The sequence below is a fragment of the Rhinopithecus bieti genome, unplaced genomic scaffold (assembly GCF_001698545.2).
Source record: "Rhinopithecus bieti isolate Rb0 unplaced genomic scaffold, ASM169854v2 scaffold_2574, whole genome shotgun sequence".
In the NCBI taxonomy this organism is placed as follows: Eukaryota; Metazoa; Chordata; class Mammalia; order Primates; family Cercopithecidae; genus Rhinopithecus; species Rhinopithecus bieti.
Genome location: NW_016804493.1, coordinates 3,967,862 through 4,039,950, shown reverse-complemented (window position 1 = coordinate 4,039,950; position 72,089 = coordinate 3,967,862).

Genomic DNA, 72,089 nt, shown 5'->3' with positions numbered 1-72,089 from the left:
TAGTACTTTCTTTTGCTGTGCAGAAGCTCGTTAAGTTTTAATTAGATCCTGTTGTCAATTTTGCTTTTTGTGTGCCATTGCTGTTGGTGTTTTAGACATGGATCCTTGCCCATGCCTATATCCCTGGAATGGTATTGCCTAGGTTTTCTTCTAGGGTTTTGTACGGTTTTAGGTCTAACATTTAAGTCTCTAATCCATCTTGAATTAAAATTTTTGTATAAGATTAGGAAGTGGATCCAGTTTCAGCTTCTACTTATGCTAGCCAGTTTTCCACACCATTTTATTAAATAGTGGAATCCCTTTCCCCATTTCTTGTTTATTGTCAGGTTTGTCAAAGAATCAGATGTTGGTAGATGTTGGATATTATTTCTGAGTGCTCTGGTCTGTTCCATTGGTCTATATCTCTGTTTTTGGTACCAGTACCATGCTGTTTGGATTACCTGTAGGCTTGAAGTATAGTTTTGAATCAGGTAGCAATGATGCCTCCAGCTTTTGTCTTTTGAAACTTGGATGTCCCTGGCAATGGCGGGCTCTTTTTTGGTTCCATATGAACTTTAAGCAGTTTTTTCCAAATTCTGTGAAGAAAGTCATTGGTAGCTTAATGGAGGCATTGAATCTATAAATTACCTGGCAGTATGGCCATTTTCACAATATTAGATTCTCTATCCATAGCATGGTATGTCTTCCTTTTGTTTGTGTCTTCTTTTTATTTCACTGAGCAGTGGGTTTGTAGTTCTCCTTGAAGAGGTCCTTACATCCTTGCAAGTTGGATTCCTAGTATTTTATCTCTTTGAGCTATTGTGAATGGGAGTTCCATTCATGGTTGTGGGTTCTGTTTGGTCTGTTAACGGGTGTATAAGAATGCTTGTGACTTTTGCACATTGATTTTGTATCCTGAGACTTTGTTGAAGTTGCTTATCAGTTTAAGCAACCTGGCCTGTGGGCCAGGCGTGGGATATAATCTCCTGGTGTGCCATTTGCTAAGACTCTTGGAAAAGCACAGTATTAGGGTGGGAGTGACCCGATTTTCCGCGTGCTGTGTGTCACGGTTTCCCTTGGCTAGGAGAGGGAATTCCCTTACCCCTTGTACTTCCCGGGTGAGACAATGCCTCACCCTGCTTTGGCTCTCGCTCAGTGGTCTGCACCTACTGTCCTGTACCCACTATCTGACACACCCCAGTGAGATGAACGGAGTACACCAGTTGGAAATGCAGAAATCACCCGTCTTCTGCATCGCTCATGCTAGGAGCTGTAGCCTGGAGCTCTTCCTATTCCACCATCTTGGAACTGCTCCCTCTTAGCTTTCTAAAGTAATTTGGGATAGGAAATTAGTACTGATACTATGTCAAGCAAGGAAAATTACCAGATCTCTGTGTAATGTATGGAGAGGCATTTGAGGGAATGTGTATCTTTATATTACTTTGAAATTTATTTGATCCATTCAAAAGTCATTTGCCCAGTAGATGTGAAGAATAGGGATCACATTTCCTCAGGATTAGTAGACAGGCATTTTGTAAAGATACACAAGGTTTTGAATCTGTTTTCACTCATCTTATTCTCCCATGCCACAAGTCAGATGTCACAGAAAAGAAAAAAAATTTTAAAAAGTAGTTATTTAATTTGCTTTACAGTCACAGTTCCAAAATTAGTCCAGTATAAAAATTAGAGAATCAGGATTTGAACCGATCTGTGTGTCTGTGTAAAGCCTATGCATGATTTTCTTGCCATAAGAAAGTGCGTCTCCCTATAGATCACACAATTTTATACTTCCATGTCTTGATGTTCTAAACTTTGCCTTCTGCTTGCCTGCAGAAACATTCTTCTCCTGCTCTGCTGAATCTCCGTTTTTAGGCTTCCAGGGTCCGTGCATGTCTTGAATGTAATTTTATCCACAGGAGCATCCCTTCTCTGGGCTGCATGAACAGTGCTTGGGTGATCCTGCTAGTGTGTTGCCCTTTGTCATGTGACCTAACTGTTAATGGGGACCCTGAGTAAACAGACACACACACACACACACACACACACACACACACACACAAATACAAACACAGATACACACAGAGTTCAATTCTGCATTAGAATGCAAACTGTAGAACGAAGTATTTGATATAGAACAAGTCTTTATTAAATCTTAAAGAACCTACCTAAGCCTTGATAGGACATATCATTTTTCATAATTCTATAGGTAAAACCATAATATAATAATTTGATTCTGTTGATGGAAGAAGATCAAGGCAGCTTTTCTGGGGGGTGGGCGCAAAAACTATTGGAGAGAAATGACTACATTTTCATATCTGTGATACACAGATTAAAAAAAGAATAAGCACATTTGGAATCAAAATGTCACACTCGTGAGGAACAGCAAACAGGACTCTTAGAACTTCACGAATATGAACATAATTTTACAAATTGCTGGTTCTAGCCTGAGTCATCTATGCAACTGAGATTCATGAATTTCATTCTATATGATAATCACAAATAACTGCTTCAAAGTGTTTGTTTCATATTTGCAAACTATGCATCCAACAAAGGCATAATATCCAGATCCTATAAGGAACATAAACAAATCAACAAGCAAAAGCCAAATAACCCCATTAAAAAGTGGGCAAAAGACACGAACAGACACTTTCCAAAAGAAGACATGCAAGCGGTGAACAAACAGATGAAAAAACGCTCATCACTAATCATCACAGAAATGCAAATCAAAACCAGAATGAGAGACCATCTCACACCAGTTAGAATGGCTTTTCTTAAAAAGTCAAAAGACAACAGATGTTGGTGGGGCTGTGGAGAAAAGTGAATGCTTATACACTGTTGGTGGAATGTAAATTAGTTCAGCCACTGTGGAGAGCAGTTAGGAGATTTCTCAAAGAACTAAGAGTTGAGCTACCATTCAACCCAGCGATTCGATTGTTATGTAAATATTCAAAGGAAAATAAATTGTTCTTTGAAAAAGATGCATGTACTTGTATGTTCATTACAGTACTACTCATTGTAGCAAAGACATGGAACCAAACCAGGTGCCCATCAGTGGTGGATGAGACAAAGAAAGTATGGTACGTATACACCACGGAATACTATGCAGCCACAACAATAATAAAATTATGTCCTTTGCAGCAATGTGGATGTAGCTGGAGGTCATTATCCTAAGTGAATTAACACACAAACAGAAAAACAAATATCACGTGTTCTCACTTATAAGTAGGAGCTAAACATTGGGTAAACATGGACATAAAGATGGGAACAACAGACAGTGGGGAATATAAGAGGAGGGAAGGAGAGAGGGAGGCAGGTCTAAAAAACTACCTATTGGGTACTATGCTCACTTCCTGGGTCATGGGTTCAATTGTACTCGAAACCCCAGTATCACACAGTATACCTTTGTAACAAACATACACATGCACTCCTGGAATCTAAAATAAAAGTTGAAAAAGGAAAAAAAATGTTACTTTCACGTCTCTCTTATTTGGCTGTCATCTTTCAAATGAAGCAACAAATTTTTAATCATTTCAAATGATACTTATGAATTCAGTGATGAGTAGGGGATGACCCATTTCTTCACACTCAATGGGTATGCAGGTCAACAAAATTACAAATTACTGCTTGCCATGGTCCTGTGGCTCCCACATAAGTAGTGGTTATCATGGGTATTGAATTCATAAATTTCACGACATTATTGTTTTCCCTTTACCTAAATCTTGAGAGGAAGAATAGAGCAAATTTTTGTGACTCTACAGTCAGTGAGTCCAGAGAAAGCCTTGGAACTTGATATACTTCTTTTATGTGAGAGAGTTGAGAACCAAATACACAATGTGTGTTTCACCTCAAAGTTAAATTAGAGATTTTTAATAAAAATGACTTATAGTTGTAACACTATCCTATTGTGATAGGAACTTGGAGTTAATGCTACGGCATATGTTGGGAAAAAGAGAGGTTTATTGTTGCCTAAAGCGTCAGAAATAAATTTAGAGCAATCTCAAAGGAGGACTCTTCCATGAATGACCTGCTCTCTTTTGTACTCTTTTCTGTTGCTATTTCACGGCACTATTTTGTTATTGCTAAGAACCAGTCCAAATCTGATCAAGAGAGGTTTCTCAAGAGAATGTTGGTGTGCTTTTTATCTTTGGAATTGTTCAGTTTATCTTCAACTTTAAACTGTCTCTGAGTAATTAGCTTGATTTGATGCTTTAACAGAAAGTAATCCTCAAAACTCTTAATAGAGAAAAAAACTGATAACAGAAAAAAAGGAAAGAATGAAAATTCCTGTTAATTCTCTCATTTTAGAGTACAAAATGATAAATTTTACCTCCTCATAAAGTCATCTGTCTATAGAATACATATAGAAATATAGAAATAAACAAAAAAATTTACCAATAACAATAAGGCTTAAGCTTAGTATAGTTTTATATACACTGAAAAATGTGCTCTTGTGGCTTATGAGCTGTTAAAAGTAATTTTATTCATGCTTATTCTTGCTATGACAACCATTGTGCTAACTGCACCTTGTGTATGTCTGGTAAGAGGTAGAAATATTAATTTATGAATTATCACAATTAAACTGATGGGTTTTTTAGTAATAGAATTGCTCTTAAAGTCATATAAAACAAAACAAAACTTATTTTTGTTGCCCTTTTAAGTAATTTATTATTCAGATAAAGCTTTATGGTTTTTGTTGTGGAGAAGTCAACAGTCTGAATCACCCCTCCACCCTTGCCAAGGTTTGCCAACTCCTCCCTGGGGGTTGACCAGTCTTTAGAGCTGGAAACCATCTGGTTCAGTGGTTTTCCAAGGCTCTTGTTGGAGTTCTAGAGATGCGTGGCTCCTCAAAGTCTCTCTGGTGAGCTGAGGGCACAAGGACATGACTCAATATTGCTCATAGGCCATCAACCACAACACCATTTAAGTAATTTATTTGTTTACAGTCTGGTCAAGTTATTATTTATTTAAGGAAAGTTTCCACAGAAAAATAGATTTTGGAAAGTGTTTATCTAGTCCAAAACTTTTAATGTATACTATACGTCCCCAGTTATAAGCCAGTATATGGCGGAATCAGGATCAGATATTTATTTGCATACTTGTTTTATCCATCTTCCCCTTATTTACTCCCTCCCTTCCTTCTTTCCTTTCTTTCTGGCATTCATTCACCAAATATTAGATAAACACATCTTGTTTGACAGGTACATTGCTTGCCAGAGAAAGCACTGAGATCTCTTGCAAAAAGACACACCATAAACAAATAAATCACAAAACGATATGATGAATACTATAACAAAATATGAGAAAGAGACCTGGAGCACACAGATGACTAGATTACTGTAAGATGAGCAATAACCTTTTTCCACTCGCAGTATGATGGTTAAGCATTTGAACTCTGCAATCAGATTTGCTTTTGAATCTCTTCACTGCTGATTAGCTGTGTGACCTTTGTTAAGTTCCTTAACGTGGATTGATTCATAAGTTTTAGAGAAGGGACATGTAATCAGACAAGCACTACCTCTTCTCTCTACTTATAAATCCATGGGATGTCTGTTTACCTACTACTTCTCTCTTTTTGCAAGAGAAGAGCATAGCCTTCCCTTCTAAGGCTAACTCCTTTACTAGAGCTCTGGATGTCATCCCTTGTACGAACTGAAGAATGGTGCCCCATTCATTGATTCATTATTCATTTATGAATGATGAACCTGCATTTATTGATTCTTCATTCATGAATGGTGCCCCATTTATTTGCTGCATCACTTGTTTCTCCCTTTCTCTGGGTTTATTTCTGTTAACAAAAATGCCTTAACGGTATCCATGTTAAAATCCCTTAAACCCACATCTTTCTCCAGCTACTGACCATTTCTCTGTTCCTCCTCACAGCAGTATTTCTTACAATATTACTTAAAATATTTACTATGAGTATGCAAAGGCATACAGAGTAATATAATGGGCTTTAGAGACTCAGAAGGGAAGGGTGGGTGGGAGGTCAGGGATAAAAAGCTACATGTTAGGTACAATGTACACTACCTAGGTGATGAGCGCACTGAAATGTCAGAATTTACCACTATATGATTCATCCATGTAACCAAATACCACTTGTACCACAAAAGCTACTGAAATAAAAAATTTTAAAAAGTCTATATAAAAGAGGAAAACAAAAACAAAACAATTGCTTAAAATATGTGCTTATAGTCTTTATTTCCTCATTTCACATTTTTTTCTTAATGCTTAGTGTACTAGGAAAGACAGCCATCACCACTTAACATTGAGATCTAATGGACTATCATTATTTACTTAAAATATTTACATTTTTTGCAAGTAATTTAAATAAGGAATAAAGATAAAATAACTTTTTTCAAAATTAAAATAAGTATTAAACATAGCAAATCCATTTGTATCAAATATTTTTTGATAGAAGCACTTCACAAAAAAGAATATTGTCACATGCTCTTTTAGCAAAAGGGATGATTGTGTTTTGTCACAAAAGAATGTTTGATTTAAATTACTAACTAAATGATAACACTATATCTCCTTTTTGTACTTAGAAGAATATTGTCCATACATTGGTTATTTATTTATAGAGTCAGAGTCTTGCTATGTTGCCCAGGCTGGTCTTGAACTTCTGGGCTCAAGTTATCCTCCTGCGTTGGCCCCTCAAAGTGCTGGGATTACACACATGAGCCACTGTGCCTGGCCCCATTGATTCTTGAGTTTCAGAAAATTTTTCTATAAGGTACCGTGTGAAGGCTTATAGTCTGATACTTCATTTGTATAATCAGTTTCATCATTTTAGAATCTAGAGTGTTGCTATCCCCCTCTCTAGATTCATTATCTCATTTTTCTCATAATTGCGGATTAGGTTTCAACTTACAAGTTTGAGGAGACACAAATATTTGGACAATAGCATATCTTTTGTTTTAGTCTTTTAAAAGAATACTTGGGAATATTTGATAAATAATGATAAAATAAACTCTGAAATAGGAAAATGTTTCAAGACATAGGAAACAAAAATTCTGAAGATCCCATCATATGTTTTAGATTTATAAAAGAGTCCAGTGGATTCCTGTGTTAATTCAAGTTAAGTGAATTTTGTTCTATTAAGAAGTAGTACACTTATTATTTGTATTTTTGTGGAAGACTTCTAAGAAAGAATAAAAATGATATCAATCATCACAAACAGAACTGTTCAAAATGAAACCACAAAATGAAAATTGGATCCAATGGACCTTGATTCCATATTGACAGTTAACCCACTCTTATCAAGCATTCTGCCTCACCATGAATCCAGTGAAATAATCCTTTAAGGTCATTAAAATTTAAGTATTGATAAAACATATAGTTAATTTTAAGTTCTCATTTTAGTGAATCTGTTCAGGGTGCTACATTGCTGACTTCACCTTTCCTCTTGAAACTATTCTGAGTGACTTCTGTATACTCACGCAGAAGTTTTTTATCTACTTCACCTCCTGCACCTTCTTAAGCTCCTACTCCTGTTCATTTGGTCTTCTGAATACTGGAGAACCTATAGTCTCTGTCTTCAGCATTCCTCTCCATATGTAGTCAGTCCTCTGTATCTGTGGATTCTGCATCCATGGATTCAACTAACAACAGATTGAAAATGTTTGAGGCCGGGTGCAGTGGCGCAAGCCTGTAATCCCAGCACTTTCGGGGGCCGAGGCGGGCGGATCTCTAGGTCAGGAGATCGAGACCATCCTGGCTAAAATGGTGAAACCCCGTCTCTACTAAAAATACAAAAAAATTAGCCGGGCGTGGTGGCGGGCGCCTGCAGTCCCAGCCACTTGGGAGACTGAGGCAGGAGAACGGTGTGAACTTGGGAGGCGGAGCTTGCAGTGAGCCGAGATTGTACCACTGCACTCCAGCCTGGGCGACAGAGTGAGACTCTGTCTCAAAAAAAAAAAAAAAAAAAGCAGAATAACAACTATTTATAAGGCATTTACATTGTATTAGGTATTATATATATAATCTTGGAACTGTAGAGATGAAGTGTACAGGAGGATGTGCATAGGTTATATGCAAATATGGTGTTATTTTACGTAAGGGACTTGAGCATCCATGGATTTTGGTATCCATGATGGGAGTGGAGTTGAGGAATAGAGGGTATCCTGGAACCAATTCCCCTTGAATACTGAAGAATGACTGTACTCTGTTTTTGTAGATTATCTAATCCAATCCCATGTCTATGTCAGTAAATCTCCATTTAGATATACCATATTTCATATGGCTCACATTGCACTATTGCATATCCCTCCTCCAAATTGACATTCCCAATCCCCGTGTTTTCCCTGTCTCAGCAAATAACATCACCATTTTCTGTTGCTGGGTACAAACCTTGGTGAATCTTCATCCGTGTTATTCAATGGTAAGCTCAGACATCTCAATCTTGACAATTATATTTATGTAACTTTTTACCATCTTGTCTATAATAACTTTAGTCCAAGCCACCATTACCAGTCACCCAGACTACTGCTCCAGTCTTCTAAATACTTTCCAGTATTGCTTTTCTGCAACTTAGTTTCCAATCAGCAGGCAGAGTTTTCTAAAGACATTCTTACAATACATTACTCTCCTGATTAAAACCATTTACATGCTTGCAATTGCAACCAGAATTAAATAAAAACTTTTGGTAATCCAGCTCTTGCCTATAGCTCCTCTTCTTTTTACTCTTCCCGTTATTCTATTCTCCAGGCAAGCAGGCTTTCTTTCTGTTTCTCAAACACCAAGAAAATAAGTTTTTAATTATGTTCCTCCCCCATGAAGGCAAGAATACTACAAAAGGCCATCTCTGTTTGCATCCATTTTCCCAGAATGATGAATACTCAACATCCTAGATCTGTAGTCAAACAAAATATTCTTGAACTGGTGGTTCCATAGAAAGAACTATTTCTCTTCTAAAGGGGGAAAACAGAGTTTGGGAGTGGTATAGCCAGTTGTGGGTTATGTGCTAATTATCTTTATTCTAAATCAAAACAAATATGACATACAGAGTTAGAACTCAATAGGTGGCTGATAACATTCATTGTTGATTATAAGAACCAGAGGCCTGCTCCTTCAAGAAGCCTTACCAGTAGGAAAAAATAAAATTTATTATATTCGTCCATTCTAACACTGCTAATAAAGACATAACTGAGACTGGGTAATTTACAAAGAAAAAAGGTTTAATTGACTCATGGTTCCACATGGCTGGGGAAGCCTCAGGAAACTTAACAATCATGGCAAAAGGGGAAGCAAACAGGTCTTGCTTCACAAGGCGATAGGAGAGACAAGTGCTGAGCAAAGCGGAAAAATCCCTTATAAAACCATCAAATCTCATGAGGACTCACTATGATGAGAACAGCATGAGGGTAACCACCTACATGATTCAGTTACCTCCCAATGGGTCCCTCCCATGAGACGTGGGGATTATGGGAACTACAGTTTAAAATGAGATATGGGTGGGGACACAACCAAACCATGTAACTTGTTACGTGTAATCAGTGTTTGAAATTTTGTTTTGGCCATGGCATACACTAAGAAATATATTTTACTTTATGGTCCAAATCACACATACATATAAACATATATAAGCATATGAAGTTGAAATAAAAATTCACACAGTTATACTTACTCTTTCAACATGTAATGTTCTCTGACATTTTCCATGTGATTCTATTTTATTTCCATTAAAAATTGAATTATGGTTACACTAAATTGATTTCATAACCCACTAATTAGTCACAGTCTAAGTTTTAAAAACACTAACACTGTTGTGTCCACAAGATATCATGACAGCAACAAAGAAACATCTAAATCAGATGGGAGGGTCAAAAGGGGTTTATCAGAAGACTTCCTCACTCCTGGGAAATAGAGGATGTCCACAATGTTGAAAATCAAATTTGGTGTATTTTCTCTGGTATCCTGAAAACATTTTCCAAAAGAAGTTGGAATGAGCCAGAATAAATGAAAGAATAGGGGATAAGCAATAGAATAAATGAAAGCAATAGAATAAATGAAAGAATATATAGAATAAATGAAAGAATAGGGGAGTTCTTTCATTTATATAAGCAATAGAATAAATGAAAGAATAGGGGAGTCCAGGAAATAGCTATAAAATACACATGGCACACTTAATTTCTATTAATTCACAATTTGTGACAAAGTCAAATTTCAATTTTCTGTCCCAGAAAGCATATGCCAAGTCTTTAAACATTTGTTTACCATATGTTTATGGAGTGCCTCTAAAATTCCTAGAACTATGTTACTATGTACTTGCAGGAGTAATTATAATATGTAATATTTATGTATAATTATTCTATAACCTTGAATATCAAGTACTACTGAAGTATTAAATCTGGGATATAAAGGCTAATCACAATAATGATGATAATGATAGCAATAGCTAGTATTTATCGAGTGCTTTCTACCCTTGACATCCATTTTAGAATGATCTCTAGTGAGCTTGAGTTGCTACTGACTGTGGAGTATAACTTTATGTGATTAGTTGTTCCACCTACATGTTGGATTTTCTTGCATTTAGTAAGTTTTCTATAAATGATGCTTGAAATAATCTAGTGGGAAAAAGCTAAAATACTGACTGAAGTATTTAACAGTAAAGCTTATCCTAGGTGAAATAATGAACCACTTTTAATAGGCCCTTTAAAAGACAGTTTTAACTTTTCTGTCTCACACAGGTTTTGAGATGTTTAGTTTTATTTTTAAGTCTTTATTGTGGTCTAGGAGAGTGGATTGGTTTTCAATAATTGCTACAGCCCTCCTTCACATTCAAGTTGCTCCCCACCTCTTTTTTTTAAGGTTACTCTTTTTTTTTTTTTTTTTTGGTAAAGCTTCTCTTTAGAGAACACAGATTGAGAGCAATGTTGTGGAGTGTTTTGTTTTCTTGCCCACTGGAATGAGTTATTTGTGGAAGAGCTGCTTCCAGGTATGAAGTAGCCTCAGCAAAAATTCTTGGAGGCAGAGGATGAGTCTCCAGGGCTGAGAACCACCCATACTCAGGTCTCCCACCTGGTGGGATGATGCCATTTTGCATGAATGATGGCAAACAACAACAACAAACAAAAAACAGGCTTTCAATGAGGAAAGCTTAGAGGAAGCCAGGTGGAGCTGATGAGACCAGGCTCAGAAGGGGAAAGAGGGTAGAGGAAGACTTGTGGATCCTTGGTTGAGAAGGGGATTTGGAGAAATACCTAAGGGGATCTTAGGTTCTTTTCTGTGAATATTCTCTCAGAATACTGTAAATTCTACATTGCCCCGTGATGCTTTCGTGTATTTTCTTTCAGGGCAGCTTTAAGGAGAAGAGGGCCTAGCCAACTCCTGATGCCCAGGAGCAATGCTAGTTATTTGGACTCACAGCAAGTAAAATGACCCCAAAGTTACCTTCTCCCTTTACCTACATCAGAACTGAGTTCTTCCTCTTGAGACTGAGACAGATTACCTGTGATATGACCCCTGACGAGAGGGCTGTGCCTACCATTCATTAATAGCTAGGAACTTGGGCCATTGGATTTTGTTTTGTCTTTCTTTCAATTCACCACCCTTTAGGTATCAAAGGGCCTGGCTTTAAATTTCAGCTTTGCCCTTACCAAATCATGTGGCCAACCCTCTAAACTTCTTTCCCTATCTTCAATAATTTGAGTGGAGGGAGTGATAATAATATCTCCCTAGAGTTTAAAAAATATTAAGTTTAAAATACACAACAAGTACCCAGGCACACAAGAGTTACATAATAAAATTCCCTTCCTACTCATCCATCATTCTGCATCTAGCAGGTTCCACGTGAGAAAGCATTTCTTGACTCTCCATTGGAAAGATCTTGCCAGACTCTGAGGTCTCAGCTGCTATGTGAGTGGTGGTTTTCCCTCTGCTCTTACTGTTTTTAAAACACCCATGGGATGCCATGGTGTGTATTTGTTGTCTATACAACCACCCCTCTCTTTTCTAACAGTAGAGTTTCTTTCTAGGTTGTCTACAGCGACCTCCCAAGCATTTTATCTGTTTCTGGGGAAGCTGACCTCACCCTCTGTTCTATTCCCTGGGCACAGAGCTTGATAAAGAAGTAAAAATATGGCTCAAGGAAATCCAATCATGGTGAATCTCATGACTCTTTTCAAACTGCTGGTCGAGAGACACTTTTCTAAATGGTGCAGTGTGTTGACTATAAAGGCTACCATGAGGAAAACTAGTGCTAGGAAGAAGTTAGCACAGGGAGAGGTCAAAATAAAGAGAACCGGAGATAAATAGAACCAAAGGTCTCCAAACTCTGTTCAAATCATATCTTGTGCCTACCATGTCCATTCTCTGTGGGTAACATGAATCGATAAATTCCCTTTATTACTAGACACATTTGGATTGTATTTTCTCTTCTTGAGGCAAAATAATCCTAAATGTCTTAGTTACCATGAAGGTGTGTGTGTGTGGGATCTGTATTGTCACAAAAGGAGAGTATTAATTGTTGTTCTCTGTAATTCTGACTGAAAGTAAAACCATTCTAATGACAATGGTTTAGATGCATACAAAATAAAGTGATAAAGCATAACTGCTGTCCAAGGAATAATCTTGGGTTAACTATAGTGATTGAATTCAGCAAACATTAGGAGAACATACTATTTATTAATATTTTTAATGGAACAACAATACGAAGGCTTAAATAACATAGAGCTTCTTATTGGCTGATAACAGAAAGACACCTATTTTTATTCTTCTTCTTATTATCATACCAGCATATTTAGGATTAATATTTACAGATTATAAGGATAACCATATGTCATGATGAAATTTGGTTCAGCCAGTCTCCTTCACCTTTTTGTTTTTAATACTATTCCATAGAGTCACACACCATGGATTCTAAGTAAATAAGTGCATAGAATTTACTAAACCTGACCTCTTTGGCATTACAGCCATTGTCGAAGATGTCATTCTGGTTTGTGAAAGTGATGCTGACTGGCCTATATTGAGCAGTTCAGTAGTATCAGCCAAATAGACATGCTGCTGAATTCATGAAATATCCATGCATTGCACCAGGCAGCTGCACCTGCAGCACCATTTCTCTAGTCTATAGCTCAAATGCTTTTTTTTTTTAAAAGAAAACTTAACATTTGATTTTTGAAATTGATCAAATTTATAATAATAAATTTGAAAGAATTAAAATAGCACAAGAAGACTTAATTTATCAAGAATTAGTGGTAATTAAAATAAGCTGAATTTCTAATGTTCAGGGCATTGTATTCTAGATTGTACTTGGTGATCATTTTGCCTATATTTATACATAAGGTGATGTTCCATCTTAACCGTGTTTAAACGTACAGTGCAGTAGTGTTAACTATATGCATATGGTTGTGCAACAGCCTGCTAGAACGTTTTTGTCTTGAAAAACTGAAACTATATAACCATTTAACAACTTCCTCCGGCCCTGACCTGGTCACATACTCGGTCCTGGTAATCAACTTTCTATTTTCTAAAAGTGTGACTACTTTAGATACCTCATTTAAATTGAATTGTACAATTTTGTCTTTTTTGTGACTGGGTTATTTCACTTAGCGTAATGTCCTCAAGTTTCATCCATGTTATAGTATATGACTAGAGTTTCTTCTTTCTTAAGGCTGAATAGTATTCCACTGTATATGTACATACATATATACGAAATACACACACACACACACACACACACACACACACACACACACCAGATTTTCTTCATCTATTCATCTATCAGTAGGCATTTAGGTTACTTCCACCCCTTGGCTATTGTGAATAAAGCTGCAATAAACATAGGTGTGGAAATCTCTTCACGATCCTGTTTTAAATTCTTTTGAATATATACCCAGAAGTGAAATTACTAGATCAGATCATATGGGAATTCTATTTTTAATTTTTTGAGGGAGCTCCATGCTCTATTTTCCATGATGGCTGCATCATTTTAAATTCCCACCAACAGTGCACAAAAGTTCTAATTTCTTCACATCCTCACCAATACTTGTTATTTTGTTATTTATTTTGTTAGTGATATTTTAATGGTGTGAGGTGCTTTCTCATGTGGTTTTGATTTGCATTTCCCCAGTGATTAGTAATGTTGATAATATTTTTATATGCTTGTTGGCCATCTGTATATCTTCTTTGTAGAAATGTCAATTCAAGTCCTTTGCCCATTTTAAAATTAGGTATTTGTTTTTTGCTATTGAATTGTAGGGGTTGTTTATAATTCTAGATATTAACACCTTATCAGATATATGTTTTGAAAAGTATTTTCTCCCATTCCATAGGTTGCCTTCTCACTCTGTTGACTGTTTCCTTGTGCAGAAATTTTTAAGTTTGATGTAGTGCCATTTGCCTATTTCTGTTTTTGTTACCTGTGCTTTTGGTATCATATGCAAGATATCATGCCAAATCAGATGTCATAAAGCTTTTTCCTATGTTTTCTTCTAAGAGTTTTGGAATTCCAGGTTTTACGTTGTGAGTTAAGTTTCATATGTAGTACAAGGTGAAGGTTAAACTGTATTTTTTTTTTTTTGCATGTAGATATACAATTTACCCAGAACCGTTTGTTAAAGGGAATGACTTGCTGTTGCCATTTTGTTAATTGTTTTCTGTCTTGAAGTTGTTTTATTTCTTTTTTTGAATTGCTGCCTTTCTTTTTATTTCACTGATATTTCATAGTAGTATGCTTTAATTCTTTTAAAAGTTTCTTTTGTGTGTAATATATAGGTATCTTATATCTTAAAATATAAAAGATACAATTTTGTCATCAATAACAAAGTGGTGGGGGAGGATGTAAAGAAGTAAAGGGTTTTAATCTGTGCCAGAATTAAAAGTAATTTATTCACCATTAAGGACTGTAGGATTTTGCATTTGTGTATATATTTATCTTTACCAAAGGGCTTTATATTTCATATGCTTTTTGGTTATTGTCTCCCATTCCTTTGTTTCAACTTGAAGTACTTCCTTTAACATTTCTTGTAAGGCATGTGTGAGGGTGATGAACTGCTTCAGCTTTTGTTTGTCCAGGATGACCTTTATTTGACCTTCATTTTGAAGAATAATTTTTCCAGATGTAGTGTTCTTGGTTGGCAGTTTTTGCTTTCAGCACTTTGACGATGTCATCGCCTACTCTTCTGATCTGTAATGTTTCTGCTGTGAAATCTGTTGATAATTTTATGGGAGCTCCCTTATATGTGACGGGTCACTTTTCTCTTACTGCTTTCATGATTCTTTCTTTGTCTTTGACTTTGGACAGTTTGATTATATGTCTCAGTGTGGGTCACTTTGTGTTTATCCTATTTTGTGTCCTTTGCTCTTCTTGAGCTTAAACGTTCATTTCCTTCCTCGGATTTGGGAAAATTTTGGCTGCTGTTTCTTAAATTTTCTATTCACCTTTCTTTCTTTTCTCCTATACTTCCATGATATATATATTGGTCCACTTTATGATATCCCATAAGTCTCCAAGGTTTTCTTCGCTTTTCTTCGTTATTACTTTTTTTCTTAATTACTTTTACTTGATTACCTAATAATTTTAAGTGATCTGTCTTCAAGTTTGCTGATTCTTCAATTTGATCATGTCTGCTGTTGAAATCCTCTGGTGAATTTTCCAATTCAGTTTATTGTACTCTTTATCTGCCAACTTTCTGTTTGGTTCTTTTTTATAGTTTCTATATCTGTTGATATTCTCATTTTGTTTATGCGTCTATTTCCTTATTTTATTTAGTTGTCTACCTGTGTTCTCTTGAAGCTCACTGAGCTTCTTTAAGATTATTATTTTGGATTCCTTGCCAGGCAATTCATAGATCTCCATTTCTTTTTTGGTTGGTTTCTGGAGATTTAATTTATTGCTTTGCTTGTGCTTTGTTTCTGTTTTTTTCTTTCCTTTGTGAGTGTGCCTTGTGGTTTTATTTATTTTATTGGCTGCTATTTATGCATTTGAGAAAATAGCCACCTCTCTTAGTTTTTATAGACCAGCTTCATTCAGGTTAAGACCTTCACCAAGAAGCCTGGCTATAGATTCTTTGGACCTCACAAACTCTCATATAACCCTTCTACAGCTCTAGCATTTTACAATGATCAGTTAAGTTTTTATTAATGTTTTCCATTATATAATCAGAAGAGGTTTATTTAAGAAAAAGTTGCTAAATCTTGGTAAGAATGGATTCTTACCAAGAATGTTCTTACCAATATGTTCTTACTGAACATATCACAATCAAACTGTCAAAAGCCAAAAACAAAGAGAGACTATTGAAAGTAGTAAAATAAATGTGACTCAACATGTACTAAGGATCTTCAACAAGATTATCAGCTGTTTTCTCATTATTTCATCTTCTAGTTTTAAAGATATATGCCTCTTACATAGTAATATAAGCACATTTAATGACAAATGGTCATAGGAGAGCAGCATTTTTGGAGTGTTGCTGAGGTGAAAATCATATTGTGTGAATTTTTTTACCACTTAATTTCTGTTTTTGAGAACATACATGCAGTATTTGAAGGATGTCACTAATACGATGTACTACTGAGAATAACAGAAAACTGAAAACTATAAAATGAAATGGAGATGAGACCAGAAAGGATATGTAGCCGTTTCTTAAAATTCTTTTCTCAACAATGGCAACAGAAAAAAGGAAGCATATGGAAAGAAGAAAGAAGATGAATGTGAAAAGGAATCTGTAGGTGAGATAAGGGTCAGAGAAAAATTTCAGAAGAGGGACTCTGAAGCTGAGCTCCAAGAGTATTCATAAGTAAAGAACAATTAATTTGGATATATAGCACAGAGAGTTGGAGGCAAAGCATAATACATTTGAGGATAAAAAAGTAAACTGAGAGAGAAAAAAAAGAAAAGGAGAGAGAGCTCAGCTCGGCAGTGTGTACTGTAACAACAGAACTATTAAACAACTGAGAAAATAACAAAATAGTAGGACAGAGAATATCTTGAGAGCCCATTATTGACCACTAGTTACCTATTAAATGCCAGCATGCCATCTTGTATATCAGTGTTAGATACCTTAATCAATTTGCAGCAATCGTATCCATAATGATGGATTTAATTGCATGACCAAAAGCATTATCATTGCGTTTGTTGTATTTTTTAGAGATTAAGATGCCTTAAATCTTATAGAGTGCCGTGAACTTAGAAAGTAACAGTTCTATATACCTTTTCTACATTTCTTTCCATTTTTAAAAATTAAGCAAGTATCTTCAATGTTAATGCAAACACACATTTTACTCTACAACTCTACCTGTTTACAATTATGGTTTAGACATTTGGTTGTTTACATAATATTATAAAACCAAAGTACTTGGATTATATTAATTCAGAATACATTTCCCTATTTTTATATAATTTGACATTTTGTAGGATAATTATAATTCCAATATTCCATTCAGTGTAACATATGTAAGGCAATTTAGTCTGATGCAGTTGCCTCTATCTTTTGAGACATTATTGATTAAAATCCACACTCATTAAAAGGAGAGCTTATATGAATAAAGTGCATCTACAGGTTTTTACAGCAATATTTTATCATTCTGAATTTCTAAAAAATGTATTATTCCCATGTAATAACCTCTTTAGTGAAAAGAGTCTCATTACTGCTTCAGTTTTGAAATAATGTTTAATATAGGCATCTCTCCATATATTGGCTCTGCTGCAATAGATTATAGCATCTTTCAAATGGTAGAAACCAAAGATTAAAGCTTTCCTTTACCTGCTTTTTTAGATTTTATAAAAGATCAGAGAAAAATGAAACTATAAGTCATTTTGGGGTAAAATTGTGAAGCTAATTACCAATCTGTTTTTCTGTATGTAAAGTTCATGTCTAATTTTACCAGAAATGAGAATTGTAGCCTCTTGGAGAAAAAAATGTAACCATTCTGCACTTAGTTATATTCGTATATTGCATTTATGAATTTTTTTGGTATTACACAATGTCACATAAAATTTATATGATTAAAAAAATTTTGAAGACATAAAACATACCAAGCAAATCAAAGCGATGCCATTTTGCCTGAATGAAATGTTTGGTATTTTAAAAATATATTACATTTCTCTCAGTTAATGTATAAATTAAATGTGCTCCCAGTAAAATATCTAACAGGTTTCAAATAGAATTTGACACAGTGTTTCATGAAAAGTGTCATTGGTAAAAATGATTCCATTAAAATAAATAATATATAAATAAGCAGTCCAACAGTGTTAAATATGAATGACAACACAGGAGAAAACATTTTTTTACTCTGTGTAACAGATAAAAGAGTAATAAGCAGGATTTCCAAAGGGAAACATTTGAAATATTTAAGATGTATATTAATCCAATAAAGATGGACAAGGATAGGAAAAGGACAATTCACAAAATATGAAACACCAAACTTCAATAAACATACATGCAAATTTCAATCATGTATTAATTAGGATTCTCCAGAGAAACAGAACCAATGTAAATCTATATACACATTTTATTATAAAGAACAGATTCACATGACTGTGGAGGTTGAGAAATCCCACAGTCTGGTATCTGCAAGTTGGAAACCTGGAAAAGCCAGTGATGTTTATTCTAGGCCAAGTTTGAAGTCCTGAAAAGCAGAAGCATTGTTAGTATAAGTTCCAGTCCAAGGGTAGGAGAAGAATGATATCTCAACTCATTCAGTGAGAGAGAGAGAGAAGAGAGTGAGTAAAAAGAGAGAGAGAGAGAGAAAGAAAGAGAGAGAGAGAGAAGATGAATTCAACCTTCTTTTGTTTTTTAGTTTTGTTGGGGCCCCACATTGGAGAAGGCCATCTGTTTTATTCAGTACACCAATTCAAATGCTCATCTCTTCCAAAACAATGTTTTAGACACACCTAGAAATAATATTTAACCAGATTACGTCGGCATTCTGTGACCCAGTCAAGGTGACACATAAAACTAACCATCACATACATTTTATCACAGAAACTAGCTAAAATATTTTTTTCACCAGAGTGATAATTTAAAAATATATTGTCAATATCAAGTGTGGGTAAAAGTGTGTGTCAGATATTTGGAATCCTAGTGGGGGATATTAATTGGTATGGTTACTATGAAGGGCAATTTGGTAGTATTTATTAAATTTTAAATGTGCTTGCTTTTTGACACTGCCCTTATTCTTTATGATATTAACCTGTATGTCCAGCATTAGGGAATGAGAAAGTAATTAAGGAACAACCATATCATTATGACAATTTTATGTGATGTTAGGAAGAGTTCAAAAACACGATGGCTGTCACATAGTGATTTGCAAGGTTTATTATGATATGAAAAAAAAATCTAAAGATACCAACAAATATTGCATTAAAATAAAGAAAGCAAACTCTTTCAGCATAGGGTGATGTGTGCATTCACAAATGTTACAGAATGTCTTGAAGGACATACATCACAGGGATTACAGTGGTTACCTAGACGGGAGACTGAGGGTGTGAGTTGGTGGAAATGAACTAATTTGGCCTACTTATCTCAATTTAAGTATATAATGTATTTAGATCACATGTAATATAATCTTAATTGCAATTTATTAAGAAATTAGCTGTCTAACTAGGTATTTGTTATTAAAGTAATTCTACTTAAGTATCTAGTCCAGAGTGTGAGGTAAATCTTTTTCAAAATATGTGCAAACACTCTGGCTTCAGTGAAGTACTTTGCTGAAGTACAATACCCCTTGAAGCTTAGAAGACCGAATTGAAGATTTCGAAAGATAAAATTTCTAATTACACATCTGACATGTGTTAGGGTAATTCTTGGCCCCCTATCAAATCAATAAGGAAACACCCTCCTGTGGGCTGTTAGTATTAAGGATTGACTTGCACAGCCTCCTTTCTACTCTTATCTAGTTCCCATTGTAAGGATCACAATCCAAATACCTGGCATTGGATGAAACCAGCTATTATGGGACAGACCATTTTAAAAAGCTCATGTATGGAATGAAGTGTGTGTGTAAATACCTATCACATGCTTATGAAGTGGTTATTTCCCTTCATAAAATTTCATAAAATTACCTGATGCTCAAAGAAGGAGGAGAAGAGATAATGAATCAGTTTCCATCTTTATTGTGTAGAAAAGAATGATATATGGTCGTTTGTGCTATGGATAGACATTGAATACTTACTTGAACACATAATTTTACAAATGTATCTTAAGTTTATATACTTAGGAAAAGAATGAGTTGCACTATTACAAAGTTTCCCTAAAATCTTTCATTCATTCGTATCATGTAATATATTTTGTGTACTTTCAATGAATCAGAGGCTATCCAACATGGCACTGAAATAATAGGGAACACATTGAATTTCTGTCCTTGTGCAGGTAAAATTCTGAGTCATAGGGTGACACACAAAAAAGCAAATATAAAATAAAATAGACCGTCACAGTGGCTCATGACTGTAATCCCAGCACTTTGGGAAGCCGAGGCAGGTGGATCACAAGGTCAGGAGTTCAAGACCAGCCTGGATGGTGAAACCCTGTCTCTACTAAAAAATACAAAAATTATCCAGGTGTGGTGGTAGATACCTGTAATCCCAGCTACTCGGGAGGCTGAGGTAGAGAATTGCTTGAACCCGGGAGGCGGAGGTTGCAGTGAGCTGAGACCGTGCACTCCAGCCTGGGTGACAGAGCGAGACTCCATCTGAAAAGAAACAAACAAATAAAAAAATTGTGAGATTTAAAAGCTATGAATAAATTCATAAAGGTCCTAGATAGAGAAACCAGATAGAGAAAAGTGCCAATCTCAGTAAAGAATGGAGAAGGGAAGCATTCCAGGCAAAGGCAATAGCATGTGCAAATGCTCTAACCTGGAAGAATTTGATATGGATCCATATAATGCAAAAAACATAGACCATGGTAGAAGGATGAGTGCTGTTCTAAATGCAATAGAAACCATTTGTGAGTTTGTAACAGTGATCCAGTTTGAATGCAGTCTTAATCACATTTCTAACTATTGACAGCAAAGTATTAAAAGAAGAAAGAAAACTATCTTAATTATACATATTACTCCAAAAATGTCTTTTATTTAGATAAACACTATTTGGAACTTCGAGTTTTGTTATCTGTTCGGATTTTTGATTTGTTAGTCCAAGAGAATAATTATTAAGTTAAAACAGAAGCAAATAAAACATTTTATTAATTTTATGCATTTTGGAGCAGCTAGACCCTTAGGATAGAGATAAAGTCTTCCAATAATGTCTTTTATCTTTATCTGACTGTTGAGATTAAACTTTCTTCAGTCTGGAACATGTGTCCTTAACTAGATTATCAAATGAATTTTCCCCTCAGTATTAATTTCCACAGTGGTGATTTCAATATTCAATAAATTCATGACAAGACTTCCCATTAGAGAAAACAATTGTGTTCTCGATTGACAGATAAACAGTTTAGCATGAGATCATTTGATAGCTTCTGTCTTAAACTATTCAGTCTCCCAAGGCAGAAGTATTTTTTAGAGCCAGCCCTTGCACCGTGTCATTGTAATGACATCGTAAAACAGTTCTTTTTATACTTTCCAATAAAACAGTGTGACATCTTAAATCTGAGTTGCTTTACTTTTTAAAGGGTGAAGAATGCATGATTCCTTTCCATCCGCCTCCCTCTAGCAAGGCAATCATTGGGTACAAAGAAGAAAGCTCAGGGGAAACATAGTCTCACTCTATAAATGTATTCAAGGTAACCATCTAGATAGAGGAGGAATTGTTCACATTCTGAGACGATAAGAAGACAAGGTGACAATAACCTAGAATTTGTCCAAGATAGAGTTTAGGTTTTTCAATGGGTAAAGATAACACATTCCCACACAAACAAACATTCACTCTATGGGGTCTGAGGTGGGTATAAAAATCATCACAGAACAAGAAAGTTTGGGATTAGCCATTGCAAGGGTAAGGAGACTCCTTGTTTTGAAAGTTGGGGCCTGGTCCTAATACACAGATCAAGTTGGATAGGTCGGAAACTGTGCAAGGGGTGATTTCTAGAAGTTGTCTATGTTCACTAGAACAGGTCTCTAAAATGATAGTAATCCGTTTCTCCTTAAAACTTCAATTTCAAAAACAAGTACATACAGAGAAACAAGAAGTTCCTTTATTTCCAGTGGATTCTCTCCTTCCTCAAAAGAAAGCACAACCAAATAAGTACACAAACAACTCATAGCCGCAAGTCAGTCTGTATGAAAGATAGCTTACACACGTTCTGGGAATAATTATTTTGGTTGCCATTATTGTGTTGTATAGTGTCAACTTCATTTTTGTTATGAGTCACAATAACCAAAATCTAACTCATCAGAAGGATTGACTTCAGTGGAAACATCTGAAGGTATTAATTTGATGACAAAAATTTATTTATTTATTTATTTATTTTTTTGAGACGGAGTCTCACTCTGTCGGCAGGCTGGAGTGCAGTAGCATGATCTTGGCTCACTGCAACCTCCGCCTCCCTGGTTCAAGCTATTCTCCTGCCTAAGCCTCCCAGGTAGCTGGGATTACAGGCATGCGCCACCAAGCCCAGCTAATTTTTGTATTTTTAGTAGAGACGGGGTTTCCCCATGTTAGCCAGGATGTTCTCAATCTCCTGACCTTGTGATCCACCTGCATTGGCCTCCCAAAGTGGTAGGATTACAGGTGTGAGCCACTGCACTCAGCTGAAAATTTATTCTTGTTAACACATGGTCCTGATCCTATATTCTTGAAGATTAGACATGGGTTTCAGGTAAAGAGTGATGCTGAGATTTATAACGGCTGTATCCTGATGCAATACCCCAAGCTTAGGCCCAATAGCCTGAGACATACTCTTAGTAGATACATTCTCTTGGAGAATATATCTCAGACTATTATGCAATGAAGGGAAAGTAAGCATTAGGTTGGGATCCAATTTGCTCTGTGCACAAAATGGTCCCGGTCCTATCTTCTGGAAGATGAGACATGGGTTTCAGGCAGATAGTGATGCTAAGGTTTATAATGGCTATATCCTGATGCCATACCCAATGTGTTCCCTGTGACTTGCTTAAGCCCATAATGAAAACCAGAGTATTGATTTTAGCAGATACTCCACTGGCAAATATCATCTCTGAATTCATATTTAAGCTGGAATTCTCAGGATTTTCTACTAGGAATGACATTTTTTCAAATATTGGCTTTCTATCCTGATTTACCTCTTTATTCAGAGTCCTATATACCTCTGGAGAACTTGCTCTCACTCCGTTTAACACATGTTTGCATGATGCAAACTAAAGATGGATTTCCTAAATGCATATGAATGAGTGAACACTTTGGCTTGTATAAATCCTGACACATAAATTGGACAAACACGTGAGGGCCAGGCTTACCTACTTGGGTGCCCCCTTTGAAATTCCTAGTGACTGGGCTAAGAAGCGTTTCTTTCTCAGGAAAGGAAACCTTGACACATGGGTAGCTGTTTAATAATAAATATATTTTATTATTATTCAGATTTTACAATTTATTTTTATTTGTGTCACACAATACAGCTGTGGAAAAGCTGTATGGCACCCTGGAAAAAAGGACTTCTTTAAATAGAAGGACCAAAGGGATAATAGGAAAAGTAAGGTAGATTAATACAGGAGGAATGAGGTTTTGGATTCATTATCTAAAAATAATGGGGTAGGTATAAAGAGCTCTGAGTTTTAATTCCAAAATATCAGAACAAATTAAATCCTAGAAGAAGAATATGGAGGTACCCTATGAAGTAAGTGATCATTAAATAGGTATAATATAACCCCCCTTGAATTTATCCCATTTCCAAAGAGTATGCGTCTGCCTTTGTTAAGAATCAGGAGGCCGGGCGCAGTGGTTCAAGCGTGTAATCCCAGCACTTTGGGAGGCCGAGACGGGCGGATCACGAGGTCAGGAGATCGAGACCATCCTGGCTAATACGGTGAAACCCCCGTCTCTACTAAAAAAATACAAAAAAGTAAGCGGGCGAGGTGGCGGGCGCCCTGTAGTCCCAGCTATCGGGAGGGATGAGGCAGGAGAATGGTGTAACCGGCGGGCCGCGGACCTTGCAGTGAGACTGGAGATCTGCCCCTGCACTCCAGCCTGGGCGAGCAGAGCGAGACTTGTCTCAAAAAAAAAAAAAAAAAAACAGGCATATGTACACTCTGATAGCAAGAAAGACAGTAGAGAACCACTATATTCTCTCATTAAAATGAACTCTAGACATTTCATAAAACCTCTCAGGTTTAATTTCTCCTAAGAATATACCTCAGACTATTGTGGAGTGAATAGAAGTAAGCATTAGGCTACCCAGGTTGGGGTCCAATTTGCTTTTTGTACAAACTTTCAAACAAGTCTCTATTTTCTTGTGAAGGCTACACCTGCCATATTTGGAGCCTCTCTCTGCTCAGCCTCTTGGGAATCTCCAAAATCAACTAATTACAGTGAATGTCTTTTGCTGACTGTTATGCCGTCAGATCTTTGTTCTTGTTGTTGTACAAATATGTGTATTTCTTTTCTCCAAGTCAGATCTTTTTTAACGAGTCATTTTACTGGAAGCATGTACCATCTTTCTCTACTCTTCTAAGCATAAGGACATTTTTAAAGACAGTCATCAGAGTCAAGTTGCAGAAGTTCTAGAGTTGTTTCCTATTTTCCTCATGATATTAACTAGTCTGTTGGGAGCAAGCCTGACCCTCATGAGCATTGTGCTTCATCAAGTGGCAAAGAAAAAACAAAACAAACAAAACAAAACAAAACAAAAAACAAGCCAGTTACTTTTGTTTTAGCATAGCTTACTTGTTAAGAATGTTTCCGTCAAATTTTATGAAAGTTGAGAATAATAGATTTTATGGTTATTCTTGCAAAATGTCTTCTTTCTGAGTTAACTTGTAACTAAAAGTGATGCTTTCTCTCTTTTGTCACCCCAAGTTCCCTTGGAACACAAACTTCTCCCTGGGGATAGGCAACTCAGAAGAGGACATAAAAAATGATAACTTAATGGGACGTCAGTGGGCTCTAAAAGTTAATAATACCAAAAAAATTAATGAAGCTTCTAAAGCAAGGGATGTAAGCCTGAGGATAATTTATGCATTGGGATGATCTGGCTTGTTATTGGCATTATTTAATATTTCCCAGGCACTCAAGTACAGCATGACTAAACATTCAAAACAGGACTTGACAATATTTTGACTCCTATATGTAGGAAAATACACTTCAAATTTGAAGAATATAAAAGATCTTAAAATGGAACAAAACAGCTAGTTGGGAGGAAAAGTTCCTCTTTACAATAATCCAGCTAATAAATACATAGATGAAATAATGATAGAATTCTATACCAAGAAGATGTCTCAAAATTTTACAATTACTTGGAAATTAAACAATTGACTCTTGAATGACTTTTGGGTAAATAATGAAATCAAGGCAGAAATTAAAAAGTTATTTGAAATTAGTGAAAGTAGAGACACCACATACCAACACCTTTGGGACACAGCTAAAACACTGTAAAGAGGAAACATAGTATTAAATGCCTACATCAACACATTAGAAATATCCCAAATTAACTACCTAACATCACACCTAGAGGAACTAGAAAAACAAGAAGAGACCAACCCTAAAGCTAGCAGAAGACAAGAAATAATGAAAATCAGAGAAGAACTGAATGAAACTGAGATGCAAAAATGCATATAAAAGATCAATGAAACCAAAAGTAGATTCTTTGGAAGAATGAACAAGATTGATACACCACAATTAGATGAACAAAGAAAAAAAGGGAGAAGTTCAAAATAAGCACAATCAGAAATGACAAAGATGACATTACAAGTGATTCCACTGAAATAATAAAGGTTTTTAGAGACTAGTATGAAAATGTTTAGGCACATAAATTAGGTTATCTAGAGTACATGGATACATTTATGGAAACACACAACCTCCTAAAATTGAATCAGGAAGAAATGGAAAATCTGAATCCTACCAACCAAAAAAAAAAAAAAAAAAAAAAAAAAAAAAAAAAAAAAGCCCAGGACCAGATGGATTTGCAGCCAGATGCTACCAGACACACAAAGAGGAGCTTGTACCAATCCTACCGAAACTAGTCCAAAAAATTGAGGAGAAAGAACTCCTTGGTAACCCTTTCTAAATCTTGAAGATGCTACCGGAACGCTTCTAGAACTGATAAGCGACTTCAATAAAGTTTCAGGATACAAAATCAATGTATAAAATCAGCAGTATTTCCATACACCAATAATACTCAAACTGAGATCTAAATCAAGAACTCAATCCCATTTACAATACCCATTTACAAAAATGAAATACCTTGGAATACCACTAACCAAGGAAGTGGAAGATCTGTACAAGGAGAACTAGAAAACACTGCTGAAAGAAATCAGAAACTACCCCAATGAATGAAAAAACATTCCATGCTCATGAATAGGAAGAATCCATATCATTAAAATGAGCATACTGCCCAAATCAATGTACAGATTTAACAATATTTCTATTTGAATGAAAAAACATTCCATGTTCATGAATAGGAATAATCCATATCATTAAAATGACCATACTGCCCAAATCAATGTACAGATTTAACAATATTTCTATTAAACCAACAATGTCTTTTTTCACAGAATTAGAAAAAAACTATTCTAAAATTCATATGAAATACCAAAAAAGAGCCCAAATAGCCAAAGCATTCCTAAGCAAAAAGAACAAAACTGGAGGCATCATACCCTCTAACTTCAAACTACATTTCAAGTCTACAGTAACAAAAACAGCATAGTAGTGATACAGAAACAGACACACAGAGGAATGGAACAGAATGGAGAGCCCAGAAATGATACTGCACACTTGCAACCATCTGATCTTTGACAAAGTCGACAAAAATAATGAAGAAAGGACTCTCTGTCCAATAAATGGTGCTGGGATAACTGGCTAGTCATATGCAGAAGATTGAAACTGGATCCCTTTCCTTACATCCTATACAAAAACCAACCCAGGATGTTTTAAAGACTTAAAACCTAAAACCATAAAAACCCTGGACTATGACCTAGAAAATACCGTCTGGGACATAGGTCTAGGCACAGATTTCATGGTGAAGATACCAAAAGCAATTGCAACAAAAACAAAAATGACAAATATAAGACCTAATTAAATTAAAGATCTTCTGGACAGTGAAAGAAACTATCAACAAACAGACAATATAATAACGGGAGAAAATATTTGCAAACTATGCATCTGACAAAGGTTTACTATCCAGAATCTATAAGGAACTTAACAAGCAAAAAAACCAACCTCATTAAAAAGTGAGCAAAGTACATAAACAGACATTTCTAAAAAGAAGACATACAAGTAGCCAACAAATATATGAAAAAATGTTCATCACTAATCCTCGGAGAAATGCAAATAAAAACCTCAGTGAGATACCATTACAATTAAATATAGGGTAATCAGATATCAGAGCCAAATAAGCAATGAGAAGTAAGAAATAGCTGCTCACTCCAGCAGCACGTATACTAAAATGAGAATGATACAGAGACAGTAAAAAAGAAAAAAAGAAAAAATTATGTTTTAAAAAATAGTGAGAAACAGCACATGTGAAGTATACTTGTCAAAATACTTGAGCCTGACTCTAAAAAGTCCTCCACATATGCCAGTTTATAGGATGTTCAGGAAATAAAGTTAATTTCTATACCACAAGAGAGTAATCACTTACATGCAGATTGTGGGACATTTGATTATACATATCAATAGAATAAATAAAGCAAGGATCAACTGTTATAAAACAAACGAGACTAAAAAGACTTAACAACTTAATGAAGTACATGGACTTTTAGGGATTCTGACTCAAATGAATTAAACAAAATCTTTTCATGATAGTAAGAAATTATTGACTTTTGAAGTGTGCTGGTTACTTGAAAATCGTCTTCTCAGAGGAGCACACTCAAATATTTGCAGTTGAAATACCCTGATGTCTGAGATTTGCTTTAAAATGTATTCTGGCTGAAATATATGGGCCAATAGATGCATTGAGACTGGTCATATGCTGATAGGTATAAATGCTGGATAAAGGGCCTATGAGGGCCAATTAGGGTGTTTTCTGTATTTCTGGTTACATTTGAAAATTTTCATAACAAAAGGGGAATTTAGTATCCCATGGATAGAGGAAGAGATAGTAAGTGAAGGAATTGCATTTTCTATGACTAAAGACTTGAAGACACAGTGGCACAACTCGATCAAATCTTGTTTAGGATATTGTTTAGGGTGGATACAAAATTTTTGGACATTGCTCAGATACAGTCACAAAACAAAGAGAACTTTCGATGATGTTTTCACCTGTCATTTTTATAAATTCATTTCAAGCATTTCTTCTTGTGAATTTTATCTATTTATAAGATGTATGTAGCACAGTTTCTAAAGTATATTACTGGTAGTTGCTCTATTGATTTAACTCAATCAAGAGTTTTGTTGGTTTTGATGATTTGAATGTTGTCAAAATATCAAATTTTCTAGTCTAGTTTTTAAAGTAATTTCTGAGGGAAGAAAGAAATTATTTCCCATTCTATTGCAAGTGGTAGTGAGATAGGAGCACTGGGTGGTTACAGGTGACACAGAAAATGCCAAACAGTGATTTCACATGACTGACAAAAAAGGAGCTGTTAAAATTAGCTACAAGAAGAGCCTGGGCTGATAAGACCCTAACAAACAGGATATGGACTACTTTAGTTGAAACTGGCTTGAATTCAAACTTGTTCAACACGTAGTCCATGAGCTGCATGCAGCCCAGAGCCGCGTTGAGTGCGGCCCAGCAAAAATTTGTGAACTTTCTTAAAGTGTTATGAGATTTGTTTGCGATTTTTTTTTTTTTTAGCTCATCATCGATCGTTAGTGTTACTGTTAGCATATTTTATGTGTGGCCCAAGAAAATTATTCCAATGTGGCACAGGGAAGCCAAAAGATTGGAAACCCCTGGGCTACATCCAAGATGCAGCTGGATTGGACCCAGTCTCTACCCCAGACTTAATTATACACTCATTATCATCACACTAAACCACATACCTGCCAGCACTGTGACAGTTCTGAGGACACCTATGTTTGGTATCAAAATGGGTGACACCTCAATTCCAAGAAATCTCTGCTGTTTCCCCTAAAACCTCATGATTATTCTACTCCTTAATTAGAAAGCCCATAAAAATAGAAAGTGGAACTCTGTCAGGCATGACTTGCTCTTTGGAGTACCCTCACACACCCCTCTAGAGTACTCCACATGCCCCTCTCAAGTGTGTGCTTCTGGTTTGCAATAAAACCCTTTTGCCTTTTGCTTTACTTTGATTCATCCTTGAATTCTTTGTCATGACAGTGTCAAGAACCTGGAAACAGGGTGGGGTTGGGGGTCTCACCGACACCTGGAGACCCTCCTGGGCCCTCCAGGAAATGTAGTTTCCAATTTCTTTATGTATCAAAGTTGTAGTGGCAAGTAAAATGATCATAATATCATTTTTTAAAATTTTACTTTGAAAATATTTTCTCATCTCTCATTCAGATGTTATAGATACACACACGATTTGACAGTAATTTACTCCAAGCAAATCAAAGTGACTATTAATCATGTGAGATATAGTTGTATCTGGCCAAGTACCTAAAAAGGCACCACAGCAAGATAGGGAAACTGAGGTAATCAATAATATGTAAGGACCTGCATTGTTTAAAAGGTGCTGAACAGCAAGACAACTTGGCTATGATAATGCAGTGATGGGTGTGTGCATATGCAGAAGGTCCACATTATAAGATAAACATTTACTCACATTCATCCTCCGCAAAACAATCAAATTCACATGCTTCCCTATCTTCCTTCCTCACTGTTTGTGATTTCTACACCGTCTCAGACCTACAGAATGCAAACCTGTATGGGTGAAACAATTACACTTGACTTGGCAAGAACCCACATACAAAACAGAATTTATGTTTTGTTCTGATGTCTCATCCCTTTTTAATTTTAATTAATTAATTTGTTTTTGAGAGAGAGTCTCACTTTATCATCCACATTGGAGTGCAGTGTCCGGATCTTGGCTCACCGCAACCTCCATCTCCTGGGTTCAAGCAATTCCCTTGCCTCAGCCTCCCGAGTAGCTGGGACTACAGGTGTGTGCCACCATGCCTGGCTAATTTTTGTATTTTTGTAGAGACGGGGTTTCCCCATGTTGGCCAGGCTGGTCTCAAACTCCTGACCTCAGGTGATCTGCCCACCTTCACCTCTGTAACTGCTGGGATTATAGGCATGAGCCACTGTGCCTGCCCTCATCCTTTTAAAAAAATGTATACATATATATATAAACTTTATTTTATTTTGGCAAGAACAGTTAACATGAGATCCACCCTCCTAACAAATTTTTTTTTAGTGCAATGTAGTATTGTTGACTATAGGTACCATGTTGTACAGCAGATTTCTAGAGGTTATTTAATTCTTCCTGGTCCTGTTATAACTGAAACTCTCTAGTGATCCGGGAGCAGCTTTGTTGATTGCTCTCTCTGCTTCCTGGTCTGGTCCTGCACACTTTCTTGCACAACACATGTCCTGTCATAGACATCTCTAGCGGGGACTCATCGCTTTCTATTCTGCTGCACAGAGTGCCAGCCTAACTCATGACTCCGTGCCTTCTGTCCCACTTGATTTTCTTCCCAACTTATTGTTGCTCTTAATAAGAATTTTGTTTGCATTTATTCCCTGTTGTAAGTTAGATACAGTAAACACCAGAAAAAGAGGGAGAAGACAAATATTAGTGTCTCATGGATACCCTTGGCTTCTTTGGTGGTTTCAATTGCGATGTTTTCCTGCTTTAATGAGACTTAGTGATCTTGGGAATAGGGAGCAGCATAAAATGCAATGATGCGAACAGATTTGAAGGCCAAACACCACAATAAAATTCACCTTCTGGGACTTTCTAGAACTTTGAAGGAGGATTGTGGACCACTATTGTATTTAAGCTTGGCAGGTCCCTGAGCAGCCATGAGAGAGACACACATGAAGGTTTCGGGATTCTGGATCAGTACCAACAAATGCTTTTTATGGAAAATACCCAATTAAGTGTTTGCAAGCTTTTCATGTGGAAGAAATCTCATTCATGTTAAACTAATTCAGTGTTTCATAGTAGAGGAAAAGAATTACTCAGATACTAGAGATTAGATAACTCCCAGGTGGGATTGCTCCTTTGTTTAATGCAGTGGCTCTCAAAGTTTGGTGCTGGGACTAGCAGCATCAGCATCTGCTGGGAACTCATTAGAAATGTAAATTATGGAGCCCTACCGCAGTTCTACTGATTCAAAAACTCCACGGTGGGGCCCAGCAACCCGTGTGTTCACAAGCCTACCAGGAGGTTCTAATGAACGCACAAATTTAAGAACCACTAGTTTAATGCATATTTTTCCAAAGAAGGATTTTAAAATTTCAGTGCATTTTTCTTAAGACAGCAAAGTCTTTGGAAATAATCTTTCAAGCCAAATAAATTTCAAAATGATCCTTCAGGTCAAATAAAAAGTCCTTTTCCTTTCAAAATTATTAATAAAAGAACAATGTTTCATATTAGCTTGATAATTCTATTTGTTGATCATAACTCAGGAAACATTCATGTTTATGGTTACAACCATCACATTTTATTGTTTTATTGACTTTCAGCACTGTAAGTGGCCTGATGTATAATGTTAACACCTGTAAATGCTAAGAAACCAAGAAAGCTATGCCTGTAGCTCCTTTAGGATCCATGGACTGATAGTAAAGCAGTAATTAGGAACAGAGTGTGAAGCTCAACTCAGTTTTAAATTCCAGGTCTGAGGAGCAGTATTTTGCCCTAGTATATGAGATAGTACAGGTAACATTCAGTGTCATGTCAAGCATGCCAAGGGAGCTTAATGTTAGCTTTTGTTATCCTGGTGCTCTTTAATACTCTTCCAGAAAAGACTTCTGCAAGCTTCTCTGAGTGTAAATGTATATAGTCAATTAGTCAAGCTTCACAACATAAATAGAAGCTTGCAGAAGTCTTTTCTGGAACAGTATTAAAAAGCACCAGGATAAATATATAGTAGCACACATATATAGCCAATTAGTCAATATATATATCCTATTCTACAGCCCAATTTCTCATATGGTTGTGCATATTTTACAAATTCTAAAGAAAATATTAGATATTAGTAGTGTATGAAAAATAAGTTTACTATGACTAAATTCAATTAAACTCTCAAAGGAAACATTAAAATGAGCAAGTACAGTAAATGCTACTACATTAGTAAGAAAATGAGGAAAACTGACGCTGTCATCCTAAATCCTAGAGCAGAGCAGAGGTGGCAATCCATTGTCATGCAAGTCACATCGAGAACACAGATATGCTTTGTTTAATTTGCACTGAGGTTTGTTTGCTTTATTTTGTTGTTGCTTTTTTTTTTTGTACCAGAGACAATACTAAAAGGTCTAATATTTTTACAAAAAACTCCAAATTTTCAGATCTCTTTGGAAAATTGGTAGCTCTGGCACTCTTGGGGTGACATTTCCAAAACATGAGGCTGGATCCTAATGACATCTGTGAGTCCCTTTAGAGAGGCATGTCCTCAGCTTGCTGTGCTCAGTCACACTAAGACCAACCTTTGTTAGTCATTCATAATTGTTCTTACACTGTCACTTTATAATAGAAACGTATTTCTCAATCCTTTCATGTCTGTAAGTTGGAAAGATATAAAATAATGGCCATATGTTTGAAGAAAAGGCCTTCATATGAAACTCTTTGCCAGTAATATAGCTCTTATTTTATAATACCTATTATTTCCTTATATAAGCATCAATTTTGACCCCTAAACTAAAGGACATCCTATTATAGTAAATTAAAAAATTAAAAATTTCATATGTATTATATAACATTTTGAGAAATTCTTCCAATAACATAAAAGAAATTGTAAATAAGAATTGCAATTAATTTTACAAAAACTGGCTGTAGGTTGTAGTTGACTTTGTTTTATACACAAAATCAATGCATACAACTGTCAGAACTAATGACACAGTAGAGTAAGATGGCCGTGAATCACAAAAGGAGGACTTGAAAACAATGAAAGAGTATATATTTGTAGAGAGAAATGGTCAAAATGAACATGAGATTTTACTTCTCCTCAAACTTACTTACTTTTAATGGAATTACAATAAAAATACAGACATGTGTTTGTGTTTACATATACTTTCAATGTAATTGCAATCAAAATGCAGATGTGTTTGTGTTTACACACACACACACACACACACACACACACATTTATTTATTTGGCCTTTCTGTATATCTCTTTGTGTCTGTGTCAGGGGTGAGGTGAGGGCTTCCAAGTCATTTTAAGCCTATGTTAACCAAGGTTTTCCAAGAAAATAATTATATGTAATAGACATCATCAATTTTAAAACATACTTGAAAAATAAATTATTAAAACAATGTGGCATAGGTTTAGAAAGAGACAGGCAACTCAATGTGCCAGAATAAATAGTATGAAATCAAATGCTGGCAGATATAAACCATTAGTAATTAATATAAGTGGAATATCTTAGCAGAGGGACGATCGATTAACTTTCTGAAAAAAAAAAAGTACACATCACATCTAATTTACCAAAACAAATCCCACAGCAATTAAGTTCAAAAACATAACTAAAATAATACAATAATAGCTGAAAAATGTTTATGGGAGATTTGGGGTAGGATGGACTTTTACAATTTAAAATCAAGAGAACTTAACATTATTATAGATAAACTGCATTAAAATTTTGAAATGTTCTATGTTAAAAATAAAAGAATAAAATTAAAAGGAAATGCCAAGGACTTTGCCTCTGCAGCAGATGCAGTAATAGCGATAGTGATATGAACAGGAGGCAGGGAGATACTAGGTAGAAAAGGGCGGGGTCCCTGGTGAGGGCTCCAACCTCAAGCCTGGACCCATGGCCCTAAATGAGAACATGCATTCCTGTTTTCCTGCCCAAATGTTGCCTTTTCCAAAATCACTGTGGCCTGCCCCACCCCCTATCCAGTACCCATAAAACCCCAGTTCCACTGGCAGAAGGGCAGCAGAGCAGCAGAGTGGCATGAGAGGAGAGAAGAGAAGAATCTGAACGTCAAGAGGAGGAGAAGCAACTGGACATTGGAGACTATGGTCAGAGAGAGGTTTGGCCGGAGACTGGCAAACTTCAGGGGAAGACCACCTTTCCACTCCATCCCGTTCTAGCTCCCCATCCTCCTGAGAGTCACTTTCATCACTCAATAAAATCCTCTACATTCACCACCCTCCAATTTGTTCATGTGACCTCATTCCTCCTGGATGCCTAACAAGTACTCGGGCGTGTGTGCAAGAGGCTGTCACACTGACTCCCCACTGAGCTGTTTAATGCTTAAACTGTCCATGGATGGCAGAGGTAAAGGAGCACACTGTAACACATGCCCTCTGGCACTCCGGGGGTCGCAGGTAACCCCTAGATGCTGCTGTGGGGCCACGCAGCGTTCTACTCCTGCCGGCACCCAGAAGTAGTCATCCCAGCCTCTGCACGTGCTCACCTGTGTGCTCTCGCTCCCGCAAGAGGTTTGAGAGCTGTGGGCTTAGTAGGTGAGCCACCTCTTCATGAGTCCCACGAAGGGATTAAGGGAACTATCCTATCTCAGTGGGATATACCCTCTCACACGGCATAACCAAAAAAGTAACATAGAATATATGAAATATGTTTTTTCAAGATACTAGATACCAGGTAAAAGCAGACAGTGATTCTTCAGACATGAAAAGTAAAAAAGGTGAACCCTACGATTGTTCAGCCTACTGCCCAGAGGGATATTTGAGGCAACAATGCAGAGGGAAAACCAGGTGAATTGAACTCCCTGAGTGAGGAGGTGAGTCCAGGGAGACCAAGGCAGCTAAAGTTGCCAAAAGAGTATTGGAGGAGATTACACACACACACACACACACACACACACCCACACACACACACACACAGAGAGAGAGAGAGAGAGAGAGAGAGAGAGAGAGAGAGAGAGACAGAGAGATGCGCAGAAAGAGAACATCAGAGATCAGTCCCCTTCTAGTGTTCAGCAGCGTATCTCTCAGCATGTTTATGAGAAAATCACCAGTCAAGGTCAGGGAAATCATCATTGGAGTGGATTCGAGGAGGCAGTATTCAGTTTGTAAACAGGGCCAAAAATAGTGTCTTTTGCCACCAGCTAGATTAGAACAGCTTGTAACTCTCAAGATATTGAATATAGGATTTCAGAAGATTTTGCCCCAGCAGTGGGGAATAACTAGGCTTATGCTGAACACTGCTCTGACCCTTCCCAACAGGTCACAAAAGCAAGACATGAGCAATAAAATGTTTCCAAGTAACCTAACTGCATCCCAAAATAAAACTGGAGAAGACTTATAAGAATACAGAAATATACAATACCCAATAAGATAAAACTTGTAATGTCTGACATCCAATCAAATGAATTCCAGACATGCAAAAATAGATAAAACACAGTGAAGGGAATAACTATTTGAAACTAACCCAAAACTGGTATAGATATTATAGCTAGTGGACAAGAATATTAAAACAGTTATCGCTACTATATTCAGATGAAGAAGAAACATATGGGATATAAAAAGTCCTGCGTGAATTCTAGAGATGTAAGCCACAATGTCTGAGGTGAAGAAAATGCAATGGGTTGGATTAGTGGGAGATTTGATTTTGCAGAATAAGAGATTGTTGAATTTGGAACTATCTAAAATGAAACATGGAGAGAAGAATTAAAGTAAAAACTGCAAAGAGCATCAGTGAGCTGTGGGACAACTTTAAGAAGCCTAATATACATATCATTGGAGAATCTGAAAAAGAAAAGAGTAGGGACAGAAGAAATATTTGAAGAAACAATCGCTGAAGGGTTGCTAAAGTTAAAGAAAATGATAAACCTGCAGATCGAAGAAGCTCAGTGAACTACACTGGACATATTATAATCAAATTTCTCAAAATACTTAGGAGAATACCTTAACACCAGCCTCATGTCAAAAAAAATTAAAAATAAAAAGGTAGGTAATTACAGAAGAACAAAGACAACAGTAGATTTGTCATTGGCAACAATGCAAGAAAGAGTATAGTAGAGTAACACCTTGAAAGTAGTGAAGTAATCTATCAACATAGAATTCCATTACTAGTGAAAATGTCTTTAAAAAATGAGAACGAAATGGAGATATTTTCAGACATGTAAAAATGGAAAGAATTCAACACCAGATGACAAAATCTTATCAATACCTACAAAACTATGAGGGAAAAGGAAGAAAGCAAACATATTCAAATAGTCAATAAGCACAGGAAAACGTGTTCAATGTAATTATTCATCAGAGGAATGCAAATTCAAACTATAAGATTTAATTTAAAAAAATGTGTATAATTTAAAAGACGAGGGTTATCAAGTGTTGACAAAAAGAAAGAACAACTGGGGCTTTCATATTGCTTGTTGGAGTGTAAAATGATTTAACTACTTCGAAAAACTGTTTGACATTGTCTACTGAACTTGCACATCTACAGTAAGTACATCTACTAAGCATGTGCTTACTGGGGACCAGCAATTCCACTCCTAGGCATACACTCAAGAAAAATTAATGTGCCTATTCTCCAAAGAATATGTACAAAAATGTTCATAGCCATTTTATTCATAATGTACTCAAACTAGAAGTAATGCAAATGTCCTTTGAAGAAGATTGGAAATATAAATTGTGATAGTCATTCAACAGAATACTACATAGGAACCAAAAGAAGCCAAACTCTGTATACGTATCACAATATAGTTAAGCTGAAAGACTTAATATTGTGCAAAATAAACCATACACAAAAATGGTACCTACCTGATGATTAAATATATATGTATGTATATAATTGGACAAAAGAAAAATAAATGCATTTTATTTGAAGTAAGAGCAGTTTTCCTGGGGAAGGTGTTGATTTGGAAGTAGCACGCTGGAGTGATGAACACATTAAGTATTTTGATTTGGACAACTGCACAGATGTGTGCATGTGCAAAACTTCAGTGCGTGGCACACACAAGATTTGTGCACACCATCCATTGTATGGAAATTATATCTCAAAGTACGTGGTTTAATTTTTATATACTTGAAAACTTTCTAGTTACTTTTTTGTTATTTGTTCCTTTTTTTTTTTCACTTTGGTCAGAGAACATATATATAATCAGAACCCATTGAAATTTGTGGAAGCCTGCTGTTGGGTTCAGCATATGGTCTACTTTAGTAAATGTTCTAGGTACAGTTAAAAAAATGTGTTTTCTACAGTTGGTAGGTGGAACATTCCACAAATATCAAGTAGGTCAATTTGATCAATCATGGCCTTTAAATTTTCTCTATTTTTATTGATTAATTTTGTTTGCTCATTCTCTCAGCTACTAAGAGATGTGTCTTAAAATTTCTATTTATTATTGTCAAATTTTATATCACTATTTAGGTCAACTTTTATGTACATATACATAAACTTTGATATATATGTATATAAACATATAAAAGTTTTATATAAACAATTTTATGTCAACTTTTATATAAACTTACATATATGTATATATATCAAAGTTTATATGTATATATAAAAGTTTATATACATATATAAAACTTATATAGGTGTGTGTATACACACACACACATACACACATAATTTTGCACCATTCTTTTAGGATGTGACTAAAAATCCTGGATGGTGGGATGGGGCTGAGATGGCAGAGGTTTAGAAAAAAGGAGTTATGGTGGAAGTGGAAGAGGGATAGGACAGGAAATGGCATATGCAGAATTCTGCTCAGACTAGAACAAAAGCCAACTCAATAGGGAAAGTAATGCTTGGTTTCCACCTCAGGACCAGGTTTATTCACCAATTACATAAGAATTCTGTACTGCAGAGTTATAACTTTATGGACTTTGGGTTTAAATAGTCCTCACTAATCATGTGTTTTCTTCCAGACTTCCCCTCTTTCTTTCTGGTAATAGTGATTCTACTTATCTCTTTACATCATTTAGCACCAGCCCACCTGATACCTATTTATTTCTGTATTGATATCTTCATTTGGCAAGGAAATTAAAAATTCTTAGATTTTTTTGTGTAAAAGAATTAACTTTTGCCCTGTGACGACTGTACTTGCAAATTTGCATACCTCAAACTTTCATCATACTCAGTGCGTAAAACATCTTTCTATTTTAACCACTGTGTACTCTCCTTAGAAAGAATCAGGACTTCTAAAGTTATACAAGAATTAGGAAGTTGTCTACTTATTACTGAATTAGCCATTCTAACCATATTGGGGGTCTTATATAAACCTTACTCGCAGATTTTAGGACTAATAACCTATATAATGACTTTTTTTTTTTTTTTTTTGAGATGAAGTCTCCATCTGTTGCCCAGGCTGGAGGGCAGTGGCATGATCTTGGTTCACTGCAACCTCTGGCTCACAGGTTCTGGCAGTTCTCCTGCTTCAGCCTCCCAGGCAGCTGGGATTACAGGCCCATGCCACCACATCTGGCTGATTTTTGTACTTTTAAGATATGGAGTTTCACCGTGTTGGTCAGGCTGGTCTTGAACTTCTGACCTCAAGTCATCAGCCGGCCTTGGCCTCCCAATGTGTTGGAATTACAGGCATGAGCCACCACACCGGCCTAGAATGGCAATTTTGATCTAGGAATGGTTTCTCTTTCTTTTAGTAACATCCATGTTAAATTATATGGCAAAAGGGGATTAAGGTTGCAGATGGAATTGAGGTTGCTAATCAGCTAATCTTAAGAGAACTAGATTATTCTGGATTATAATAATAAGTGTCCTTTACAATAGAAGAGGGAGTCTGAAGACAGAATCAAAGAGATGATGGCATGTGATGGGCTCAGGCAGACATTGCTGGCTTTGAAGGTGGAGGAAAGGGACCCCCAACCAAGAAATGCAGGTGGCTTTTAAAGCTGGAAAAGTTGAGGAAATTGATTCTTCACTAGATCCTCCAGAGAGAAATGCAGCTCTGCAGACACTTTGATTTTAGCATCTTTGTTTATGGTCTGAATGTGTACCCCCAAATTAGTGTATTAGAAATGGAATCCCCAATGCAACAGTGTTTGGAGGTGAAGTTCTTTGGGAGATATTTAGGTCATATGCCCTCATGAATAGATTAATGCCATTATAAAGCAACTTGATGGAGGGAGTTCAGTCCCCTTATCATCCTTCCACTTCTTTCATTATGTGAGGTTACAGCGTTCCTTCCCTCCAGAGGATGCAGCATCTTGGAAGTGCAGAAAAGCTCTCACCAGACAGCTGAACCTACTGGTGCCTTGATCTTAGACTCTCCCAGTCTCCAGAACAATGAGAAAATAAATTTCTGTTCTTTGTAAATTAGCCAGTCTCAGGTAATCTGTTACAGCAGCACAAACTAACAAAGACAGAGTCTTTTTAAACTTGTGATCTGTAGGAATGTAGGATAATACATTCGTGTTGTTTTAAGCAGCTAAGCTTACAGTTAATTGATTACAGAAGCAATACAAAACTAACATAACATTGTGGAAAAGGATGAAGAAATTAGTAATGATAAAAACCAAATGTAAATTGCTTGAAGACCCTTATAATGCCAGTGACTACAAATTTGCTAAATATTACTATTTTTAAAACAGAGTATCTTCTACAACGTTTAAATAAGTCGGTGAAGTAAAAACATTCTTGAGAATCTTAAGTGAAGAGCTAATTTCATACCCTTCCAGGTCTTTTCTTTGTTACTTAATTACCTAATGGAAAATCTGTTCATAATAAATATTTTGGAAGAAAGTTTATTTATGGGGTTGAGATGAAGCATCTTCTATTTTTCTGAAGATAACATGCTCAGATACATTTTGTTTCACAAAGGCAGGGATGCCTCTGTCTTCCCAAGAGATTTTAAAAAACATTTATTAATCTAAGTAAAAGACAGAAAAGTAAGCATGAAGTTAATAAAGGTGGGTGTGGCTTTAATTCATTTTCATAGATTTTAATTAATTTTAACTTCCACATTTCATGGAAGCATCTTTTTTTTGTGTTTTTCATAAGAAAAGAATTCAAAAAAGAAAAAAGAAGAAAAAAAGGTTTGTTTTACTGACCAATATAATAATAACAAATGAAGTAACAAGATGATATGCTAAGAATTAAAAAAAATGCTGCCAGGGTCAGAATATTGCTAGTGACTTGGTTATTTCCTGTATGCTTTTCATACAACCATCCAGGCTTATTTGGCAAAGCAGAAGTTTAGTTATTGCTGAAACTGTTTGCAAGACTCTGAGACACATTCTTTAAGACATTTTTGGAATAATAAAGAATTTAGGTGAAAGAAAACAGTGTAATACATGTTTTCTCTTTGAGGTCTATTATAGTCACTTTTGCAGTTTCAGCCTAAATCTCGCCATCTTGTTTTGGATCTACTTGAAAACAAAATGCTTCATTTTTATGAAGAGCTGTCAGAGAAAGGGAAACTTCACCTTCAATAAGATTATTCCTGGGCACAAGAACAGTTGAAGCATTGTTTCTTCAAAATTGTTGGAATATGCTTCGAAGCTCTTCTTGTAGAATCTGCTTTAATTTATGTCCTATCACTGTTAGTCAAAGCTTTTGTGTCCACCTCTCTTTTGTCTCCAGATGATGAGTTGAGTTGGCACTACATAGACAATTCAGCAAGGTATTCTGAACTGTCATTGTTTTAGAAGTTTTATTCTTCTAAAGACTGTAGAAGAAAGATACAGTAAAAGATGTTAGGTCAGAGACTTAAAGGTTTTTTTCTACACTTAATTCCACTGTAGAGTTTCTCTACCTTATGGTATTAATGATTTTATGTGGAGTCATTTTCTTTGAAGAGGTTCACAGAGAGGGTGCAGGATGTCTTGTTTCCATCAGTTTGGAAGTGCCTGGGGGTAGCTATATGTTTGAGAAAGCTTTTGTGACTTCCTGAATTTTATATATTCTGTTTTCCACATTTTTTTCATTTTCATCCAGACATAATTTTTAAAAATTAATGTTTGTTTATCCCAATTCTTTTTTTGGAAAGAAGCCTTATGGGCCCATGAGACTTCCAATAGAAACAAAGAAACTAATACACAATACATTTATTATTAATACTTCACAAGATCCCTTTGCCTAATTTCATTTAGTATTAAATGATTTTTAATTATAGAATATGATTGCAGAGTTACAGTTTTAATTTTCTTTATTCACCAAATAAAGCAAAGGTATGTCTTCACATACTATAAATCAATTTTCCATAAATTATTGCTTAGAAATTTTCAACTATTTTATTTCCTTCTTCTATGACATGGATTATCTACTTGGGAGTGTGTCTCATATATATGCTCGTGAGTGTTCTCATTTTAGCTACCTTTGAAATACTTTATTCCCAACAATTAGATTTTTTTTTGCTCTTCATTTTTTCTGTTTTATGAAATTAAAAATAGAACTATCATATTATCCAGTAATCCCACTTCTTGGTATATATCCAAAAGAATTGAAATTAGGACCTTGAAGAGATATCTGCACTCCCATGTTAATTGCAGTGTTATTCACAAAAGCCAAGACATAGAAACAACCCAAATGTCCATCAGCAGATGAATGAACAAAGAAAACGTGATATATACATACAATGGAATATTATTCAGCCTTAAAAAATGAAATCCTACCATTTGTGACATCATGGATGAACCTGGAGAAAAAGTCAAAGTTTGGAACCCATCTGCAAATTATCTTGGGGTTCTCAGAATAGCTTCCTAGGTTTTCCTTACATTGTTGTATGTCAGTTATAGAGAAGGGGGCCTGCACTCAGACTGGCCCCTTAGCTCCTGCTACTTCCTTTAGGGCTGGAGGGAGAGTTGAGTAAGTTGTTCCTCTATGAGTACGAGGAGAGCTTAGCAGGGTCCCTAGTGTTTGCTCTTGGGTTTTAGCCTCACGAGCACTTGGCAAGTGGTTATTTGGGGGTGGTTGCCAGTCCCCGTGAGAGACAGGTGGCCCTTGTAAAAGGAGGTCACCTACAATATCTAGTTCGGCCTTAGGACTTTCCTTTGTGGGGTGGGTTCTGGGAGTTTTGCAGATTTTTGGATTTTGGTGTAGGGCTATGAAGGCCTGTATGTTTGGGATTTCTAACCATTTACCCTGACTTTTGCAAAATAGATGTAACTGAAGGATGATGTCATAATTAAGGTACCATTGACCACCTGTTGTTCCTGGCTTCCTATCTGGTAATGTGGCCAAACAACATTACAATAAAAAGTCAGATTTTTTTCCTTAGATTGTCAGGGTAAAATTGATTCCAATGGTTGAGAATGTAGCCAAGCGGAGAATTAGGTAGAATGGATGCAGAGTTGCCCATAGTGGTCTAGAAAAGAAAAAAAGTCTTTGAAAAGTGTAGGGTTTATTAGGTGACCCAAATTTTGCCTAGGGCATCCCCCTAGAAAAACTCTGGGCCCTGGTTGGGGTCCCCAGGGGTGTTCCCCTTTAGGGCCCTATCTTAGTGTGTCAGGTGTCTCTGATGTTAGATGGGTGCCAGCACCACTTTGGAATGCTTCTCTCCACCACTGCTGACCTACCATGAGCTTTATTTCTTGACCCTGGATGAAGGTCTTGACTTCTAGCATTCTTATTTTGATAAGGCCACATTTTCTCTCTAACTTTAGCCAATTTGTTTACACACATAATCCCTTCCACAATTAATTTTCACAAACCCACAACTTGTTCAAACCTTTGGATTTTTCCTCTCCCACTTAATTCTTAAACCCTTTAACCTTAGGCAAGAAATCCACATTAAATTGTACAGAATTTTAAAAATATATTCCCTTCATGAATCTTTTTCATGACTTAAACAGACCATCTATGATATGTTTGGGCTTTATGATGTGTACTAAACATCCCTTTTTTTAAACAACCGATCATTTTACTTTAGGACAAAAATTTATCATACAGGATTCTTTCTTACATAAAAATCTCTTTTCTCTATGACCTTCTTTGCATAGCTAGGGGATTATGTGGGTTTCTTTTTTCCTTAGCCAATCAAATATATTGAATAGGAGAAGGGAGTTCAAAACTCTTAAGAGATATTATCTTTTGTTATTATGGGCTAACTCCAAATAATAATTTAGCATAAGAAAAAAGGGTTTAAGTCACCTCATATGTGTGTGAGTTTGCCCTGGATGAGCTTCTGCTGCCAATTGTATCACATGTAGGGTTCAGGGACTATAATCATGAAAGATAGAAGAGTCCTTTCCCCTTCTGGGCAGGGCAGCTATCCCCATTCACTCCATGGCCTTCAGGTAACACTGGACAGTAGCCCTGGCCAGTTGCCCACAATTACCAAGGAGCTACTAGAAAATGGCCACTGAAAGGCTAAAAAAGTTAAAAAAGGAGAAGGACTCAGGTCCCTCACCTGAACTGGGCATTGGTGGTCAGATACTTCCACATAGAAACCTTTCCGTTTCACAGGACAGTGACCCTGGCTGGAAACCTGCAGTCGCTTCCATGTCTAGGTGCTGTCCACCAATGGTCCTGACCTGGAAAGGAAAAAAGAGAGAGAAAGAGAAAGAAAAAGTTTCCCCTGTATGGAACAGAGAGGAAAAAGGAAAAACAAAGAGAAAAGAAAAATAAATCACAAACTTCAGGCTTACCTCCTGGCTGGCTCACCAAAATATGCTACTCGTGGAGGGTCTTGACTACATGTCATCCAGGTTCTTGACATTTTGAACAAAGAATTGGACAAAATACACAAACAAAGCAATGAGAGAATGAAGCAATGAAAACATAGATTTTTTGAAACAAAAGTACACTCCATAGAGTGGAGCAGGCTTGAGCAAGTGGTTTAAGAGCCCTGGTTACAGAATTTTCTGGGGTTTAAATACCCTCTAGAGGTTTCTCATTGATCAGTTGGTTTGCCCCCTGTGTAAATGAAGGATTGGCCCATGAATGTTCTGATTGGTTGCTGGAGGGGACCAATCAGAGGGGTGAAGTAAAGTTACAAAGTGACATCCCTATGCAAATGAAGACTAGGCCCATGACTAGACTGACTGGTTGCAGGAGGGGACCAGTCAGAGGTAGTTTCCATTTCTCATGTGTGAGGCAGAAAGGGGAGAGGTTTGCAAAGGGAGTAGCCTCTGATCCTTTTGTTACTTGGGGATGGGAAGTTGGGGTTTTCCTGTTGATTTAGTCCTAGGAAGTCAGCGTGAAATTTGCCTTAGGTTTCCTGCCTCCAGAGCTGTATTAGTCTGTTCTCACACTGCTATGAAGACGTTCCTGAGACTGAGTAATTTATAAAGGAAAGAGGTTTAATTGACTCACAGTTCAGTAGGGCAAGGGAGACCTCAGAAAACTTACAATCATGGGGGAAGGGGAAGCAAACACATCCTTCTTCACATGGCAAAGGAAGGAGAAGAATGAGAATTGAGGAAGGGGGAAGCCCCTTATAAAACCATCAGATCTCATGAGAACTTACTCACTGTCATGAGAATAGCATGGGGAAACTGCCCCCATGATTAAATTACCTCCCACCAGGTCCTTCACACAACATGTGGGGATTATGGGAACTACAATTCAAGATGAGATTTGGATGAGGATACAGCCAAACCATATCAAGAGTCCATTCTCCTGCCTCAAACCCATTTTTAAGGGCTCCACTCTCATGACCTAATTACCTCCCAAAGATCCCACCTGCTAATGCTATCGCTTTGGTGATTAGGATTCTGCATATGGATTTTGTTTCAGACCGTAGCAGGTGGGATAATGCATTTTATATATTTATGTTACTTTTATTTGTTTACTTTCTTCTGATGTTATTTTTAAAAAAGCAATGTGCAGTTATTCCTTTCGTGCAGTTACAACTTATTTCTTTTTTTTTTTTAATCAGGTACAATGCACAAATTTGGCAATTAGCTTGTATAGCATTTTGCTTTTCTTTCATAGATTTTCGTGTATAATCCTAAACCCTGCCACTGTTATTGCCATGTTTTTTAACAAACGTATTCTGTCTTCAAAGGAATATTTTTCTTTTGAGAAGCATTTCTTCCTCTTAATATTTAATATAAACCAATAGATTTTCAAGTTTTCTACTGACTTACAGTTGTTGCTTGCCTTATTAAAACTGGAATCAATTCTAGAGTGGTAATTCCTAGGCCTACTTCTAATGGCAGTTGTGAGAATTGTTCTCTAAACTATTGAGACTGAAATTAATGCCTTGTCAGCAAAATTATATGCTTTTTCAGTAGGAGGCATACGTTCTATGGTCAAGTTTTCCAAATTAAATATTACAAGAAATCAAATATCTTTATCTTTACTTCTGTAAATCATGAAATGGATATTTTTGAAAATTGAAAGTCTCAGATAATCTCTTACAAATTAAAATTAATATACTGGCGTAAAACTTATATGATCCATTAAATGAAGTTTTAAAATATCTAAAAAGCGGAATCCAAAATAATTTAGAAAAACCAATTTATGTGACAAACAAGAGAGCTTAGCTTCAGAGATGTAGCCTACCCAGGGTCTCACGATAGTTACTGGCATTCAACAAATGATTATTGGGTGCCAGGTACTATGCTAGATGCCAGGAATTTTTATTGTCTCTATTTAATTTTAAATTATTTCCAATGCCTTCAGAGCTTTGAACTTAGAAAGTATACATTTTACGCCGCAAATGATCTCTGTATTATCTGAAAACCTGTTATTGAATTTTAAAACACAGTAATTTTTCACATTCTGTTTGATACCATTTATATACTGCTGCTTAGTAGTTTCTTGTATTTATAAAGTGCCTCTCATTTGAAACATGTAACATTTTATTTTCAATTACATAAAATGAAAGGAATGCATTTCTATTAAAGCAAACAAAAATATGGGAAAATATAGAATAAAGAATTCTCATACACACGCAAAGATGCACGTATATTCCTGTTTACTTCCCTGGGGTAACCTCTACTGCTGTGAACTGTTGTGTACACCCTTCCTGACATCTTTTCTGTGCATTTAAACTTGCACATGCATACACAATATCATATTTATTTTACACAACTGTATTAATGTACATATTTTACCACATAATTTGCTTTTCTTAAATTTCATAGATTTTTCAATGTCAGGCACATGAGCTTATTTTTCTTAATAACTGCATAGAATTTCACAGAATGGTTGGACAATAACATATCAATTTGCTTCCCATTTAATGGATATTTGAAGTTCCTCCAATGATTCACTGTGTTGAACATATCTACTGTTCCTTTTTATACCTATCTTTGTACAATTTGTGGATTTTTGTGTGAATAAATAGAAATAGAATAATGAGGCCAAATAGACCAGATTTTCAGTCCTGGGTTTTAAGTTACTGCTAATTTGCCCTTAAATGCTACACCAGGTTATGACAGAACACTTTTTTCTACTGCAAAACATCAACTTGATTGTCCCATGACTTGCAGAAGAAGGTGATAGAACAAAATCCTCCCCTGTAATTTAGCTTTGCTGGTTGGATTGTGTGTGTAGAAAGACTGGCGCAAGTTCTTACTATAAAATGGAACCACAACTGCAAACATTCAGTCCTAAGAAATACTATGGTATCATCAAACGTTTAATATATGTGGCCCATCCATAGAATGGTTCTTAAGGGAGAGAGGGAGATGGTAGTTGTAAATTAGAAAAACAGCATTGCCAGAAATGATAAGTAAGGTAGCCTTATTAATTTTGTTTCTAAACTTATTCATTTGAATGCCTAGCTAGAAGGAGAAGGACCCAAAGAGACAGACTGTCTGTCTAATAGAACATAATAGCAGCTGAAATCATTTTTGAAAAAAAAAAAGCTAGCGATTCATCTATTTGATGAAATTCCTAGGACGTTTTAATAATCAACATGTAAAGTTTGTTTTTATCAAGTGAGACTTTTGTAGGTGCTTTTTTTTTTGAAGCTGCAGTCATATATGGTTAACAACACTGTCTTCAGTGTCAATTTTGAACTCAAATAATAAAGTGATTTTCCTCCTTGATTTTGGGGTGGAAATGTATATGTACACATACATAAACACACACAAATGCACATCCATAACTTTATTACAAATTTCTATTTAAAACAGTTTCAGTTTTATGGGCAAGTATTGAGTTTTTAAATTTTTCTTTTCTCATTTTGTCCTCCCGGTCCCTGCCGAGAGAGAGCTCACACAGCAGATGTACCAAAATCATGCTACAAACCTGTCATTTCACCCATATTGTTTTCATAAATTTGCTACCTCCCTCGGTGAAAACATATGATTTTCTTCTTCAGTTCACCTGAAAATTGCTTCTTCAAGCCTTCATTTGGAACAGTATAGATTTGGGTGTTGTCAGCAGTGCAGGGAGATATTTGAATAAAGTCACACTCCCCAGATGTAGGGCAATGTCATCAATCACAGATGTGTCAGGGATTTATCTGGGGGCCCCACAAATCTTTGGCTCCAAAATGAGCTAAGTCTCTTATTTAGGAACATTGTCCACAGCTGCACTTGATAGAGTCTTTCTATCAATCTTCAGATGACTGGAGCATGGATTTTCCCAGATGAAGTTTGTACACGTAGATGTGTTCATTGAATACAATGCTTTTTCTCCAAAAGCGTTAAGAATGTCAGCAAGAGAGAATTTCATAGAGAGCCACATTTGTAGGCAACTAAAGTTCATGTTAAATAGAATATAGAAATAATTTTTATTTTTCACAATATTGGGCTTTTGAAAAGAGACTGAAGGAGAGTTCCAAATATTTGGAACAATATTTCCAGGGCAGATATTTGTCCTGAACAGAAATATTTCACATATAAAGAAAAGCAACACTTTCTCAAATAATCTTTTAAAAATTATGATGATAACATAATAATCTAAATGTGACAAAAGTGGGAAATAGAGAAAAAATGTCAGTAATATCAGCAATGAAACTATTCATATTTATTAGTTTGTTTCCTTCCAGTGTCATTTACATCTATATAAAATTTAATTTGCATATTATCTAATAATACTGAGCACTCAGCTAAATTGTACATTCCAGTTATTTTTCTCATTCAGTTCTAGTAAAAAAAATCTATAATATATGTGTTATTACGTTTATTTCAGAGATATAAAAATTGAAGCCGAGAGAAATAAATTTTCCAGGACACAAATTTAGTAGGTTTGGCCCTTTGCCTATGCACAGTTTTGCAGCATTGCCTCTTTTAATCTCCACTTTGCAATTAACATCATCACATTACATTCACTGTCCATGCTGCTGTGTTGTCTTTATAACAGTAATTTCTAATGGCTATATCACGTCCATTAAGTGGAGGTGCCATAAAAATTGAATTATTCTGGAAAAGAAAATTATAATTACATTTTAAAAATTCAGCAGAGTACTTAGTTAAATATATTTGAGCACATAATCTTTTCATATTTCAGATTATTTTCTTAGGATATATGTCTACGATTAAAATTTATGCCAAAAAAAGAGAAAAATGGACTTTTCCAGCACCCTTGATGCGCATTAGCAAACTGTTTTCCAAAAAGATTATATTTCTCTAAAACTGACCAGTCATTCTTGAGAATAGTAGCTTTCCACACCTTTACCAACATCAAAATAACAATTTTAGCTTTTACAAAATATTTGAAATAGAAATATACTGAAATAATTCCAGCATTGTAGTCATGAATAAACTAATGTGATGAATAAAGTGATGTGGTTCATGTTACTAGCTTCCTGTATTTGCTTCTAAGATATTTTATATGGTCTATCTATCCATCTATCTAATCTGTCTACCTACGTGTGTAGTATGTATGTATCTATCTATCTGAAATAGTGTGCATGCATTATTCTTACTTAGTTATCTAGTTGGTTATGTAAATAATGGATCTTACAGTAATTTAAAGCATGAATAGATATATCAGATAACCTCAGAGACAGTCTATTTCTATGCTTGTGTCTTTGCTCCGTGGTAGATTGCTTTTGATTGTTACTTGCTGCACATTAGCTGGGTTTGGGACGTAAGGGGATTCTTTGTTGTCCAGGTCCAGGCTTTAGTTTTATACAGATTTTGTGTCCCTGGTTCTCAGGGGCTGGGTTTTCTCAATGATCTTGCCATCCCCCATTGTGTGAGAAGGCATCTCGTGGCCTGAGTGCAGGATGAGCTCCTGCTCCTTCTTCAAGGAAATGAAATTATTTTTTCTTTTCCCTTTCTCTGGTTTCCCAGCCACAGTGGATCTTGTTTTCTGTCCTGTGGTTTAGGGTTCACCACCCTTTGCCAGCTGGCCTATGCTTTTCATTATCTAGGGAAGAGGGCCCCAGGTAGCACTTAGTGTCTTTCTCCAGGGGTTGCCATGGCCCTCCTCCTGGCCTACAACACCAAGGGGACCCTTCTCCAGCCTTCTTCCTGCCTCCACTCTGTCCTGTGTGCCTGGTGAAGTCTGTGGAGAAGAGCCTGTAAGTGCATGCAAAGTCCCCTGCGTCTGTGACTTCCAAGGTTTCTATTCTTTTACACTAGCTCACACTGAGCCTTTCACAATTCATTAAAAATTTAGCCAGATGAATTCTTTTTATCCTTTCCTATGAAGATTTCATTTTCCTCCTGCTGCAGGTATCAAGTCAGTGCTGGAGCTCTGTCTTTCCTTTGATATCAGAGTAGTTGGTTGTCCTATTATCTTGGCTTTCTGATGTGTTCAAGAAACATTATACTTTTGTAGATTATCTTGCTTTTTCTTGTCATTAGGGCAAGAGTGACACTTTTACCAGCTTTCTGCATCTTACATAGAAGCTGGAAGGCTGCCGACATACGTGAAGATATTTTTTCTTAGGATATGGAATTCTGGGATAATAGGTTTTTGTTGTTGTTTGCTTTGCTTTGTTGCAGCATTTTAAAGATGTTCTAAGTGTTCTCTGTTCTCAGTGGTTCCTGATGAAAAGTCAGTGACATTGAAATGACTGTTTCCTATATGTAAAATCTTTATTTCTGTTTGCATTTTACTGCTTTTAATATTTTCTCTTTGGTTTTATTTTCAACCATTTCACTATAATGTTTTGGGATCTACGCTCTTCCCTTCTTCCAAATGACTCTGCTCCAAAACCTGCTCAGGTCTTCCTCCAGTCTTCTCCCTTTATTAAGTCTGTGTTTTGATAATTTCTCCAGGGTTTATAAATGCTGTCTATCATATACTCAGTTTGGTAGGAGCATTCACAACCACATTAGAAGTGGATGTTAACAATTTGCTTTTCCTTCAGTCTTCATTTTGGGGTCATGGTTGTCTACGTATGTGGAGAGTCTAATAGGATACAACTTTAGTTTCCCACTCAGTCCTTGATATGGTTTGGCTGTGTCCCCATCCAAATTTCAACTTGAATTGTATCTCCCAGAATTCCCACGTGTTCTTGGAGGGACCCAGTGGGAATTGAATCATGGGGTCTGGTCTTTCCTGTTCTATTCTCATGATAATGAAGAAGTCTCATGAGATCTGATGGGTTTATCAGGGGTTTCTGCTTTTGCTTCTTCCTCATTTTCTCTTGCTGCTGCCATATAAGAAGTGCCTTCTGGCTGGGTGCTGTGGCTCACACCTGTAATCACAGTACTTTGGGAGGCTGCGGTGGGCAGATCACAAGGTCAGGAGATTGAGACCATCTTGGCTAACATGGTGAAACCCTGTCTCTACTAAAAATACAAAAATTTAGCTGAGCATGGTGGCATGCACCTGTAGTCCCAGCTGCTTGGGAGGCTGAGGCAGGAGAATCATTTGAACCCGAGAGGTGGAAGTTGCAGTGAGCTGAGATCGTGCCACTGCACTCCAGCCTGGGTGGCAGAGCAAGACTCCGTCTCAAAAAAAAAAAAAAAAAAAAGGGCCTTTCCCCCCCCACCATGATTCTGAGGCCTCCCCAGTGATGTGGAACTGTAAGTCCAATTAAACCTCTTTTTCTTCCCAGTCTTTATCAGCAGTGTAAAAACAGACTAGTACAGTCCTGCTGTCTTCTGGGCCCTCAGATCTTAGTCCATTAGGTTCCCAAAACTAGCCAGGCAGGTGTTGGGCTGGTGGCCACAGTCTAATTCACAGACTTTAGTAACTTAACCTGTACTCCATTACATTCTCTCCAGATATGACCCCAATACTGGCTAATTTTAAAAGTTCCTCCAGGTGATTCAAAAACCTGATCAATTTTGAAAACCATTTAAACAAATTCTTATTCCATGATGTCACTCAGTAGCAAAAACACTTCATGGCAAATTGAGTTTTAAAGTTTGAAGAAGAGTTAGAATTGCAGAAAAAATGGGGGAAAAAAACCTATATTGGATGAGGAGAATAGTATAATCAAAGAAACAGGCAGAAAAATGAGGTGCTGTCATTCCTGCTGCATTACTGGAATACAGCGTGATTGTTGGAAATTAGTTCAGGGATAGATTTTGAATGGCCTTGCAGGTTAAGCTAAGGATACCAAGGTTCATTCTCCAGACAGCAGGAAACCAATTAAGGTTTTTGATATGAAGAATAACATGAGTAGTGCTGTCCACTTTTACTTAGCATAAAAAGACTAATAGTTTGCAAAGCCTTGACTGACTTCAGGAGACTAGAAGTGAAAAGACTGCTTGCTGCATTCTAGGAGAGGGTAATTGTAGCCTTAAATGAGAGGTTAGTCACTGTAATGTAAAGACTGTGATAGATGTGAAAGCTAATAAGGCAAAAGGATCAATAGAGGAGAGACAGCAGAGTCAAAGGTAGCACTGAGGGTTTCAGTGCAAATGATCAGGCGACCTGGCTGCCATTTGTAGCAACTAGGAACAATGAAGAATGTGCAGCTCTGGGTAAACGATAACATTTGATTGGCATTGAAATTATCTTAAGGGCTGGTGGTACTTCCAATTGGTGATACAGCAACCTAGTTTAAGTCCATTAATGCAAATTTACAGTCTAGCAGGCACACAAACTTTCTATTTCTAATAATAAAATTCTCTACTTGAGATTTTTTCATTTAATCTAGGATGCCCTGAGGAGATATTGAATTGAGATTCCAATTTATTTGCGTTTAATATGCACTATTTCATTTCTTAATATAGTTTTCCAGAATTTTCAAAACTTTGTTTTAATCATTTAAAAAATGAGTCAAGAGATTAAATTGACCTTGTAGTTCTAACACTAATTATCCTCTATTTTCTTTTGTGATTAATTTGGACATGTTTTAACTTTAACATAATTCTTATTCTCAATTCATATTTTAAAATATTTTTTGGTTATATTATAACATATGTTGAGAAAAGTACACAATAATAAGTGTAGACCTTGAAGAATTTTCACAAATATCCTCCTTGTGTCCCCTCTATGTCACTACACACTCCCTCCAAAGGAAGCTAATTTCTTATCTGTAGAGTAGTTTTGCCTGAATGCAATTGTACGGTATGTACTGTTATGTGTCTGGCTTCTTTTATTCAAAGTTATGTGTGTACTCTTTTTCCATTCAGTTGCTTTAGAGATAATTATTATTTTTATGAATTTCACTGATTTTTATTTACACTTGCATTGTTTCTTGTTTGTGGCTATTTAAATGATGCTGTTACATATGAAGATTTCTCAAAGAACTAAAAGTAAATGTACCATTCAATCCAGCAGTCCCACTACTGGGTATCTATCCAGAGGAAAAGGAGTCATTATATCAAAAAGACACCTGCACATGTATGTTTATTGTAGCACCATTCACAATTACAAAAATATAGAGCCAACCTAAGTGCCCATCAACTGAAGAGTGGATAAAGAAAATGTGGCATATGAATGTATGTATACAACACACATACACACACACACACACACCCCATGGAATCCAATCAGCCATAAAAAGGATGAAATGTTTTTTGTGGCTACTTGTTTGGAACTGGACACCATTTTTTTAAGTGAAGTAACTCAAGAATGGAAAAGTAAACCTTGCACGTGCTCACTTATAAGTGGGAGCTAAGCTATGGGTATGCAAAGGCATACAGAGTGGTATAATGAACATTGGAGACACAAAGAGTGAGGGTGAGAGGGAGGTGAGGGATGTAGAACTACCTGTTGGGTACAGCATACAGTACTCAGGTCACAGTACGTTAAAATCCCAGACTTCACCACTAAACAACTCATCCATGTAACCAAAACCACTTGTACCCCTAAAACTATTGAAATAAAAAAAATTAGCATTAATTTCTTAATATTATCTTAAAAATACAATAATGCTGTTACAATGTTACACAAACCTTTTAGTCAATATATGTTTACATTTTTATTGGGCTTTTGCATTAGTCCATTCTCGTACTGCTATAAATAAATAAATCCTTGAGACTGGGTAATTTATAACAAAAAGAGGTTTAATCGGCTCATGGTTTTGCAGCCTGTATAGGAAGCATGGTGCTTGCATCTGCTCATCTTCTGGGGAGGCCTCAGGAAACTTACAATCATGGCAGAACACTTTTAAACAATTAGATCTCACGAGAACTCATCCACTATCATGAGAACAGTACTAAGAGGGATGGTGATAAACCATTCATGAGAAACTGACCTCCACTATCCAGTCACCTCCCACCAGGCCCCACCTTCAAAACTGAGGATTATACTTCAACATGAGATTTGGGTGGGAACACAGATCCAAACCTTGTCAGCTTCTATTTAGTTTTGTTATTGTTGAGACACCACAGAGCAAGTACATGTGCATTTTTAGTGGATAGTATCAAAGTTTCCCAAAGTGGAAACAGTGAGTTTTAGGTTTTCCTCATTTTTACTCGTGCTTAGTGTTTTCCGTCTTTTTTTCATTTGTGCCACATTGATGTACATGTGATTGTAAATCTTTGTGGAATTAGTTCATATTTTTTTCTGTTGGTTAATGAGGCTGATCACCTTCTCATATATTTATTGACTATAAATTCTCTCCTTTTGAGAACAGGTTGCAAAGCACTCTTGGTCATTTGCTATTGTGTCATTGGTCACTCACTATTGTTTTCCTGTCTTTTACATATTGATTGGTATACGTTCTTTGTATATGCTGAATATGGGCCTTTTATTTATTAAATATGTTGTTAATATATTTTCCTTTGTGGCATACATTTATTTTCTTCCAACTTTTATTTTAGGTTCAGGGGTACAGATGCGAGTTTTTTACATGAGTAAATTGTATGTTGCAGGGATTTGGTGTACAGATTATTTTGTCACCCAGGTAATGAGCATAGTACACGATAGGTAATTTTTAAATCCTCAGCCTCTTACCACACTCCACTGTCAAATAGGCCTTGATGTCCATTTTTCCCTTCTTAGCGTTCATGTGTTTTCAATGTTTAGCTCTCACTTATAAGTAAGAACATGCAGTATTTGGTTTTCTGTCCCTGTGTTAATTCACTTGGGGTAATGGCCTCCAGCTGCATCTGTGTTGCTTCAATGACATGATTTCCTTATTTTTTATAGCTGTGTAGTATTTCATGCTGTGTATGTACTACATTTTCTTTATTTAGTACACCATTAATGGGCATCTAGGTTGATTCCATGTCTTTCCTGTTGTGAATAGTGCTGCAATGAACATACACATGCATGTGTTTTTACGGTAGAATGATTTATATTCCTTTGGGTACATACCCAGTAATGAGGTTGCTGGATCAAGTAATAGATCTGTGGCATACATTTTTATTATCCTAATAGTCTTTCTTGATGAAGATACTTTATTTTAATATAGTATAATTATTGATACTTTTATTTATTTACAATTACTCTATAAGAAAACTTTGCCTGGCCGGGCGCAGTGGCTCACGCCTGTAATCCCAGCACTTTGGGAGGTTGAGGCAGGTGGATCACCTGAGGTCAGAAGTTCGAGACTAGCCTGGTCAACATGGTGAAACCCTATATCTACTAAAAATGCAAAAATTAGCCTGGCATGGTGGCATATCCCAAGCTACTCGGGAGGCTGAGGTAGGAGAATCACTTGAACCCAGGAGGTGGAGGTTGCAGTGAGCCGAGATCACACCATTGCACTTCAGCCTGGGTGACAAGAGCGAAACTCTGTCTCAAAAAGAAAAAAAAAAAAAGAAAACTTTGCCTTTACAATTACTTTATACGAAAACTTACTATAAGAACACTTTGCATTTATTTCTGTAAACTTCCCTCTTTACACCGCTTTAGCTGTAACCCAAAGATTCTGGTATGTTGCATCTTTGTTCTTACTAGTTTCAAATAGTTTCTTGATTTCTGCCTAATTATCATTGTTTACCCAAAAGTTACTTAGGAGCAGGTTGTGTAATTTTCCTGTAATTTTATGGTTTTGAGTGATTTTCTTAGTATTGATTTATTTTATTGCACGGTGGCTCAAGAGTGTGTCTGGCATGATTTCAGTTTTTTGAACTTGCTGAGGATTGTTTTTATGGCCGATTGTGTGGTTGATTTTAGAGTATGAGCCATGTGCAGATGAGAAGAATGTATATTCTGTTATTTTGGGGTGAAGAGTTCTGTAGACGTCTGTTTGTCCCATTTGGCCAAGTGTTGAGTTAGGCTTATTTTAATGTCATGAAGATAATCTCCTATGTTAAGTTCTAGAAGTTTTATTTATCTTTTACATGTTTATTCTTTCACATTTAATTTTTATTCTTTGAATGATGTGAGGTTGGTTGTCAAGTTTAGTTGTCCACACAAATTGCGGGAGGGGGGAGGCGAGGTCCTCCATGTGTGTGCTGGCAAAGGGGTTCTGGGGAGGCTGTGGTGGGAGGACGGTGCAGATGAGCTGGGGCACATCCCTGAAGGCTGTTCTGCTGGAGCTCTCTGACAGCCAGGCACAGTCTGCGGGTCAAGGAGCTATGATGAGGGCCCTGGGAAGCACGTTGCTTGGGCATCCAATGCTGTGCTGTCAGTGGGCACAGCCAGGCTGGGACCCCAGGAGATGCCAGCAAACAGGGGGTCACTCAGATTGGATAGCTCTGTCTGATGGGCAAGGCTGTCTTGCTCTGTCTAGGGCCAGCAGTTCTCCTATGGCCAACATCTCCTACGGGAACATGGCAAGCCTTAGAGGATGGGCATTCCTGGCTATGGTCCACTGCAGAAGTTGCTGTACCAAACCATCTGGGCTCCACACAGGTTGGAATCCTGCTCCTACCACCTCTCTAAGCAGCTCTCCCAGCCAGCTCCAGTGTCTGTGGAAATCATAGGGTTTCCTGCCGCCAGGATTCCAAAGGTCCGTGGCAGGAGTGGGCTGCTCTTTACCTATTCAACTCATCCCTTTCCCAGGAGTTGCTGGGGGCCAGAAATGAGTCCTGGTGCTCAGTAATCCCTCTCAGTGTTGCCAGCTTCCTCTTCCTTCAGCCCAGAGTCTGCATCCTCCCTCCATCCACTCTTAGTGCCTTCCCTCTGAAGATCTGCTTAGAGTGTGCCAGTCTACCCAACAGCTCCTGGTGGCAGATGTTCCTTCTGGCTGTATCTAGTTGGCTATCTTCGCCATCACTCCCCAACTTTGTGTGATTTTTAAAGATTGTCTTGGCTCTTCTTAGCCACTCTCATCTTTATATACATTTTAGGAAACGCTTCTATCAAGTTTGAAAAACAAATATTATGGATTTTGATTGGGAATACAGACAACCTACAGATCAATTTAAGAAAAAATAAATCATTACAAGATCAAATCCTTTTATCCATGGGCAAACCAAACCCTTCATTATCTTTGATCTTTTAAATTTAATTTTGATAATTTTGTACCATTCTGTATTAGATTTATATCTAGATATTTGATGGTTTTGATGCTATTGCAAATTGTTTTGTTAGGAATATTTTTCTTATTGTTGCTTCTAAATGAAAATATAATTGGTTTTATAGTGACTAAGCAAGATTCTTTAAGTCATTTATTAAGTCTGAAATATTGTCTTTTGATTTCATGTGTATATTTTATATACATGTTGCCTTAAAGGAAAGTTTTATTTCTTCCTTGAAATTGTTGTAATCTTAATTCTTTTTCTTGCCTTACTTCTCTTCCTTAAGGCTTGCATCCTAAGGAAAATGTTGAACAGAAATGGAGTGTGGACATTTTAGTGCCCCTTTCTGATTTCATGAACAAGTATTGTAATATTTCACTACTTAATATATTTTTATATAAGGATTATGTGTGTGTGTGTTTAGATAGCTTAAGAAAACCTTAGTATCATAAGAGATTTTATCATGAAAGCATTATAGAGCGTTGAATATTATCATACGCTTTCTTTGAAACTCAAGTTGATCATATGTTTTTATCCTTTATTCTGATAATGTGATGAATAACATTTATGTAATTTTAGATGCTGAAATCAATGTTGGAGTCCTGGAATTAATCAAACTTGTGTCTATTTCTGCATTATTTTGCTAATATTTTGTATAGGATTTTGTGTGTAAATTCATGTTTTTGTCAGATTTTGATATGATAGTTATGCTGGTCTCATAAATTGAACTGGAAATTTCTACCACTTTTCTTTTCTCTGGAATAGTTTTAGTAATATTGATGTTAAGTCTTTCTTGAATATTTCAAACGATTCAGTTATGAAAATAACTCAGCCTGGAGTTTTTTCTATTTAAAGATTTCTATTAGACATGTAATTTTTAATAGCCATGGGAAAGTTCATATTGTTTATTTATTCTTATGTAACTTTTGGTAAGTTTTGTTTCACTAGCAACCTCTTCATTTAATCTAAATTTACATATTTTAGAAATATTTTTATTAACCATCCCCACTCTCTCCCCCTCACCAGCTACCCTTCCCAGCCTCTAGTAACTATCATAATACTCTCTATCTTCATGAGTTCAATTGTTTTAATTTTTAGATCCGACAAATAAGTGAGAACATGTGAAGTTTGTGTTTCTGCACCTGGCTTATTTTACTTAACTTTGTGAAGTCTACTTTCATTCATGTTGTTGCAAACAAGGGAATATCATTTTTGTTATGGCTAAATACTGCACTGTTGTGTATATATACCACTTTTTCTTTATCCATTCCTTTGTTGATGAACACTTAGGCTGTTTCCTAATACTGGCTATTGTGAACAGCGCTGCAATAAACAGGGGAGTACAGATATCTCTTTGATATACTGGTTTCCTTTCTTTTGGTTGTATAACTAGAAGTGGGATTGCTGGATCATGTGGTAGCTCTAGTTTTTGTTTTTTGAGGAATCTCCAAACTGTTCTCCACAGTGATTGTGTTAATTTACACTACCATCAACAGTGTACAAGGGTTTCCTTATCTGAATATTCTTACCAACATTTGTTATTGCTTGACTTTTGAATAAAAGTCATTTTAACAGGTGTGATATGATATCTAATTGTAGTTTTGATTTGTATTTCTCTGGTGATCCCTCGTGTTAAGAACCTTTCATATACCTGTCTGTCATTTATATGTCTTCTTTTGAGAAATATCTATTCAGAACTTTTGCCCATTTTTAAATGAGATTATTAGATTTTTTTCCTATTGCATTTTTTGAGTTACTTATATACTCTGGTTATTAATCCTTTGTCAGATGGGTAGTTTGCAAACATTTTCTCTCATTTTGTCTGTTGTCTCTTTGCTTCGTTAATTGTTTTCTTTGCTTTACAGAAGACTTATAACTTGATATTATCCCATTTATCCATTTTTTCTTTGGTTGCCTGTGCTTGTGGAGTATTACTTAATAAATCTTTGTCTAGTCCAGTGTCCTGAAGAGTTTCCCGAATGTTTTCTTTTAGTGGTTTCATAGTTTTAAGTCTTAAATTTAAGTATTTAATCCATTTCTATTTCTTTTTTTTTTCCTTTTTTTCTATTTCTTTTTTTTATTTTATTTTCTGTTTCTTTCTTTTTATGTGGCAGGAGATAGGGGTCTAGTTTAATTCTTCCGCATATAGATATCAAGTTTTCCTGGAATTATTTATTGAAGAGACTGTCATTTCCCCGGTATATATCTTGGCACCTTTGTTGAAAATGAGTTCTCTGAAGGTGTATGGATTTGTTTCTGGGTTCTCTAGTCTGTTCCATTGGCCTATGTGTCTGTTTTTATGCCAGTACCATGCTGTTTTGGTTACTATCGCTCTGTAGTATAATTTCAAGTCAGGTAATGTGATTCCTCCAGTTTTGTTCTCTTTGTTCAGGATAGCTTGGGCTATTCTGGATCTTTTGTGTTCCATATAAATTTTAGGATTGTTTTTTCTATTTCTGTGAAGAATGTCATTGGTATTTTGATAGGACTTACATTGGATGTGTAGGTTGCTTTGGATACTATGGACATTTTAACAATATTGATTCTTTCAATACATGAACATAAAATATCTTTCTATTTTTTGGTGTCTTCTTCAATTTATTTCATCAGTATTTTATAGTATTCATTATAGAAATCCTTCATTTCTTTGGTTAATTCCTATGTATTTAATTTCATGTGTGGCTATTGTAAATGGCATTATGTTTTGGTTTCTTTTTCAGGTTGTTCACCTGGCATGTAGAATGATTTTTGCATGCTGATTTTGTATCCTTCTACTTTACTGAATTTGTTTATCAGTTTTAATAATTCCTTAGTGGAGTCTTTAGTTTTATCCAACTATAAGATCATATTATCTGTGAACAAGGATAATTTCACTTCCTTGTTTCCAGTTGGATGCCCTTTATTTCTTCCTCTTGTCTGATTACTCTATCTAGGACTTTCAGTACTATATTGAATAACATTGGTGATAGTGGCCATCCTTGACATGTTTCAGATCTTACAGGAGAGGCTTTCAGTTTTTTCCCCATCCAGTATGATACTAGCTCTGGATCTGTCATATATAACTTTTATTACGTTGAGGTATGTTGCTTCTATAACCCATTTTTTGAGTGTTTTAATCATTAAGGGACGTTGAATTTTATCCTTGAGAATGATCTACGTGTTGAGGAAAATAGTGTGTGTTCTGTAGCCATTGGATGAAATGTTCTGTAAATATCTATTAGGCCCATTGGTCTATAGTGCAGATTAAGTCTGAAGTTTCTTTGTTGATTTTCTGTCAGAAAGATCTGTTCAATGCTGAAAGAGGGGTTTTGAATTCTCCAGGTATTATTGTATTGGGGGGTCTGTCTCTCTTTTTAGCTCTGATAATATGTGCTTTAGATATCTGTGTCCTCCAGTGTTAGGTGCATATATCTTTACAATTGTTATATCCTGTTGCTGAATTTACCCCTTTATCATTATATAATGACCTTTTTGTCTCTTTCCATAGTTTTTGTCTTGAAACCTATTTTGTCTGATGTAAATGTAGCTACACCTGCTCTTTTCTGGTTTCCACAAACATGGAATATCTTTTTTCATCCTTTTATTTTCAATCTATTTGTGTCTTTATAGGTGAAGTGTGTTTCTTTTTAAAAAAATTTTTTATTATACTTTATGTTCTAGGGTACATGTGCACAATATGCAGGTTTGTTACATATGTGTGTACATGTGCCACGTTGGTGTGCTGCACCTGTTAGCTCATCATTTACATTAGGTATATCTCCTAATGTTATCCCTCCTCCCTCCCCACACCCCACAACGGGCCCCAGTATGTGATGTTCCCCTTCCTGTGTCCAAGTGTTCTAATTGTTCAGTTCCCACCCCTGTGAGTGAGAACCTGCGGTGCTTTGATTTTCTGTTCTTGTGATAGTTTGCGTGAGATGATGGTTCCAGCTGGCATCCCATGTCCCTACCCAAAGGACAGCCGAACCTCATGCTTTTTTATGGCTGCATAGGACTTCCATGGTGTATATGTGCCATATTTTCTTAAATGCAGTCCCCTGTCCACTGATGGACATTTGGGTGGTTCCAAGTCTTTGCCCCCTATTGTGAATTGTTGCCCCGCAAATAAAGCGTACGCCCGTGCATGTGTCTTTATAGCAGCCCCATGATTTATAATCCTTTGGGTATAACCCCCAGTAATGGGATGGCTGGGTCCCAAATGGTATTTCTAGTTCTAGATCCTTGAGGAATCCCACACTGTCTTCCTACAATGGTTGAACTGTTTACAGTCCCCACCCCAACAGTGTAAAAGGGTTCCTATGTCCTCCTACATCCCTCTCCCTGGCACCTGTGGTTTCCCCCTGAACTTTTTTAAGACTTGGCCCATTCCAACTGGTGTGAGATGGTATCTCCCCATTGTGGTTTTGATTCGCATTTTCTCTGATGGTGAGTGATGATGAGCCATTTTCCTTTCATGGCCGGGTTGGCTCATAAATGTCCTTCTTTTGAGAAATGTCTGTTCATATCCTTTGCCCACTTCTTGATGGGGGTTTTTGTTTTTTCTTGTAAATTTGCTTTTGAGTTCTTTGTAGGTTTCTGGATACTAGCCCTTTGTCCCAGATGAAGAGAAGTTGCAAAAATTTTCCTCCCCCATCTCTGTAGGTTGCCTGTTCACCCCTCCCCCCTGATGGTAGATTTTCTTTTGCTGTGAAGAAGCTCTTTAGTTTAATTAGACCCATTTGTCAATTTGGCTTTGTTGGTGGCCATTGCTGTTGGTGTTTTAGACATGAAGTCCGCTTGCCCGCATTGCCTGTGTCCCTGAATGGTATTTGCCTAGATTTTCTTCCTAGGGTTTTTTAATGGTTTTAGGTCTAAGCATTTAAGTCTCTAATCCATCTGAATTAATTTTTTGTATAATGTAATGAGGAAGGGACCAGTTTTTCCAGGCATTCCTACCTTATGGCTAGCGCAGTTTTCCCAGGCACCCATTTATTAAATAGGGAATCCCTTTTCATTTCTTGTTTTTGTCAGGTTGTCAAAGATCAGATAGTTGTAGATGTGTGGTATTATTTCTGAGTGTTCTATTCTGTTCTGTTGGTCTATATCTCTGTTTGGGTACCAGTACCATGCTGTTTTGGTTACTGTAGCTTTGTAGTATAGTTTGAAGTCAGGTAGCGTGATGCCTCCAGTTTTGTTCTTTTGGCTTAGGATTTTCTTGGCAATGTGGGTTCTTTTTTGGTTCCATATGAACTTTAAAGTAGTTTTTTCCAATTCTGTGAAGAAAGTCATTGGTAGCTTAATGGGGATGGCATTGAATCTGTAAATTACCTTGGGCAGTATGGCCATTTTCACAATATTGATTCTTGCTATCCATGAGCATGGAATGTTCTTCCATTTGTTTATATCCTCAGTGAAGTGTGTTTCTTTTAGGCTACAGGTCATTGAGTCTTTTAAAAAAATAATTCAATCACTCTATGTATTTTGACTGGAGAGTTTAGTCAATTTACTTTCACTGTTAGTGATAAGTAAAGACTTACTCCTGCCATTTTGTTATTCATTTTCTGATTGTTTTGTGATCTTCTCTTTCTTTTTTCCTATCTTCCTTTTAGGAAAGGTGATTTTCTCTGGTGGTGTATTTTAATTTCTTACTTTTTATTTTTTCTGTATTTGTTGTATGTTTTTAGTTTTGAGGTTACCATGAGACTTGCAAATTATATCTTATAATGCATTATTTTAACTTATGACAAGACTGATTGTATAAAGAAACAAACTAACCAACAAACAAGGAAAGAGAAAACAAATAAATACTCTATGCTTTCATTTTGTGTCCCCTTTTAACTTTTGTTTGTTTATATCTTATTGTACTCTCTATATTATAGTTATTATTTCTGATCCATTCATCTTTTAGTCTTTCTATTCAAGTTAAGAGTAGTTTACACATCACAATTATAGTTTTATAATAGTCTGGGTTTTTCTGTGTATTTATTATTACTAGTGAGTTTCACACCTTCAGATGATTTCTTATCGCTCATTAATATCCTTTTCTTTAAGATTGAAGAACATACTTTTGCATCTCTTGCAGGACATGTCTGGTGTTGATGAAATCCCTCATCTTTGGTTTGTCTGGGAAAGTCTTTATGTATCCTTCATGTATAAAAGATATTTCTACTGAATATGCTATTCTAGGAGAAAAGTTTTTTCCTTCAGCACTTTGAGTATGTCATGCCAGTCTCTCCTGGCCTCTAAGGTTTCCACTATGAAGTATGCTGCCAAACATATTACAGCTCTATTTTATGTTATTTGTTTAAATTCATTTGCTTCTTTTAAGATCTTTCTTTATCCTTAATATTGGGAGTTTGATTATTTAATGTTTTGAAGTAGTCTGCTTTGGGTTAAATCTGCTTGGTTTTCTATAACCTTCTTGTATTTGAGTATTTCTTTCTTTCTCTAGGTTTGGGAAGTTCTTTGTTATTATCCTTTTGATCAAACTTTCTATTCCTACCTCTCTCTCTGGCCCCCCCCCCCCCCTTAAGGCCAATAACTCTTAGTTTTGCCCTTTGAGGCTATTTCTAAGTCTTGTAGGTGTGTCTAATTTTTTTTCTTTTGTCTTCTCCGACTGTGTATTTTCAAACGCCCTGTTTTCAAACTCACGAATTCTTTCTTCTGTTTGATAAATTCTGCTATTAAGAAATTCTGATACATGATTCAGTATGCCCATTGCATTTTTCATCTCTAGAATTTCTGCTTGATTCTTTTTAATTATTTCAGTCTCTTTGTTAAATTTATCTGACAGGATTCTGGATTCTGAATTCCTTCTCTGTGTTATCTTACATTTCTTTGAGTTTCCTCAACACAGCTATTTTGAATTTTCTGTCTGAGGGTCACATATCTCTGTTTCTCTGGGATTGGTCCCTGGTGCCTTATTTAGTTCATTTGGGGAGGTCATGTTTTCTGGGTGGTCTTGACGCTCATGGATGTTCATTGGTATCTGGGCATTGGAGAGGTAGGTATTTATTGTAGTCTTTGCAGTCTGGTCTTGTTTGTACCTGTCCGTTTTGGAAAGGCTTTCAAGTCACTTAAACACACAAAGTGACTTTGATGTTTTGATCTAAGCTTTTGGTCGCAGCAACCATATCTGCATTAGGGGGGCATCCCAAGTCCAGTAATGCTGTGGCTCTTGCAGACTTATAGAGGTACCACCTTGGTTGTCTTAGACAAGATCCAGAAGAAGTCTCTGGATTATCAGGCAGAAACTCTTATCCTTTTCCCTTACTTTCTCCCCAGACTCTCTGTCTCTCTCTCCTGTTGAACTGCCTGGAACTGGGGGAGGGGCAACACAAGTACTCCTGTGGCCACCAAAACTGGGACCATGCTTGGTCAGACCTGAAACCAACATGGGACTGGGGTTGAGAGAGAAGTGGCACAAGCACTCCTTTTGCTACTTTGTGACTCCAGCTGGTGTCTCACTAGGTCATGCGTCCCCCGAGTCCACAGGGACTTCCTCTGGAATTGCAGTCCTTGTGGCCTAGACTGCCTTTTAAGTTTATTTAGGAACCCTGGGCACTTTAACCCATTGTGGTGATGTTTGCCAGAACTCAGGTTCTGACTGCTGGGATAGGTGAGTCCTTTCTGGCTGGTGCTGGTCTAAATGCTCCCTTTGTAAAGGTTTACTGAGTTCTGTCTGGTGTTGCTTTCTGCTGTGACAGGGCAGCACTGGGTTCCAATGTAAAGTCCCATGATCACTGTATTCTTTCCCCCACATATTCCATCTCCACACCACGTGGCTGCTGCCAGGGGATAATGGAAGGTAACATAAAGACTGTTTTCTTACCCCCTTCAGTGCCTTTTCAGTGATACGAAGTTAAAACCGGGTACTATGACTACTCACCTGATGTTTTTGTTTTTATGAGGGTACTTTTTTTGTGTCTGTACAGATAGTTATTAAATTTGGGGCTCCAGTGGAGAGGACCATCTATGGAAGCTTTTATTTAGCCATCTTCCTCCACCTCCCAAGTCTTTATATTTATTGATATAAAGCTGTTCTCTCTCTCTCTTTTTTTTTTTTTTAACATCTTGTACATTTTTAAATTCTTGATGTTATTTGTTTGGACTTTCTCCCTCTCTCTCTCTCTCTCTCTTTTAAAGGCCTTCTCATGGAGTTAACAGTTTTATTAGTCTTTTCAATATCCATAGTTTTAAATGCTTTTCTAATGTGTGCTTTTTTGGTATTTCATTAGTTAATTTCTGATCTTAATTTTACTATTTTCTTTCTTTTACTTTCACTGGGTAACTTACTGAGACGGATACATAGACCATGAAGAATGAGCATTTATTTGTTTGTTAAATATGCCTTGAGGGCTATATATTTCTATCCTAGCATACTTTAAATGTTTCCTGAAAGATTCAATATGATTTATGTTTATTATCTTTCTATGCACTTAAGAAATTTTTATGATAACATTAATTTTGACTCAAATATTGGAGTTTTTTTGCTTTTTTTTTTTTTTTTTTTTTTTTTGAGACGGAGTCTAGTCTGGTCGCCCGGTGCCTGGAGTGCAGTGGCCGGGATCTCAGCCACTATGCAAGCTCCGGGCCTCTCCCGGGTTACGACATTCTCCTGCCTCAGTCCTCCCGAGTACGGACTACGGCCGCCTGCCACCGTCTAGCCCGCAGTTTTTTGTATGTTTTTAGTAGAGACGGGGTTTCACCGATGTTAGCCAGGATGGTCCCTCGATCTCCTGACCGTGATACCCTGCCCGTCTCGGCCCCTCCCAAAGTGCTGCGATTACGGCTTGGCCACCCGCCGGCCATGCTTTCCTTAATATAAGTTTTTTTTTTTTTTTTTTGTTAACGGAATCACTTGGTCAGAGAATGCAGAGAATGCACATGCAATTGCTTTGATCGTTGGAGATTTGTCTAGACTTGCTTTATGGCACAATATATTATCAATTTTGAAAAATGCTTCACGTCATCCTGTGAGAAATGTGTGTTCTCTAGTTGTTAAGGACATTGTTAGACATGTCGATGGGTCAGAATTTTTAAATTTTGTTCTTCAAAACTTCTCTATCCTTACAGATATTATTGCCTGCTTGTTTTATTAGTTACCTAGAGCAATGTGTTAAAATCTGCTATTTTGCTTATGAATTTCATATACCATTTTATGAGGTACATATATCTTTCTGACAGATAAATTATTTAATCACAGTGGAACATCCCATTTTTTTCCTCTAGTAGTCTTCCTGACTTGAAGTTTACTTTTTCTTCCATTTGTGTAACTATATATATGGTTTGGGTTAGTGTTTGTATTATATGCCATTTTTTATTCTTTTACTGTGAAATCCTCCTTATCCTTATATTTAAGGTACATACATCTTATTGTTGAACTTTGTTTTATTTTAGCCTATCTCATAAACTTTCTTTTAGGTGGTATTTTATACATTTATATTTAACTGAATTATTGTTATATTTCATATTGTATCTAATCTTACTAATATTTTTTGAACATATACTACTTTTAGCACTTAAAATGTTTTTGTCTGCTGTGGACAAATTTTCTATTTATCTGAAACTCTGTTTTGAAGGACGTTTTCTCTTAGGTTGAAATAATTTCCTTCAGCACTTTGATGATGCCATTTTATTGATTTTTGGCTTCCATTGTTTCTCTTCAAGTGGTAACTATTGAGTTTATTGTTGTTCCTTCGAGGGTAGTATGTCTTTTTTTTCACTAGCTGATTTTAAAACTCACACCTTTATGGGTGTTGCATTTCCCAGTTGCCTGAAAATTAGAAAGCTCTGCTAGTCTTCTCAAATTCTGTAGCTGGTGTTGTCAGGGGTTTACCTATAACTCTCAGACCTTGCTCTATTAATGGACTGAATCTACAGATGTGTGCCTAATGGATTTTTCTGGAAGGCTGCTCTACCTGTTTATATGGTAATACTAAAATTGCTCAGGAATTAAAAATCTCCTCCAGTATTTCTTAACTAATAAGTGGTTGTTATAGGTATAAGTAGTCTTCTCATATATGTGGTTTCACTCTCTGGGGTTCCAGTTACCTGCAGTCAACAGTGTCCAAAAATATTAAATAAAGAATTCCAGAAATAAGCAATTCATAAGTTTTATTTCCATTAAAACTTTGTGTATTTCCATAGCTTTTGGGATACAAGTGATTTTTGGTTACATGGATGAAATGCACTGTGGTAAAGCCTGAGATTTTTAGTGTATCATCACCCCAGTTGTGTACATTGTACCTAATATGTAGATTTTATCCTTTATCTCCAAATGCTCCCCTTTTTGCATCTCCATGGTACATTCTACCACTCTACATGCCTTTACATACCTATAGCTTAGCTCCCACTTATAACTGAGAACATATGGAATTTAGTTTTCCTTTCCTGTGTTACTTCACTTAGAATAATTGGCCTCCAGCTTTATCCAAGATGCTGCAAAACACATTTATTCATTCTTTCTTATGACTCAGTAGTATTCCATGGTATACATATACACCACATTTTCTTTATCCACTTATTGGTTGATGACCACTTAGGTTGGTTCCGTATCTTTGCAGTTGTAAATTGTGCTGCAAAAAACATACATATGCAGGTGTCTTTTAGATAGAATGACTTATTTTCCTTTGCGTAGATACCCAATAGTGTGACTGCTAGATGGAATGGTAGATCTACCTTTAGTTCTTTAATAATCTCCATACTGTTTTCCATAGAGGTTGTATTAATTTACATTCCCCCAAGAGTGTATAAGCATTTTCTTTTCACCATATGCATGCCAATATCTGTTTTTTGACTTTTAAATCATGGCCATTCTTGTAAGAGTAAAGTGGTATTTTATTGTGGTTTTAATTTGCATTTCCCTGATGATTAGTGATGTTGAGCACTTTTATAATTTTTTGTCATTAGTATATCTTCTTTTGAAAAATGTCTATGTCACTTGTCCACTTTCTGATGGGATTAAGTTTTTCTTGCTGATTTGTTTGAGTTCCTTGTAGATTCTAGATATTAGTCCTTTGTGAGATGCATAGTTTGCAAATATGTTCTCCCAGTCTGTGGGTCAGGTGATCAATGGAGTCTTGTCCCAAGTCTGTCTCACAATGAATCTGATGTTTTCATCCATGCACTCAGGGAAATCCTCTGGTTACCCACCACACAATCAAGATATGTATATTTGTCATTTGGCAGAAGTCTCACATTGCTTACCTGACTTATGGAATTGTCCCATTTTCTGATGATTATTTCTTTGGCTGTGGAGAAGCTTTTTAGTTTCATTAGGTCCCATTTATTTATTTTTGTTTTGTTGCATTTGCTTTTGGGGTCTTAGTCATGGATAAACAGTTTGTGAGTTTTAAATTGCACACAGTTTTGAGTACCGTGATGAAATCTTGTATTGTCCTGCTCTGGCCCATCCAGGATGTGAATCATCCCTTTGTTCAGTGTATCCATGCTGTAGACACTACCTGACTGTTAGTCACTGAGTAGCCATCTTGGCTATCAGATCCACTGTCACAGTATTGCAGTGCTTGTGTTCAAGTAACCCTTATTTTACTTACTAATGGCCTCAAAGCACAAGAGTAGTGATGCTGGCATATTGTTAAAATTGTCTTATTTTATTAAGTACTGTTTTTAATGTCTTACTGTGCCTAATTTACACATTAAGCTTTATCATAGGTATGTATGTATAGGAAAAGCATCGTATATATAGGATTTAGTATTATCTACAGTTTCAGGCATCCACTGGGGATCTTGGAAACTATCTCCCATGGATAAGGGATCAATGTTGTATAAATACAATAGTTCCCCTACCCTTGGATGGAATAAGCTTGGATTGTGTGTTTTACTTTTTTTTTTCTCCCTGAAATTCCCCTGTGGGATTAGCTAGCGTCATAATGTATCTTCTGTTCTCTGCATTAATTCATGCATGTTATTGTTCCTTTATCTTCCCCTAAAACCCCATTGTGCCCAAATCCTCATCTCAGGGTCTGAGATTACTTTAATCCCAGATGACTAAAAAGTTATCGTGCAAGCAAAGGGAATTATGAAGGTCAGGTGACCAGTGGAGTCCTGTCCCAAGTCTGTCTCACAATGAATCTGATGTTTTCATCCATGCACCCAGGGAAATCCTCTGGTCACTCATTATACAATCAAGATATGTATATTTATCATTTGGCAGAAGTCTCACATTGCTTACGTGACTTATGGAGAAAGAACCAAAATGCTAGGAAAAGACCAGTGGAAGCCCCTAAATTCCTCCCTGGTTGAGATACTAAATGAGAAGTTGTAATGCATCTGAGGGAAGTGGCAGATTTAGTGCCACCCATAGACTGAAAGAATGCAGTTTTGGTGGTCCCTATCATATCCCCATTCAATTAACTAGTTTGGATCCTAAAAATACCAGATACATCATGGAAGATTATAAGGAACTACCATAAATTTAACCAAGGAACAGCACCAAGCATTATTGCATCTGTGCAATTGTCAACACAATCCTAAAGGCAAATAACATCTTAACATTATTATGAAAATAGTGGTGACCCCACAGGCCTCCCAAAAGTGCCATGGTGACTCCTAGAGTCTAAGACCAAGGGTGAGAGTCGGGGCACTGACTTTCACTGTTATTCCCAATGACTCAGTTGAGGAACTGGTGCTTCAGTTCCTAGGAGAGAGTTGCTTCTGTCACGCTACACAGTAAGAACTCTACAAAAGCTAAAATTACAGCTTTCTCCCCGTCATTCCAGTCTCTCACAGAGGAGTACAAAGACACTCTGAAAGTTACTACCCTGTCAGTGGAAATTAATCATTATTATCATGAAGATATACAGTTGCTGCTACATAATGAAGGCAGGGAGGTTCATTGTGTTTCCGTATCTAGTGATTAAGCAGAATTGTGTAGTAGCAGAAAGCATGGCCTGACAAGAGCATGGTAACCAGGGGCTCAGAGCCCTCAAGGATAAAGATCTGGTTTACTCCAGATCATCAAAAGAGTGGCTAATTATAAGGAGTGTCTTGATTGAATAGTAGAAGGGATATTATTTCCAACTTTTGGATGAAACTGCAGTGTGGAGTGTCCTTCACTAAAACTCCTATTGTATATGTTGATTTTTTTTTTTTTTTTTAAATTTTAACCTTAAAGAAAGGATGACAGGATGGAGCAGACTTAACTTGGGAAGTGAGTTGTTTGGGGCATTACAAAGGGTTAACTGTAGTGGACCCTGTCAGTACTCTCTCAGGCACCCCAAAGCTTACCATAAAGGGGTGTTCCAGATACTCAACGGCTTCCAGTATCTGCATGTTCATGCTTGATTCATTATAGAAGACTACTCTGCCTATATCCATAGAAGACTGGAAGTGCTTTGTAATTAACTAACACCCCAAGGAATATTCCTTGATCGATGCTTAATAGGAAAGGGTATACAAATACTTCACCACCCTTAACCCTTGGATGAGATATGTCTGAAGTATGTGCTTTATACCATTTTCCAGACTTACTCCAGGGTTAAGCTGTATCTGTCCTCTATATGTTGCTTAATAGAGTACTCCTTATTACCGCTTTCCAACCCTATATCCATTTCCACCTCCTTCTTGTCTTGATATTCCTTGCATCTCCCAAATGAATGACTTGCACTGGGATCTTTCTCCCAGAGTCTGCTTCCAGAGAAATCCAAACTAAGACAAATTAGTAGGTACTACTTTTGCTAGGTTTTCACCTCTTGGTGACTGCTTGGGAATTAGAAAATGCCTTAGGGGTAAAAGCACTTCTAAATATCAGGTTCAATTCTCTGCTCTTCTTTTCTCCTTGGATTCTTGACCCTTCAAGTCTTTACTGATTTGATAGCTCTCTGATGCCTTCAATAGACTTTAAAAAATGTATCTAGCTATTTCAGTTGTCCTCAGTGGGAGAGTTGGTCCAACATAAATGATAGTAGAAATCAATTTCTTTCACAAATCCATATGTGAATTGAAGAAAGTTTAATGAGAACTAAGACCAGTTACTGCCTTATTCCATGACATTTTAAAAACTCAAAAAACACTTTAAAAATGTGATATCCAATTTTATAGAAGTGAAAATAACCAAGCCAAGCTCAAGACATTCTTACATTATAACTCTTTCAATCACTTTTGATTCCTTGTTTCCTGCCAATCTCTACATGCATTGGGTAGTTTCTTTGTCCTTGTTTTTTGAGAAGAAAATAGACATTTAGATTTGCTGTTGTTTTCATCACATGTTCTGGGAGTAATTATGTGACTTTCAAGGATCATTCATTCATTCCTTCGAGGGTAAGGGAGCAAATATGAAACATTCATATTTCTCTCCAGTTTCTACCAGTAAATACAGTTCAAGAGGGGCACAAAATGGTATTTTACATGGAAACAGGCGTTAAGAGAATGAAAAAGAGCTTGTTTTAAGAGTTTACCATTAAGATTCATTCTATAGATTAATAAAGACATCACCAGTCTCCAGGGTTAGCAAGTCAACAATTTCATGAAAATTAAATTTACATAAGAATGTGGGGAAAACGAATAACATTTCAATCTTTGTTGGTAGTAGGTCAGAAAGCCACATCCCCATTGAATTTGGAGCTCTGTTTTAGAGTGACTTTTACTGTGACCTCTTTTCCAGCTTTCAGTTTGTTGACTTGCCTTAAGGCTTTTTCTCCATGAACCAGTTGGTTTCTGTGTAGTTTCAGTTCTATGCTTTAAGGAAGCTGTGCCTGTGAGCTGAGCTGTAGATCTCAAATACCACGTGCTTGTCATTTAGTGAAGGCTGTAAAGTTTGGGTGTTTTCCGAAGAGTGACAAATGCTACCTAACAAATTGTTTTCATATTAAGAAGCAGGGCACAGTGTTGGTATCATCTCATTTGCTGGTGTAAGAAATGCCTCTTAACAATTGCTTGCATGTTAGAGAAAAATAAAAGGGAAGACAACTAATATGTTATTTATCACAAGTTCAAGTCACAATCTGAATATTTATCCCATACTACCAAAAATGATTTTTAAAATATCATGCGCAAATTTTGTCACCATGCCAATTAGCTATAGGAAGAGTTTTTTTCCTCTTCTGCCTGAGAGAGAATGAACTTTGCTGATATAATTTTCATTTCATCTCCTATGAGGTGCCACTCTAGGGTAAAAGAGTATGAAAATATTCTTACTTCTCTGAAGTGGAGCATCTAAAATGCTATAAGATTAACATCTAATGTGTAAAAGCAAGGCAAAGGAGGGCTAGCCCTCTTAAAAAATTCTATGCTCCCCTTTCTTGTGTTTTTATAAACATCCTACCTAATCCTGTCATTAGTACTCATGATCCAAACTTTAATTACTTGAGAAAAGATGTATGGCAATTTTGATTATATTTCTTGCCCACCACTGAATTGTGTTCGCTTCATCAGCACACACAGTTTGAAACAACTTGAACTCTGTAGCAGAATCCAAACCAAATGCTTTGAAACATGGCAAAGATCTTTTCTAAATTTTTTCTTGGTGGTGGGGTGGTCACCACCAAGA